This window comes from Drosophila guanche, unplaced genomic scaffold, assembly GCF_900245975.1.
Source record: "Drosophila guanche unplaced genomic scaffold, DGUA_6, whole genome shotgun sequence".
NCBI lineage: Eukaryota > Metazoa > Arthropoda > Insecta > Diptera > Drosophilidae > Drosophila > Drosophila guanche.
The window spans coordinates 91,725-163,813 of NW_022995768.1; the positions used below are offsets into that span (position 1 = coordinate 91,725).

General features: G+C 41.3%; 3 protein-coding genes across 24 annotated transcripts in view; all 3 read right to left on the reverse strand.

Moving 5' to 3' along the window:
- The window catches only part of LOC117591217 (low-density lipoprotein receptor), a 57,335-nt gene extending 38,302 nt beyond the window's left edge, over positions 1 to 19,033 (reverse strand). For 5 of the 14 annotated variants that reach the window (XM_034284365.1, XM_034284367.1, XM_034284363.1 and 2 more), the window contains exons 1-3: positions 18,816 to 19,032; positions 17,597 to 18,157; positions 8,021 to 8,161 (exon numbers count right to left, since the gene is read on the reverse strand). In XM_034284365.1, coding sequence (XP_034140256.1) covers positions 8,021 to 8,161; positions 17,597 to 18,146 — 691 coding nt within the window. In that variant the 5' untranslated portion in view covers positions 18,147 to 18,157; positions 18,816 to 19,032. Of the gene's footprint in view, positions 1 to 2,011; positions 2,266 to 4,741; positions 4,848 to 8,020; positions 8,162 to 17,596; positions 18,158 to 18,815 lie in introns of those variants that run through there. The other 9 variants (XM_034284370.1, XM_034284364.1, XM_034284369.1 and 6 more) reach the window with 5 other exon arrangements.
- A 3,313-nt stretch (positions 19,034 to 22,346) lies between these two features.
- LOC117591218 (low-density lipoprotein receptor) lies at positions 22,347 to 47,152 on the reverse strand. Of its 9 annotated transcripts, XM_034284387.1 has the most exons (12): positions 43,370 to 43,886; positions 37,500 to 37,640; positions 28,908 to 29,027; positions 28,681 to 28,797; positions 27,772 to 27,894; positions 27,137 to 27,363; positions 25,322 to 26,728; positions 25,059 to 25,257; positions 24,755 to 24,910; positions 22,924 to 23,057; positions 22,697 to 22,858; positions 22,347 to 22,622 (listed from the first exon to the last, which is right to left on the reverse strand). In XM_034284387.1, exons 1-12 carry the CDS (start codon positions 43,797 to 43,799, stop codon positions 22,590 to 22,592), a joined length of 3,249 nt encoding a protein of 1,082 aa, XP_034140278.1. In that variant the 5' UTR covers positions 43,800 to 43,886; the 3' UTR covers positions 22,347 to 22,589. The 9 variants fall into 9 exon arrangements, with proteins under 9 accessions (XP_034140278.1, XP_034140274.1, XP_034140269.1 ...); XM_034284383.1 differs by lacking the exons at positions 28,681 to 28,797; positions 43,370 to 43,886 and adding an exon at positions 47,012 to 47,152; XM_034284378.1 differs by lacking the exon at positions 28,681 to 28,797.
- Positions 47,153 to 71,294: 24,142 nt separating this feature from the next.
- The window catches only part of LOC117591226 (probable palmitoyltransferase ZDHHC24), a 1,000-nt gene continuing 205 nt past the window's right edge, over positions 71,295 to 72,089 (reverse strand). Inside the window, exon 1 of the mRNA XM_034284400.1 lies at positions 71,295 to 72,089. This exon is cut by the window's right edge and continues 205 nt beyond it. Coding sequence (XP_034140291.1) covers positions 71,332 to 72,089 — 758 coding nt within the window. The 3' untranslated portion in view covers positions 71,295 to 71,331.

The window sequence follows — 72,089 nt, forward strand, 5'->3', positions numbered from 1 at the left end:
AAAAAAAAACAAACCGCTACCTCTGGAAAAACAGTTAAAAAAATACCAGACTTCAAAAATTCTTAAAAAAATATTACTGCCATAGAAGAGAAAAACAACATTTCATAACTATCAGAAATAGTTGGTTTGGTTCCTTGAGGAAAAAATGTTCGATTTTGTCTAGTAGTGTAAATTACGGCTTACAGAGAGGGACAAGGACAAGGGCTGTGTAACTTTAAGTTATCTAAGGTCTGCCAGTCGACGCTGCTTGCAAAATCCCCGAAAATATATATTAATATATGCACATATGTATAGAGTCATGTTCAAATGTATATGGAATTGTGAGATATTCTTTCGTTTTATTTTTTCTGTATGGGGCAGGCCGGCTTATCAGCTGTCTGCCGCTCCCTACTCCTAAACGAATGAATATTTATTCGCGCTCTGCTCTCTTGTTGTCGAACACTAGCATATATATACGTATATAGAAATGTGTATCCCCCACGCATGTGACAGAATTCTGCTTAATAGTCTGACGATGTCGATGTCTCTGGGTCGCCATTGCAATTTGTCTCTTGGCTGTTTACGCGACGGATGCGCAACGCGCGTTCTGCCGGGAGGAAACTTAACGTTGCTCTATGGTTGATCTGCCTGCATACTCTATACTCTTAGCCTTGTTCTGTTGTTAATGGCTCAGCTTCGATTAGTTGCCTATAAGTTATTTATTTATTTACTGACTTTTTTCGCTCCCTTACCAATCGATGGGACATTATTTTGCTGCCTTTTTTTCAAACAGCCATATCCATATCGTTATACATAGTGTACACCACGCCCAAACATATAGACATACAGACAATAACAGTAAATTGAAATACATTTAAAGCGGTTAACGTGCTCGGGATTGGTTTGTCTTATCTGCAAAATTCCTCAGGAAATGAGTCTCTTTCTCTGATCTGCTTTAGTGTGCCTCCAACTACTCGCACTTATCCTCGTTTTATATAGAACCCAGATTAATGTTCCTCGTGTGAGTAGCCAAACAATTTTCATAAGAATACAAAAAGATATAAAGCAGTTGTGTTTGTATAGTATATTGAGAATTAAAATTATTCAAGTTCAACAAGTCAAAACTGATTTCAAGTTTAAATCAGTTTTGTAAAACCCGAATGTTTTGTAGAGGAAGCTTTCTAAGCAAGCTTAGAAGTTTTTAATATTTTGAAACAAAGAATTCCAAAAGCATTATGACACATATATTCTGTTAGGGAATTAGAAATCGATAGAAAATAAATTGTATTTCAAAGAAAAAAAATATAAAGCTAATTTTGCATTACCCAAAGTATTTTTTTACCAAACAAAGGTACAGTTTTCTTGGAAAGAAGAAGAACAAATGATCACATACAACAATTTTTTCATTCCAACTGAAAGTAACTCGTCTTAAAATGATTAATCTCAAATATGTACATATGTATGTATACAGAACTGGCTCTTTCTACTCAGATTTTGAATGATTAAATCTCTAGGAAACTATCATCCCCTTCCCATACTAAATCCAAAGACAATATAATACCAAGATGAGTAACGCCATACGATTTATTTTGCACACGAATTTTTCTGGCTCTAGTGCTAGGTACAAGCTCTCGACAAATGTAATTGTGCAATCGGATTATAGATCTGCATGTATAGGTTGTGAGTCTATTCACTTTCGGAAGACGTTTGCACCCTATACTTTAGATGAATGATATTTGTTTGTGTTATAGAATATATTCGAAATCTATTAAAATAATTTATACATGACTTCGCCTGTGAGTAAATGTCAGTAGGGTATTCAGCGTGCATCATGCCAACTGGTCAATCGGACAATTATTTTTAAAGAAGAAAAACTCTCTGGAAACTATTTTTGTGTCGAAAAACGTCGCTTGGATTGGCTCACACATGCAAGCGGATTATTTTTTTAGATTTCTAGATTTGGCTTTTTCGGTATAAATCTTGTTATTATGTTGACTTTGTTAATACCCCCCAGCCCGTAGAATGGTCATACCCGTTGCGGTGACAGTCGTTGTCGGCGGTTGGAGATGGGCTCGTGGTAAAAGTCCGGTGACGAGCAGAAGGAAGAAGCAGCTTAGGATGTTGCTTCGTATTGGTCCCATGTTGGTTATTTCGTGCCGTGGTATCCTCTGCTATATATGGTAATATGATAATGTTCTAGCCTAAGTGCTCGGCTGAATTATTCAATTAAATCACTGTTTATCCCGGTTTTCTTATCGCACTTTTGTCTCTTTCCCGGAGAGCAATCTTAATTGTAACTGTAATTATTTTAAATGGCAGTCAAGTGGTTGGCAAGCAAATACATATAACATCATGAGAGTTCTCTGAAGCAGCAGCTGTGGGAGAAGGATAAGCTCAAAAGTAGGCAATGCAATTTTCGCCCAGTAATTAAATCACAATTTTTGCGCGTGAAAATTGCATAATTGTATTTGTAGGTCGGTTAAGTCGCTAAAGTTGGTAATTTTTGTAAAGTATTTTAATGTACAGTTCTTATTTATGGTTACGGAAGATATTTTTTTATTTTTTTTATATTTTAACCAAATAATTTAATTTGTAATGCAATCTATAAGAAATATCTTACATTGTTTTTTTTAACTACCCGACACGATTCTCCCTCAAAGAACCAAGCCAAGAAAGATATGGGGCTTAGAAATGGTCTGATGATATTTTTTTAATATTTTAAAAAAATTGGTATTTTTTTGTAAGTCTCTTTTTAGAGGTCTCTTCTTTTTCTCACATAGCTTAAGTGTCTTATTACATCTGGTTGTAATGAACTTTTCCATTCTGAATAACTAATTGATAAAGCTAGAAATTCAATTAACCGTCTGGTGAACTTTTAAGTTTCACTTTTATAACGCAAGAAAAGTCGAGAAAAGGTATTTCCTGTGTCCTTTGTATTTTTTTTGTGTACAGGTGCAATAGTTTGGAGTCGTTTAATTTTTCGCTTATTAAAATCTGTGAAGAGTCGGCTGAGATAAATTGACCAACCTCCAAACCCTTTTGAGTTTAGTTTTGTGTTTTTTCCGAGTAAAAGAGTAAGACAGAAAAAACCCCAAAAAGTACTGTTTTTCTAATTTTTTCATTTTTATAGGGTTGGTGGACCAAGTAATATTTTAAACGACGACGAATTAATGCACCTGTGTACAAAAAAATAAAGGACACGGGATATATTTTTTATTTAATTTTCCTGAGGTTTTAAAGTCAAAATTTTGTTAAAAATGCCGCTGAAAAGTCTACTTATTTTAATTCAAAGCTTAATATTTCACAAACGGTAAATAAAATCACTATGTGATTGACTTTAGAATGGCAATGTTCTTGTCAACCAGATCTATGATACTTAAAGTATATGAAAAACGAACCGCTACCTCTGAAAAAAGCATTAACAAAAAATACCAATTTTGGGAATTCTTAAAAAAAATTCTGTCATTTAGTTAATATAAAATTAATATATATACATTTTTAATTATCAGTTTATTCAAGTATTCTTATATATTTTGAATTTGTAATATTCGTTTCTTATACTGCACTTATTATTCATTTTTGAAATGATTTTCTCATCTCTCATGAAATATTTTTGCGAATAATTTATAACACTAGAATGTGCTTGTTTCAATCTTGATTTCTGGTTGATAGATATATTTTTAATTTAATGCTCTCTTTGTTTACGGCGATATTTCTTTGTTAGCATATTTTCATTCCTCATGTTTTATCCTTTAATTAAGTCAGTGTTTTTTATTTCTGTGTCCTTTTTTTAAGCATAATTATTAATGGTCCTGCTCTAACAGAATCTTTCCATAATCCATAAGAGAAAATAACTACCCTGTTGACTGTTTACACTTAATTGTAATTTTTGCACTTTGACATGTCAACAGGATTTATGGGCATTTCAAATGAAAACTGATAAATGTAATTACCAAATATAACGGATTAATGTTTGCACTCGAGGGAGTCTACAGGACATTACAGGACAGGTGTGAAGAATAACTGCGATTCCCTGTGGCCATGGATCCGGCTGAGGAAATGTAATTCAAAACGCTCCTCAAGTGGCAGTGGTGACTGGTGTTTGGTGTCAAGTTCATGTAAACACATCGAAAACAAAAGCCAAAAGTCCACACAAAATCAAAAACATATTATGACAGGCCAGGACAGGACATAAAGAGAACAGCTAAGAGAGAAAGAGAGAGAGAGAGAGAGAGAGAGAGAGACAGCGAGAGAAGAGCATATTAGTGCAGACAGAATGAAAGAGCGGGACACTAGATGAAAACTGTAATCAAAGGCAACGCGCAGAAGCATAAAAAAACGGAAAACCCAAAACACACACAGGAAAAGCTTCCGCATTTGTGCCGTGGGAGAGGGGAGGGAAAGCTAGTACTGCTGCTGCTTGGATGCTGCCGCCTTTGCGACGCCACAAAAAACTAGTTTCAGTTTGTCTTTCAACGTTTGTCTGCCAAAATTGGATCTGCCATTGATTTTTGCTGGCCAACAACAGCTGCGTGCCTTACAAATTATTTATTTAATTTATTTATTTTTATTTTATAATGATGCAAATTTTTTTGTATGCATTTTAGCGAAAATTGTTATTCACTTTGTTTGTTCAATTGGTTTACACTTGTCACTTGTCTTAAATAAATTTGTAGTTTTCCAACTATTTTTGCTTGGTTCAAAATTATTTAGTTTTTGGCGCCTTGTGCGCTTCCTAGCAGAACCCACAACACACACTCACGTCCTCTTGTGCGCAGAGTCCCAAACTGACTGAGTTCTGTCCGCGTGGCTTTGGTGGCACATCTGACACGATGGAACCCCAGCAAAAGCATCCATAGCCGCAGCCACAGCCACCACTATCGGCAGCCAGCATCCACCGAGCGGGAAGCTTGCGCTCGGAATTTTTGATAAGAGTCTTACTCACATTTTGGCAAACACTCAAAGCTTTCACACACTGAGCCACTGAGTGAGTGCTAGTCTGAGCCTCGGAGTGAGTGCTAGTCTGAGTCTGAGCGAAGCGGAGAGCTCCTATGCTCGCAGGAAACCCCAAGTTGCTCATGCTATCTCCGGGTGCAGTTTGTGCGCAATTAGATTTCGATTTGTCAAAACAAATCAAAAATCCCAAAGTAAGCACAGAGTCACTAGTGTTAATAGGCTGTTTCTTTATAAAAATAATTAATCTAAAGTGCTTAAAGTGGCGGCACATAAATCTGGTGAGTACACAAGTATTGTTTTTGTATTGTGTCGTGAATCGGCTGATAAGGTTTGCTTTGACCCAGTCTCTCGCCGTTTGTTAAGTTGCTGATGAATTTTTGTGAGCTCCTTTTGCTCACTTTATTGTGGGTCAAGTTTAAGCCGATTCACCCCCTTTTACATATCTAGTGCACGACGCAGTTCTCAAGAGTTCTCCGTACAGTCTACAGTCGACTACAATTTTTTCCCGCTTTCCGAGTCGCAATTGTTCAGCTAAATTTTCAATGCATTTTGTAAAGATTAAAGTGCTAGAGCATTTCCACAGAAGTTTAGGGATTTATTCTGCTTTCTTCAGACAATTCTTTGGAATGAAATTTGATGACATTTGTGGAACATTTTTAAAGTGAAAATTATATGTAATATATTGCATTGAAATGTTGATTTCTGAAAAAGCCAAATACTATTTAAAAAACCTTAACTTGAAAAAAGTAAACATTTTCGAATTAATTCAACTTTTTTTGGGGCATTGTTTAGGTAAACATTTCCAACGAATAGATCCAATGAATTTCCACATAATAGAATAGACTGAACCCCTTTACGATAAGCTTACAGGCCAATTGTGTCTTTGAGACTTACTTACAATCTCATTGTGTGACATTCTGTGATCTTTTACAACGAGATATCTTTGTTTGCAGAGCTTTCGACAATCGTCCAATTAATCAACTTGCATTGAGCTGTTTTGTTTCGTTAAGCATTTAAGTGCAAGCCTTGAGTGTTTTAGGCTTTTGCAGTTTATTGGCCAAACTTAAGTTTTGCATGCATGAGGGTGTGTCTGTGTGTGTGCTAGCATGAATTAGCCTGATGCAATACTTTAGCCGGATTGCACTTGACTTGACGCCTGCAGTTGGCCCCTAAATAAGACTCAGACGACAGCAGCCAGCTTCAACTTCAGCTTCAGCTACTCTGGTTTGTTGGTAATTTACCAAGCTTAAGTCTGCTTTCGACGAAACTGGTCACATGGCATATTTGTGTGCGTGCGTGTGTAATTGTGGTGCAGCTGAGTGCTATGGGTGTCACATGGGTTCAACTGCGGCAACAGTTTAAAGATTAAACCAAACCGAATATTTGCGACTGGCAGTGTTTTGAAGTGTGCAATATTTGCGACTGGTTGTGGTTTACAGACACACGCCCAAAAGTAGGCAATGCGAAGAAGAGAGCGCGAGTAGAGCGCACGTTAGACTGGTCTGTACACCAAACTAAAATTAAATGTAGGGGCTAATAAAAAAAAAACACACACTCACGGTCCCACTTAGCAGCTACTAACCAACACTCACAGACTCTCACCAACAGGAGCACTCCAGTAGTGAGGTCGTAGACACCTAGAAGTCCAGCAGTTCAGCGTGTCCAAGGGTCGGTGCATGGGCTCAGGGGTTTTAGGGCACTGCATACATGACACTAAATAAACGGCCAGTTGTTACTTACAAAGCAACGAAGCCAAACAAATGGTAGAAAATACACCAAATAGCAAATAGAAAGAGAGATAGCAGGATGGCCAAGGTGGCAAACATAAGTAAATGGTTAGTTCTGTGACATTTCCAAATTGAAAAACTACAAATTACTGAGAGAGCGCACTTACGTAGGTTGTAGGCAACTTCTGCATCCCGACCCGTAAATAAATTCCTCTTCCAATGCTTGACCTTATAAGGTCCCTTCCAACGAGACGCATGGCCATCGCCTAGGCAGCAAAAGCAACAGAGAAAAAAATGTTCGCTGCCAAAAAAACTTTCTTTGCATCAGCAAATACATTGTGCAGAAACCCACCCAGAAAACTCCTGAAAATACAATCTTCCTTTTTATACTCGGTAGTCGAAGAGTGAATAGGGTATATTGTATTTCCATTCCGACCCCATAAAGTATGTACAGAATTCTATTATATTCTTGATCAGCATCAATATTCGAGTCTCTGTCTGTCTGTCCGTCTTGATAAGCGCCTGGATATCAGAGACTATAAGAGCTAGTCACCAAACTTTATGTTAGGGCTCATTTGATATCACACTGTCACAAGTGTATTTTAAAATTTCGACATTCCGTCCACACAAAAGGCGCAAATCTCTCATATCCACAATTTTGAAGATTCGAAAAAACTAATAACGCAGCTCCGTAGAGAAAGACTATATCTATCTATCTATCAGATAAGATTGGCTCAGATCATTATTATAGCCAGAATGAAGAAAATCATTTGATGTGGCTACCCCCTAGCCCCTCCAGCAGCTTTTTTGCTTGCATATTGTTGTCATTCTTTCTTGCTCGCACGCTCTTCTTCAAACATTCGTTTTTGTGTAGCTTTTTGGGGGTGGTCTGCCTTTTGAATTCTTTGAGGTGTGAGTTCTGTTTCGAGAGAGTATTTGAGTAAGAAAACAGTAGAGGTGAAATCCTAATAAAAAGTAGAGCTGAAGAGAGGGAGAATGGGTTAAAATGAGGGAAAGGAAATCCGTGCAAGGCAAAGGGCAAAGCTCTTTTGAATTTCTGTTTGTTTATTGATACGCAATGCGAGTTCCTAAAAAAAAACTACTGCAAAGAGAGAGAAAACTAACAGCAAATGTGCTAGATCAAATACCTCAAATTCTGGCTAGCAATTTCTAAAAATTAAATGAAACAAGATACAAAAATAACAAGCACTTTAACTCTAACTGGCATAACCTCTTACACTCAAAGAGTTTCTGGGATCTGACCTCTGAGATTAAAAGATTTTATGGGGAAGTTGGGGAGGGGAATGTTTTGCTTTGCTTATTATTATCAATGATTTAAGAGATGTGCCTCGACTTACCTCTGAACTTGCAGCGCTCCAGTCGCTCATCGCTGTGGTCCGGACAGTCTGACTCGCCATCGCATACAAATCTGATGGGTATACAGGCGCCACTGGCGCATTGGAATTGCTTCTCCTCGCAGTAGTTTGGTATGCTTTGAGCTGCAAATTCAAATGCATATTAATTAATTAAGTTGAAATCTTTGGGTTAGCCGCACACTATAATTAAACACCCACAGGAGATGCTAGATGACAGGTCCAAAGAGGCCATGTGTTGGAATCAAAATCAAATTCATAACTAAAATTTAAGTTGAAAAGTTTGGATCGTTAGGCACAAAAAGAGAGAGATAGCGATAGTGAGAGTAGGCCAAGGCACCCTGTAGACAAGCCTTAAAACCCTTTTTAATGAAAGCCGCAACTTGACAATACACGAAAACTTGTAAATAATGAAAACCCAGTAAAGGGTCGGCGAGGATTAGATATGTATGAATGTCTGGGCTGGGCTTGAGCTACCTCCTCGACCGTCTGGGTCTCCTTTCTGTGTGTGTGCTTTGTGGTGGATATAATCGTAAGAGTGGCAGAAAGTTGTCGGGAAAATTAATAAGCGAGAATTTCATGTGCAAAATAGTTTCCCATTTCCCCCAAAAAGGATTGTCCAGAAGTGTTGGATTGCTTCATCAATCGTTTTATGGCCCACTAGACATTTCACTCAGCCACTGTTTAATTTCCTCTGTTTCGCTGTCCCACTTGCTCTGGCCCGCATCCTCTGTCCCATTTCCTTTTTTTCACTGTCCCTCTCCTCTTTCTTGCTTTTTGGGTATTTCTATGTCTCTGTGTGTCTGTCCCCTCTGTTCTGCCACCCAATTAGCATACAATATGCCAACGCAAATTGACTTTCAGTTAATGTGCTGGGATTTTGCTTAAAGTGTTCGAAGTTTGAGCTTCAACGGAGAGCCAGTGCTATACAGTGCTATGGCTCTGTGGGTATAAGGTCTATCACTGTGCTGTTTAACGCTTACAGTTTAAATGCGCGTATTTAACTCAAATTGACAATTGCTTAGGCAGCGACAACAACAAGAATAGCGTCAGAGCACGGCAAGCACAAGGGGGCACACCACCAATAACAGGCGCGTGTGGCATACTAGACATTTAATTATACTATAAAATATATAGAGTATTTCGAATGGAAGACATCCCGTGAACTGGGACATGTTTTGTATGCTTTGCGGTAATCGAAAATCCATAGACAAACACTCCACCACAGAGTGTCGGGGTACTGAAAAACTTATAGACTTCGAGAATTCTTCTCTTAATGTCTATGGATTAAATCTGTACCTTATCGAATTAACATTGCAGAATCTGCTTACAATTCGATTTTTATAAGATATAGTAGACTCTCTCTCACAGTACAGCTCACTAGCAAAGGGTCTTTCCTACACTCATTCAAGTACAAGTATACACTCTCCATTCTAAAATACCACTGAGAACACTTGCTAGATATGTCATGACTTACATTGCCCTCTGCAGACACACAAAACAGACAGGCATTTGATGTGCTCTTTATTATCATTGGATATTTTGGTGCATGCGAAGGCGCAGTTCCGCTACGTTTATTATTTTTACTTCCATTTGTCATACATATGTATATGCATATGAAGATATGCGTGTACATTTATGCTGAACCATTTATTTCTCCCTCCCTGTTCCTATATCTCCGCCTGTGCACTTTGAAATCTCTCTCTTTATGCATGCTGTGCCATGTTTATTTACCTCTAGATATATTTCACCTCCGGTGTTCTATTTCATTCTCTTTTTTATGTGTGCTGCAGATTCTTTATTAGCCTGCCCCCCTAAATTATTAAAAATGTGCGCAAACATTTTGCATTTCTGAAACTTTATTCCCATATGAGAAGGATGGTTATATCTGTGAGAGAGATCGGATATTGACCTTATATCTTTCGACAAATCTTTAGTTGCTTAATTAAAACGAATATTAAAAGAAAAAATCACAAGAAATACATATGAAATTCGAGTTTTGTTTATACATTTTTATTTCCAGTTTCAGACATCATTTAAGACACTGAAAATTACTCAGTGGTTTTTTATACGGTACTCGAAGAGTAAATAGGGTATATTGTATTTGTGTGAATAACAGTTGTATGTAAAGCACAGAAGGAAACGTTTCCGAACCCATAAAGTATATATATTCTTGATCAGCATCAATAGCCGAGTCGATAGAGCCATGTCTGTCTGTCTGTCTTGTTTGTCGGCTAGTTCTCAGAGACTATAAGAGCTAGAGCCACCAAATTTTGGCTCCGGACTGCTGTATGCTCACACTGAAACCAGTGTATTTCAAAAATGAGCCCCGCCCCCTTCCGCCCCCGCAAAAAGGCTAAAACCTCCCAAACCTACAGTTTTGAAGATAAAAGAAAACTAAAAATACCATTCCGTAGGGAATGACCATATCTATCAGATCACCAAATGGGATCATTATTATAGCCACAATGAAGAAATTAATTTCAAGTGGCTAAACCCACCCTGTCCCGCAGCTTTTGTTGTTCTTTTCACATTCTCTCATTCACACTCTGCTTCTGTTTCACTCGGCCTCTGCCTCTGCCGTCCCTCTGTCTCTGCCTCTGCTGACTTTTAACCCACCCCGTCCCGCAGCTTATATTTGTTTTTTGTTTGTGTGCGGGCGCTGCCTCTGCCTCTGCCGTGAGTCTGCAGTGTGTGGAGGAGCGTGTTGGTGTGCGTAGTGTTGTTGATGTAGATGACAGATAAAGAAAAAATGTAAAATTAGACAAATAACTGCTAAGGTGCAGTTTTAGTACTGAGTGCCGGGTATAAAAGTTGTAACGCGTAAGAAGCGTCTCACACGTCCCTTCTCGTTTTTAAATTATACAACTTTTTGAAAACGGCTCAAATTAATATAGAACTTTATTCAATAAATTTAAATTCTTAGACCTTCTTTTTTTAAGTTCTTCGAAAAAGTACGATTTTGTCGAGTAGTGTTATAAAAGCTTATAATAGGCTTCNGCCCCCTTCCGCCCCCGCAAAAAGGCTAAAACCTCCCAAACCTACAGTTTTGAAGATAAAAGAAAACTAAAAATACCATTCCGTAGGGAATGACCATATCTATCAGATCACCAAATGGGATCATTATTATAGCCACAATGAAGAAATTAATTTCAAGTGGCTAAACCCACCCTGTCCCGCAGCTTTTGTTGTTCTTTTCACATTCTCTCATTCACACTCTGCTTCTGTTTCACTCGGCCTCTGCCTCTGCCGTCCCTCTGTCTCTGCCTCTGCTGACTTTTAACCCACCCCGTCCCGCAGCTTATATTTGTTTTTTGTTTGTGTGCGGGCGCTGCCTCTGCCTCTGCCGTGAGTCTGCAGTGTGTGGAGGAGCGTGTTGGTGTGCGTAGTGTTGTTGATGTAGATGACAGATAAAGAAAAAATGTAAAATTTGACAAAACACCGATAAGGTGCAGATGTTGTACTGAGTGCCAGGTATAAAAATTCTGACGCGTTAGAAGCGTCTCACACGTCCCTTCTCACACTGCTCACACTAAAACAAGTATATTTTAAAAATTAGCCCCGCCCCCGCAAAAGTGCGAAAACCTCCCAAATCTACCATTTTGAAGATAAAAGACAACTTAAAACGCCATTCCATAGGGAATGACCATATATATCAGATCGGATCTATGGGATCCGAGTGGAACATTATTATAGCCAGAATGAAGAAATTAATTTGCAGTGGCTAAACTCACCCTGTCCCGCAGCTTTTGTTGTTCTTTTCACATTCTCTCATTCAAACTCTGCTTCTGCTTCACTCGGCCTCTACCTCTGCCTTTGCCGACTTTTAACCCACCCCGTCCCGCAGCTTATATTTATTTTTTTTTTGTGTGCGGGCGCTGCAGATTTTTTCTCTGCCAGTTATTGTTCTGCCAGTCAACCAGAACAGACCTAGGGCAACAGGCTGCACCACAATCTTCGATAACAGAAATAGCCTACAGGTTGATTGACAGAATCCCAAATGGTGGCCAGAACAGACCACCAGCAGAACAGGGGCAGCGGGCCAATTAAATGCTTAATGCGAAGTTCATTGAACAGTTTTATTTTACTTTATTCCACCCGTAAATCAATCACAGGGTTTGAGGCTCGAGGTCATGGGCCTATGAGAAGTAAATGGAGCCTGGTCAGAAGTGTTTCACATGAAAATTTCGCACCATTAATTCAATGACAGAATGGGCCTGGAGATGCTGCTATGTGAGGGGGGAAAGGAGATGGTTAGCCAAGAGGGCGAAATAATAAACATAAATCAGCGCAAAAGTCAATCAGAGTTCAAATCAATATAAATTCTTTATTAATAGCACAGAAAGGTTACCGAAAGTTGATGTCGTTCCTCCCTTTGATTCTTCCGTCATATTTGATGATTAATCAATGATTTGTTTTAGGTGCGGTTAACCAATAACCATAATAGCCATGGAAAATTACGCAAATAAATACAAATGTTGCAAATATTTCATGCAGATAATATTGTGGATGGCAAAGGCAAAACAACAAACCGAAAGTATTGTGAGAACTCTGCACTTATCAGGCGTTTCGATAATTTTTGATAACAATTTGATGCATTCGCTTAAAAGCGACTTAATCATTGTGGTATTTCTCATTACTAAAATATATTTGTATACATGAGGTTTTAATTGAAGAGGCTTTTCCACAGCTCTGTGATAACATCAAGTTCTTTAGCAGAGATACGAGTGCCAGCACTTCTGAAAAGCTGTAAATAGGGTTTGACATTTGATTTTAGTTTTGTTTTGGGTTTTCAAGCCCTTTACGTGTATTTGTATTACCACAAATCTTTGCTTAAGTCGCTAAATCAATCTGAGTGAGTGCAGAACTCGACACAACACCATTTATGCCTGTTTTGCGATTTTCGGTAACATATTAAATCACATCAAACCCATTCGAAAGTAGAGTAACACCTACCAATCTGCGTAGTTTCTGCTTATCTGATTCTTGAACAAAAACGTATTGCTAATTAATGTGAAATGAAGTGGACGTTGCTCAGCTGATTTTGTCTCGTGAGCAACTTTAGATAATACAGATAGTTGGCAGACAGTGAAGTCAATATTATCAGTAAATGTGAGTGAGCTACAATTTGGCAGACCTCTTATCAACGCAGAGACGTATCATTATAGTTTTAATAGTTTCTGCAAAGATTTAGGGTTAGTCATAAATATTATGCCATAACATATGTTCAAGAATGGATTTGCTTATCAAAATTTGACTTTGAAATATGGGAAATGTTGCTGAATAAAGTTTCTTCAGTTATTTCTGAGATTTATTATTCTGCTAATTTTGGTCAAAGTTTTCATACTCTTACCATATTCAATGCATGTCTAATCTTAGCGCAGCTTTATCTAAAAAATTATAATTTCGTGTGATTTTACCTCTTTTTATCGTTGACAGCGATAAGATAAAATAAACTTTTGCAATTACGATAAGGAAAGACAAAAAAATGAACAAATAATTGTATAATCATGTGAACATTGCGCTTTGAACCGTGTAGTTGGATACGAGAATTCCAGTCGTTAAGACTCGTCGTTTGAGGGGAACTCTCACGACCCCATTCGAAGCGGCTCTTTAGGCTAGTTTCGCTAGCGAAAATTGCTCTTAAATCACTTATTTGGAAAAAAGTGGCCTGATCGCTAACGTCATACCATTTACCAATGAGACAATCAACAACAATTATTCACACATGTTTGTTTATGATTGTTGTTGTTTGGTAGGCGACACGCGAATCCGCCGGTGAGTCAGTTACACGTATTTGCAGGTAAAAATAAATGATTATTATAACCTAGCAAGGCCTTTTAGAAGGTTTTTCTTACTTATTTTGCCAGTTGATGAAAAATGTACCGAAAGGTAGAAACATATCACAGTATTCCATGGGGGATCCCAACGTGGGTAGCGCGTTTCTGCTCGTACTAGTCGTTATTTTTTTGCTTTCACTGAGAAATCTATATAGGAAAACGTCATCGGTCGGCAGTCATTTGTTTAGATTGAATTATGCATATGACTTCCTCAAGCGAACTACTAATGATATTCTACAGTCTGTGGGAAATGTAGACACATGGGGAGAGGGGGCCAAGTCTAATTTGCGAGCCAACAAATCACGCCACCTCCGATGAATATTTTTATTTGCAATTACATTTTGGCTCGAGTAAGAATTTTCACAACACAGCGCATTGCATCGCGGCGTATGCGTAATATTTTAATTGTGACCCAAAACACATGTATACATATGTATGTATATATTTTTAAAAAGAAATTCTGAGCTACCAGCTAAACTACCTTTCATAATTGTATGTTTCTCTTAGCACTTAATTACAGTTAACAAACAATCATTTCATTTGAATGTGGCTTGCATATGTATATTGCTTATGAAATTTGTCACTTGCACACAAAGAAGAACAACAACGAGCTCTGAACCACCGAACACTGAAGACGAGCCTGAACAATTTCAACGAACTGTTCGTTGTTTGTGTGACACTTATTTGGCTTCCATCATGTGCTGGAAGTGGCTTCAGGCCTGGGAACCGGTTTTTTCAAAAAGAGCAACATAAAAAAACTAAGAAAGATTTTAACTCATAATAATACATAATGGAAAATGTTTTTGTAATTAAGGCCCATGACCATCTACGTACCGTAGATGGATGCATGTATCTGGACTCTGACGTCAGGACACGTTCAAATTCCAAGCATAATTAGCCGAGTTAATTATAAAAGACTGCACTTAAAAGCAGAAGCCGTTGCCGAAGGAGCAAGCAAACTTGTTTCAATGGTGATCTGGTTTTCGTGATCTGGTTTTGGCTTCTGGGATATGCTGCTTTGGTTTGGGCTATAGGTACAGTCATTAAGCAGTCAAGGATATGCCTAGAACATGTTAATTGTATCTTTCTACATACACTCTCTAGTTCTCTAGCTCTACCTCTATGTGAATTTCCATTTAGTTTACTCTAAACTTTTTTTGTAGAAATTTCCCGGTGTCTTCGAATGTCTTTTTGTGACCTATATCCGATTAAACCTAGTCCAACCAATCAATTGACATTTGAGCTTCAGTCATTTTTTAGCTTTTACTGAAATTCTCAGGGATGTTTTTCGGTTGGAGAGCTACAACGGAAATGCATTTAGAGCTTTGTTAACTTTAGAGCTGATTATTTATAACGGGGGCACAACACCACCAACCTCTCGAGATATGTAGTAGCTAAAGTTTTATGCAATCGTAGATTGATGAAGCCGATACACACTCTCCTATACTGTTACGCTATTTTAACTTTGACATTCGTGTCCATCGCAGACCATCGATTATATTGTTTTCGTTTATTTTTCATGTTGAAGGTTTATGTTTACGAAAAGAATAAATAATTAAGTCTTTCGTTTTGTCATTTCCCTATGTTCATTGTATTTTGGTGAGAACTTATCTGCAAAGTATTTACTTAAATTGTTGTCTAAGTTGCAGTTTTGTTTTTATACCCGGTACTCGAAGAGTAAATAGGGTATATTGCATTTGTGCACAAAGTGAATGTATGTAAAGCATAGAAGAAACGTTTCCGACCCCATAAAGTTCATATATTACTGATCAGCATCAATAGCCGAGTCGATTGAGCCATGTCTGGCTGTCCGTCCGTCTGTCCGTCCGTCTTGTTGAGCGCCTGGATCTCAGATACCATAAAAGCTAGAGCCACCAAATTTTGCAAGTGTATTTTAAAAATGGGAGCGCCCCCTTCCGTCCCCGCTAAAGTGCGAAATTTCGTAGGGAATGACCATATCTATCAGATCACCGAATTGCGATCCGATTGGACCAATATTATAGCCAGAATGAAGAAATTAACTTGCAGTGCCTAAACCCACCCCGCCCAGCAGCTTATATTTGTTTTTTTTTACATTATCTCATTCAAACTCTGCTTCTGCTGTGTGCGGCCACAGCCGCCGGTCTGCAGTGTATGCGTCTAGGGGAGCGATCTAAAGAAGCGTGTTGGTGTGAGAAGTGTTGTAGATGTAGATGACAGATGAAGAAAAATTGTACAATTTTACAAAACACCGCTAAGGTGCAGATGTGGTACTGAGTGCCGGGTATAAAAGTTGTGACGCGTAAGAAGCGTCTCACACGTCCCTTCTCGTTTCTTCTCGTGCTTGGTGGCCTTACAAATAAATTTCTCATCTTATGGATTAAGGATTGTATTTAATTAATCAGAAATTAGAAAGAAATTGAAGTCTAGATCAACTATTTCTAAAGAGTAACTACTATGAGAAGAATTGAAAGAAGATCATAGTCCATTTATTTGTGATTCCCCCACTTGACTTCCTATGGTCTTATTTAGAAGAAAAATAACTAAAACAGCGATAAAGGCTCGCAGTTCTCGAGTATTTAAATTGATTTATAGCTATTAAGGCTTTATTCAGCAATATTAAACCCTACCAAAACATGTGTATTCACAACTTCACTTCTGTTCCAATATACATTTCCTATTAAATGATATTTAAACCTTTTGCGCATGTGCAAGTTTTCAAGAGCACTCGTCCCACTGCACTATGGGGAATAAGACCAATTTTTTTTTTGTCAAAAATAATAACGTCTCAACGAAACAATATATTTTGAAACATTTTATTTCAGGTAATTTTGAAAATCGGTTTTTGGACAGAAAAAGTGGTCAAATTCCCCATAGTGCTCTGCACGAAACTCCAAGCAAGCGTACGGGCAAGCAGACACTTGTTGCTCTTTTCTGTTGCCCACCCTATGCTCTTGTTCTCATATACGTGTCTCTCTCTCTCTCTTGACTATGAAACGAAGCCGGCCGGTGTAAAGCATTAAACGGAATAATTACCAAAGCAAAACCCGCAGAAAGCAGAAAGAGCGGAGCGATGAAAAAGGCAAGAGAAGGAAAGTAAAAGGCAGGCAGGCTGCTGGATGGAAGAAAATGGAAAGAGAAGTTGGGGAGCTGGAAGCTGGAGCCATAAGAGCCAGCCAGAGTAGAGTAGAGTCTAAAAATCGAATGATGTTGTGGAATGTGTATAGCAGCATATAAAAAGGCAGTGGAGTTGACTAGCATTGCATCGCCAAGCCAGACGCCTTGGCTTTAGGTTCGCAAAAAAATGCACATAAAAAATACATAAATAAACTTGAGCCGAGCCGACCGCGGAGTTGGTTGTTGCTAAGAGACGACTCTCTGACTCTCGGCAGTCGGCAGCTGGTGTCAAGACACGAGGCCGTTGGCATGATCGACTGAAACACGAGAGCCAGCGGCGGCCCCAAAACAATAAACACTCTTTTTGGGCTACCTATGCACTTGGGGAAAATAAGATAAGCCGAGAATAAAGGGAATGAAAATTTTCACTAATTAAGAATACAAACGCAACTCTTGGTTGATTGGGGGAAATAGAGTGAGAGAGAGTGAAAACATGTGGAAGGAGCTCCATAAAAATATAGAATGAAAGGCTAGACCACATTTGGAATCAGGTAATTACCAGAAATGGAATATTTAATAACCTTCCTCCACTCTTTATTCTAATTATGCTAAATTTTGTACTCACTTATATCCAATGGTGTTCCAATCTTGCCGGAAACATTCAGAAACTTGAATGGATTTCCATTAAGCACCGAATTGATAGAGTGCCCAAAATTGGTCACTCCAATGGGACTCAGACTGTTGGCTGCCGCTGGGGCCAGGTGCTTTAGTCGATCCAATGGCATCCCCAAAGTGCTGGCCTTAATCTTCTCCAGGAGCGCCGAACCACTTAGATTTTGCATTATCTCGCTGGGACTGGGCGTGGAGGCCGTCACCTGGGCGGCATTTACTGCTGCGGCATTGCAGAACTTGCTGATGCTCAAAATGCACGTGATGAAGAGCAGATGGAACGAGGAGGTGAAGCTGAAGCTGATTAGCTGCTGCACCCAGCTCTGGTAGTTGGTGCTGCTGCTGAAGAAGAACGCACTGGTCACGGTGGCCTTGGTGGTCACCAGCGACTGCTCATGGGATGTGTGGGTGGTGGTGCTGCTGCTGGCAATGTTACTATTCATATACTCATTCTCATTATTAGATTGAAAGCGTTCTGTATAATTGGGCAGGCAAACTGTTGCCATCTCTATTTCAACTGTGAAAATATATAGAAATTTAGGTCTAACACACTGTTCACACAAATTTGCTACTTTATCCCCGATCCGAATAAGAGCATTATGGAATGTTCTCGAAAAATGCGAAACGGTTGCCAAAAATCTGCACGAACAAGGAAGAGATCGAACAGAGCGATGAGGTAGATAGAGAGTGATAAATCAACCGAATTTTGTACGCAAAGTATATAGAAGAAGAGAGTGTAAAGAAAACGCACGATAAAAATGCCAAAAAAAGCCACGACTTAAAAAAGACACATCATACGATGTTGCAAATAACAGGTAAAAGAGAAAAAAAAAAACACACACACAAGGGCGACGATTAGGTTTCGATGAGGCCGAGGGTTATTCACGTAAAACGAGACAAGGGTTTAGCCTGACTCTGAATCTATCTCTCTTTAATCTCCATTCTCTTTAACTCTCTCTACAAATATGAATCACATTCAGTTTCAGCCGAGTATTTTCTGTTTTCTCAGCTTAACATAATTGTAAACGATATTAGCAAATCCCCAGTTGGTTAAGCTCTTAGGAATATGAAACCGTCCAAAAAACGGGGGTACTTTAATTCATAACTTGGTAAATGTTATATTTTTCGCAAATGTTTTTCCCCATGTGCTATAAAAATTGCAGATAGATTCGTACATTATCTGTTAATTAACAATTTTTACTGGGAGGTGCACAATGTGGAACTGTCTTTTGTTATGTTTTAATCTTGTTCTAATATATTTATTATTTGCATTTGGCTGTTGGCCTAATCTTTATTCGCGTTCCAAAATATGTACGAACTGAGATATTAACGGTTAGATAACATGCGATACACTGACAGAAGACGACAGTTCGGCACGCCCGACAAAAACGACTAAAAAACTGAGGGAATGTCGTGGCCAATCGTGCCCAACTACAGCGGTTCAACCTCGGAATTTGCTCGTTCGTTTGACTGTGCGTAGCGACAAACCGACGATCGCCACGCGTCCAAGCCGAACGAAGCGAACACACCTGAGCGCTGTGTCTGATAAAGAGAGAGAGAGAGAGAGAGATAGTGAGAAAAAGCCGGAAAGAAAGCATGAACAGAAAGAGAACATGCATGATGCAATTATGCAAGGTGGTCGGACTTCGGGCAATTATTTTTCAGTGCGTGCTTGCTTTTTGACGTGAACCCACATGTTAACCCTTATACGCAAAACTGACTTTTCGGTTTTCTTACCCGTCACAACTTTTATCCCCGGCACTCAGTACTACATCTGCACCTTAACGGTGTTTTGTCAAACTTTAAATTTTTTCTTCATCTGCCATCTACATCTACAACACTTCTCACACCAACACGCTCCGTTACACTATGGTCCCAATGACCACTTTTGTTGTCTTAAATTAATAACTCGCGAACGAAAAAGGATATTTTGATTTAATTATTTGCTATTAGTTAGGAATAGCAAGGGGCATGTTTTTTGAGAAAATAGGCGTGGCACCTCCTTCTTTTGAGAAAAATAAGTTTTTATTTATTTTTCTCAAAATTTTAGAAGGAAAGTAAGGATGGGAATATGTTTAGCAGTGCAAGATTCTATAAAAAAGTCGTAGCACGAATTAAAACAGCTTAAAAGCTTTTTTCCCAAAAAGCATTTTCCATAGCAATTTTCATTTTCCAAAGCATTTTCATTATAAAACAATATTACACCTGATATCAAACTCTAGCCCTCCAAAATAGCAAGTGACTAATACTGTGGCTTAAATGCATGCATACTTCACAATTTTCTTCTTCATTGTGTTTCAAACGGCGAAAAAACATTGAAATTTCTCATTTGAGGTTATGATCTATAAATGCAAATTATAAGAGTTGTAGTCAAATGTGGGATTTCTGACTATATAAATTTTAACAATCATTTATTGTTCTACGACACAGAATAGGTTTCAAGGTGGAACTAGGTGGCTCTTTATTAAAAAAACCATTTTCAAAAATTAGTTTTTACTACGAACTGATACATATTAAAGGCCTCACTTTAGCATACAATTACGAAGACAACTACTAGATACCGTTCACATTACAAAAAACGTATTAAAAACCCTACTGAATAAAATGCATCAAAAAAATTGGATCAGTTAATCGTATTTTTCAATTTATGAGATATTTAAAACAGCAATAAAATTGACATTTTTTCACTGCACATGCTGCGCAATAATGACCGCTGGGTTTCACTGCTGATTTTGCGCAGGTGGCGCCATCTATGGAAATTTCTGGTACGCAACTTTGATGGTCACTCTTTTTCTAATACAGAGCGCCAAAAACCACTTTTTGGTTTTAACTTTTAAAAATTACCTTTTGGCCAAGAAAAGTGGTCATTGGTACTATAGTGCGTTAGCTCGCCACCCTTCCCTAGACGGGGTGGGTTAAACGGGTGGGTTAAAAGACGGCAGAGGCAGAGGCAGGGTGAATGTGAAAAAAACAACAAAAGCTGCTGGAAGGGGTGGATTTAGCCACTGCAAATTAATTTCTTCATTCTGGCTATAATTATGATCCTACTCGGTGATCTGATAGATATGGCCCTTCCCTACAGAATTTTCTTTTATCTTCAATGTTGTGGATACCGCAGATTTTCGACCTTTGAGAATCTTGAGGCAAAATTTGGTGGCTCTAGCTTTTATAGTCTCTAAGATCCAGGCGCTCAACCAGAAGAACGGACGGACGGGTAAACAGACATGGCTATTTCGACTAGGCTATTGATGCTGATCAAGAATATATACACTTTATGGGGTGCGAAACGTTTCCTTCTCTGCGTTATATACATCCAGTTTTCCCCTCAAATAAAATATACCCTATTTACTCTTCGAGTACCGGGTATAAAAAAACTTCAACTATTATTTTTGTGTTATTGGCAACTATAAACCGCATGCCACCTAAGGGCTCTAAGCACACTTTATATACGATTTACTCACAATTACTACGCAGAACCCTTTCACTCGAACTTATTAACGGTATAGATAGTTGACTAAATTTTACCGACGACACCACCCTGCATAATTCCATCAAGGTCTGAAGTGGAGTTGTAGCTGAGTCGAGTTACGATAGTGTACTCTTTACAGTAGCATATTCTGCGAGGCGCCATAAGAGAGCGATGACAGCGGTCATGAAGCAATTATATAAGGAGGTGTCGTCGGGTGGGGTTCGGGTGTGTTCGGCCTCTAAATTTTCAGTTCGGTCTCTATTGTTCATGCTAGTTTCGTTTCACTCACACTTGCTGCGCAGAACCCTCTTAATCACGCTCACAAGCAGCATTAATACATGACAAACGGGCCTGACGGCACCTCCTAATATAAATGCTTCATGTCATGCTTCACGAAACAGCTGATATTAAAATATATTCTTGGTGAGAGAGCAGGGGGTCTTGTTATTGATTCTCTTAATGATAAAAACATTTCTCTTCACGCAGCATCCATTAATAGCTGGGGCACCTACATACGTTTGTAGATGTGTTCTACTATGATATTTGTAGGCTATTTGTAAAATTATAGGAATAAATTGTTTGTTGGCATAGTCAGAGACCAGAGACCTGAGAGCCTTGATATAGCCAATAGTTGATTGGATGTTAAGTAAGAATTTAGTTGTATGTATAAATTATAAATTATGTCTGCTTAAAGCGTGAAAACTAAAAGTAAAAAATAGTAAACCATTTGGCTTTGAAACTTGCAGAACTTTAACTGTAAGATCAACACTCTCACAAAAAAAGAAGAGAAACACAACATTTCATCGATTTTATACTATACATATGTAAGTATAGTTGACTTTATTATTTATCATCTGGTATCTTTTAGTGTGGGAAATATATACATACATATCTATGTATTCTTTATGTACACTTAACAAATATAGTTAACAAAAGGTTAATACGTACATATGTATATAGTAATAATAAAGATAATAAAACTATTTTCTGCTCATCGAACACACATAAATATAATTTCTCAAATCTCTCTAATAGTACTAGAATGATCATTACCATATGTATACATGCATACACATACATATATTTATTTGATTATATGAGTATATTAATTAGTTTCCTTCTTTTTAAAAATAATGCACACTTACAGCTATATACAGTTTGGAACTATTTTTTAATTTATAATTAGCAATTAGATTTCTTATTTAAATCTTCTTTTGTGTGTATTTATCTGTTTGTGTGTGTTTTTTTTTCTGATACTTAGAACTCTGCGACAAAGTATTTTTGTACAGCATCCTCTAAGGATACGCCTCCTAGTGACACGCCGTGTCCCCTTGCCATGCCTTAAAATGTTAAAATAATTAATTTACACAATACACAGAGTTACTCAGTCTTCAGGCGTGTGTCTTCTGCGCGTCTGCTTCTCGTGTCTGCTCTCCCAACCCACCAACCAAACAAAGGAAGTAAACAAGTAACATTCTTTCTAATACGAGGATATGCCTATGACGGGTGAGTACTAAAAGGAATTATATAGGAATAAACAAAGTACATTTTTTAAGTGTCCAAATAAGTGTTGAGAGTATCAAGTACCTCCTCATCCATGACACTGGTATGATCATATATGCGCGCTGGCAAATTCTTGCGCAAACTAAAATGATCCTCTGTGGTCGTGGTCTTTCGGTAAATGGGATTCTCAAAGTTCATTGAGTTGATGGTTCGCTTGCTGCAGTAGCGATAGCCAATGAGCAGGACCTGTCAAAGAAACAAAATTTAACTTTAAGGTTCCCTTCATTGAGGACTTTCTTCGCTGGTCTTACCACCGATAGCAGAACTGCAAAACCACTGAGACTGGCGATGACAACCAGCGCTATGAAGCCCGAATCTGGTTGCGGACTGGGCGCTGTCGTGTGTTCGATTTGTGTGTGGTTCTTTACTGGACGCTGGTCGGCAACTAAGGAAGAAAATGTTTTAATTTTAAATTAGAAATTCATTTTAGATTGCTGGTAACCATCACCGAACTATAAACATTTCAACAAACTTAAAATATATCATAAAACTATAACTTTTACTTCTTAGATTTTTGGCAAGATACATGGCCACATACATATTAATTTCCGTTGATGAACCAAAAGAAGAAATAAATGTGTTAAAATGTATAAGGGGAAAAACGGAATTCATAACAATAAAAGAGCTGAATGAAAGATGGAATTAACATTAAAATCCAAGCGGATTTCGGAGGCTGCTTTTGCTCACATCCGAAAGAAATTTCAATCAAGTCGTTCAAAGTGCGCATTTAGGCGCAAATAAACACTTAAACACTCTCGCCTTTGATGGCGCAAAAACTTTTATGGGGGCGGGGGATGAGGCTGAGCGACCGAATTCGATTTGGACCGAGAAAGGGATTGGGAATGAAAATGGCAATGGCAAAATCAAGCCCAGGGATTGGTGAGGAAGAAGACTGGCAGGCAGCGTAAAGTCATCGTTAACACGACGCATTTAATGGGCTTTTGTCTTCCATTCAGTGGGTCGGTCGGAGGGTGTGGGTGCGGCTTTTAGCCGCGATTGAATCAAGCCGAAACAGTAAAAGTTATCAACATTAAGTTAAAGTTGCCTTCAAGGCCCAAAGACCATGCACCACGCCAACACCAGTACTACACACACAGTAGGGGAAAGCTTAAATATTAACCTCATACTTTGCGGTTGGGTATTGTGTGGTGTCTGGCGGTGGTTCGATGAGTGGGTTGGAGAGGGTTGGAGGGTTTGGGGCTGTTGGACGTTTCAATTGCAACGATGGCCCTACTACAGTGGTTTCCTCATTCCTGCGAGGGCTATGTGCTCCAATGCAAGTGTCACTATTCTCGGATGGCATTTATGAAACTGTCAAGCATGGGGTTGGGCTCCGCCCCCCTCTGATGATGATTAATGGGGCCCATGACAAAGAAAATGTCGTGGATAGCAACCCGAGAGGTGTGTTGAGGGTGCGGGAAGCGTTTCCTGGCCAGAAAAGTGATTTTGAGTGCGTCTGCTGGGTAGCATTTTGATTAATACGCGTGCAATACATCTGAATCTCAAAAATTGTACATATTTTCTTCATCTGTCATCTACATCACTTCTCACGCCAACACGCTCTTTAAGCTCGCCCCCCTCCCCCAGAGGCGCTGGCTATAATAATGATCCCAATTCGGTGATCTGATGGATATAGTCCCTTCCTACGGAATTGCGTTTCTTTTATATTCAAAATTGTGGCTGTGGAAGATTTTCGTCCTTTGTTGGGGCAGTAGAGTGGGCATACAGCAGTCTGGAGGCATTTGATGGCTCTAGCTCTTATAGTCTCTGAGAACTAGCCGATAAAAGCAAGACGGACGGACGGGCAGACAGACTTGTCTATATAGACTCGGCTATTGATGCTGATCAAGAATATATATACTTTATGGGGTCGGAAACGTTTCCTTCTGTGCGGTACATACAGCAACTTTGTGTACAAATACAATATACCCTATTTACTCCAGTTTCCAGATAATAAGTGAGTATATCGAACTTTCCTATGATTCTTTATACAAAGATGAACACACACATTGTAGGAAACACAACACACAACATGGAAAACAGAGAAATACACAGGCACAGACATAAAGTTGCCAGGCATACCGATTGTTCCGTGCCCCAGTGGCAGCTGCGTGCTCAGCCTGGTCTCTTCATGCGCTTCTCTATCTGTAAGCCTCGCTGGCAGTCGCCGTGGCTCTGTTTTCGTTTTCGGTTTTGTTTTCAGTGCTCGCGGGGGTTTAGTGACGACCACATAAAGGGCTGTCATGCAGCAGCGAATCATGCACGTCAGATATTTTCAGATTGCGGTTGGGATTTGGGTTGGGGGGTTAGTAAGCATAAAATCAAAAGTTAAACTTTTAGCATGCAAAGTCCAAGAGACTCCAGAGGGATCGTTTGATGTACTTACGATCTTCGACGCACATAAGCCCATCGGCCATCAGCTTAAGGCCCGTGGGGCAGGCGCAGGAGATTCGCGGACTGCGTTCGTTGATCCTCGGTGCGGGCAGGCAGAGGTGGGAGCAGTGGCCATTCACGGACTGACAGTGGTTGAAGCCATCGGGCTGTCGATACGGATGATACACATGGATCACCATCGGATGTTGTAGCTGTGACAGGATAGCAAGGATATGAAATGGAATACAAGAAAATGGATATTAGATATCGGCTCACCATGTGTACCGCTGTGATGGGCTCCACACCCTCTCCCGTGAACTTATTAGCCTTGAAGACGGTCTGCTTGTCCCAGTCGCTCCAGTAGATGTAATCCTCGAATGTGGTGATGGAGAAGGGATGCCGCAGGTACTCGGTGGAGTAGAGAATCTGGCGCCGCTGGGAGCCATCGTAGTTGGCCGACGAGATGACATTCAGCTTGCCATCCACCCAGTAGATGCGTTTGCGCACCAGGTCCAGGGTGATGCCGTTGGGCCACTTGACGTCGTAACTGATTATGGTGGTGCGGTGGCTGCCATCCATGCCGGCGCGCTCGATGCGCGGGGAGGCGCCCCAGTCGGACCAGTACATCCATCCCTCGATGGGATCGAGGGCGATGGAGCGCGGTATGTCCAGCGCATCCTCAATGAGCACCTTGCCCATGTTGCCATCAAAATTGGTCAGCTCGATGGTGCACTTGTGCGTGTCCGTGTAGTACACGTGGTTGTAGATCCAGTCCACTGCCAGTCCATCCGATGTCACTGACGACTGTTTTAGCACCACCGTCTTCTCGTTTCCCTCGTCAATGGGCGCCTTGTAGATGCTCTGCGTCGTCACGTCGCTCCAGAAGATCATTCCCGTGCGAAACACAAAGTCCAGTGCCGTCGCCGACTTTGTGCTATTCACGATCGACGTCATTTCCATGTGGTCGAGGGCGATCTTCCGTATATCGTGACGTCTCGCCAGAAGCAGTGAGGCATGTCCCTCACCCGCCTTGCAACGAGTGTGATTGTGCGGGTCCCGCATGTATCCCGCCTCGCATTCGCACTTGAATCCCCCAATCTCGTTGCTGCACAACTGGGAGCAAGTGCCTGGATTGTCACATTCATTGATGTCTACACAGTTGCGCTTATCTCCGGATAGCTTGTATCCCTCGTGACATTCGCAGCGGTGACCCACCACCAAATCCACACACTGGTGCATGCACCCGCCATTCTTGGCGGCACACTCATTCACGCCACACTTGCCTGCCGGCTCGTCCTCGCCATCGGGGCAGTCCTTCCGCTTGTCACAGACCCTGCTCAGGACAATGCACTGACCCCCACCGCAGTTAAATTCGCTTGTGGCAATGCAGGTGCCCTTCGTGGTGCCTAGGCTCTGGCTGCAGTCCCGCTCGTCGCTGCCATCCGCACAATCCTTGTCGCCATTGCAGGTGAGGTGTCCGGTAATGCAGCTGCGATCCCCGCACTGAAACTGGTCCGGTCTACAGGTCACGTTTTTGCAGTTACCCGTATGCTCATCGTCGCCATCGGGGCAGTCCCGGTCGCCGTCGCAGAGCCAGCTGTGGTGCAGGCAGGTGATCCGATCCTTGCACTGATACTCATGAGCCAGGCAGGGTATGGTAGTGTTGGTCACATTCGGGCAGGACTAAGGGGTGGAGGCAGGGGAAAGATGCAAGAGAGACGCGTGAGACATTGTAAGGCAAACTTTTCGGTTTGTGGTGTCGGTTTCTCTTGGGGGGCACAATATGAAGCAAACTTTTTCGTTGTCCCAGGTTGACCCCTGGTTTGAAGTTTTGGCTGGCATTGTCTGTGCAATGCAATTTTATGCGTGCCATGCGTTGACAACAAAAGCTACCAAAGCTGCTTTGGGCATTGAGTTATGCCCAACTGTGTCGTAATTTATGGGGCTTACAGTCCCAGCCCATTCCACACAGAGAAGCAAAAAATAACCGAGGGAATGTAGCAGAAAAATCCCCATGAATGCCATGGTAGAGCTTTTTTTTGTGCGGCACCACACGAAATGTAAATTTATGTCAAAGTATTATTTACTCACCCGCTCATCGGAGGCATCCGAACAGTCCGGATCCCCATCGCACACCCAACGCTTGGCGATGCACGCCCCATTGGTGCAAGTGTGCTCGGCCACAGCGTCGCAGGGCACCACCGGACACTCTCGCTCGTCGGAGCCATCGCCGCAGTCATCGTCGTGATCGCACACCCAACGCTTTTGTATGCAACGCCCGTTGCCGCAGGTGAACTCGTCGGAGCGGCAAGTTTGATCTTAAGGAATTTAAAGTATTTCAGAAAAATATGGAATAAAGGCAGAAAGGAAGTTTCAACAAATGACAGAAATGGCAGCCGGACACAAACCGGCAAATGAAGTGCGGTGAAGTCGATGGTTAGGCAGGAAGTTTGGACACAAAGTTATGGTTTGGGATGATATATGGCATAGTTGGGAATGGTAAAGGTTGCTAGAGTGGATTAGAGCTTAACATAAAGTGAAACAATTTTAAACTTACATGGAATATGAGAGAGAAATTAAAACTTTACTAAAATTTGATAAACGGAAACTAATACTCGCAAATAAAATTTAAATCTAACATACAGAGCTTTTGACTTAATAATTTCAAATCAAAGAGCAACCAAAATGCATGGCAAAGTTAAAAGAAGGAGATAGCTGATCCTTACTGCAGTTGTGCTCATCGGAGCCATCGCTGCAGTCCTTGCTTTGGTCACACATCCAGGCCAAAGGTACACACTGCCCTTCGCCGTTTTTGCAGGCGTATTCGTCCGGGGAACAGGTGCGTGCCTCTGTTGTGTGGCGTTCAAGCGTTCAAAGAGAACATAAATATAGAGTGAAAAATACGAGTAATGCCTACATCTGTTGATATACATTAAAAGCCTGCTCAAGAATCAAACCCTAGCATACTCCTAAATATTTTCTCTTTAACTAATTTGCCCAAAGGTACTTAGGTACCATGCAAATGCATTCATTTGTGTTAAGTGCTCTGCCAAAGGAATCTGCTCAATATTCCATCACTCTTGGGGTAGCCATTGATGCGTTAAAAGTATCCAATTGCATTAAGAGCATTTCCCTCAATACACTCTATTCCCATTCCCGTTTACAGTTTTCCTCTAGCGATCTTGTGCATGGCTGTGCACTGTGTGCGTGTGTTCCAGGATTAAGTGAATTTTATGCGCCATTGCCAGGCGGCAGCAGCCAAAGTCAACGGGAGCCAGCGCCACACACACGCGTCGTATGCTTGTTGTCAAGGGTTGCATGAATGAGTACACAATGTACACATGCACACAAAGAGGGGTGTACTCTTACATAAACATATGTGCATCTACACATGGGTAAAATCTCACTTTCAATGACTTGATTAAACCTCTAAGGATGAGGCACGAGAGGGCATTGTTGCGAGAATTATGCAGAATGCCACTTCATTAACAGTGCGTATGAGTTATGCGACATAGTTGGGTTAGTGAAAGCGATTACACAAACACAAACACACACAGGAGTAGTAGTAGTAGTAGCAGTGGTAGTATGCACGAGCTGGTATGGGGGGATAGATATAGAATGCTATTTTCGCTTACTGCAGTGCGCCTCATCGGACTTGTCGCGACAATCGCTGTTGCCGTCACAGAGCCAGCCACGCGGAATGCACTGCTCGACGGTTTGGCATTTGAACTCGTTGTTGGGACAGGCATTCACTAAGCAATACACAATCAAATAAGTACAATCGATTCGTTTCTCACCACGAGCGTTGGGATTCTGCACGCTCGCTGGTGGGATTCTGTGGTTGCGATTTATGGCTACTTACTGCACAACGCTGTGGCCTCATCGGATCCATCAGAACAGTCGTTCTCCTGGTCGCAGCGCCATTTATTCGGTATGCAATTTCCATTCGTGCAACGGAATTGGTCCGTCAAGCAGGTGGCCTCTGTAAAGAGCAAACGAAAAAATGTGTGTGTTGAATCAAGTGTATTTTTTTGGTAGGGGTATTTTGGCTATTTTTTCCCCGTTACTCGAGCTTGATTTGAACCCGTATCAAAAACAAAAGATTAAACACAAACGGAAACAACGGGCTCTCTACAAATGTGTTTGTGTATGCGATTATGACCACACTCACTACGCCCATACATACGTACATAAATAAACACACAGTTTTGTACACGCACTTGAGCACGTGCCTAGAAAAGACGAGAAGGGACGTGTGAGACGCTTCTTATGCGTCACAACTTTTATACCCGGTACTCAGTACTACATCTGTACCTTATCGGTTTTTTGTCAAATTTTACATTTTTTCTTCATCTGTCATTTACATCTACAATACTTCTAATGAAAACACGCTCCTTTAGCTCTCCACCCCTCTCTAGAGCCGCACACTGCAGAGTCACGGCAGAGGCAGAGGCCGCACACTGCAGTAGCAGAGTCTGAATGAGAGAATATGTAAAAAACAACAAAAGCTGCTAAGCGGGGTGGGTTTAGCGGCACTGCAAATTAATTTCTTCATTCTGGCTATAATAATGATCCAATCGGATCCAATCCAATTCGGTGATTTGATAGATATGGTCATTCCCTACGGAATGGCGTTTGTAGTTGTCTTTTATCTTCAAAATTGTGGCTATCGAAAATTTTCGTTGGGCGAAAGGTTGCGGGGCTAATTTTTTAAATACACTTGAAACAGTGTGAGCATACATCTGGATGCAAAACTTGGTTGCCCTATCTCTTAAGGTCTGACAGACGGCCATTGATGCTGATCAAGAATATATGTGTATACTTTATGGGGTCGGAAACGTTTCCTTCTGTGCGTCACAAACATCCGTTATTCCCCACAAATACAATATGCCCTATTTACTCTTCGAGTACTGGGTATAAATAGAGGAAGACATGTTGGAAAACACTATTAAGGGCACCCACATTTAGCGGGTTTATTATTAAAGTTTGCGCTCCTTTCCGAATGAGGGGAAACAATTATTATGTTGCCGTTGCTCTGCAATATCCTTTCGGGACTTCCCTACTCTCCGCCTCTCTCCCTTTTTGAAAAATAATGCTTCATGCGTAGCTCCAACGGCTTTTTCAATGTCACTCCAAGGGGCAAACACAAAAATTTATAATTTCTGAGCTCCACAGCTCTACAGCTGTCTTCCTCATGGAGAGGAGGGTCCAAATCCTACTTTCTCGTGGTGACACTGGACATAGGGAACGCCTTCAACTCGGCCGATTGGAGCCGCACTCTAGAGGCCCTTCAGCGTTTTAACATCCCTGGATACCTGCCGAGGATAGTACGTAGCTACTTCAGTGACAGGGTGCTGACGTACGAGACCAGTCTGGGCTCCAGGGCATACAATGTCTCAGCCGGAGTCCCTCCGGGCTCCGTTTTGGGACCCCTGCTCTGGAATGTCATTTACGATGGAGTCCTGAGACTACCGATGCCAGCCAACACCAACATGATGGGGCTTGCTGACGACGTAGCCTTAGTGGAGGTGGTCAAGCACCTCGCAGCACTGGAGGAGCTCGCCAACGCGGCCTTTCGAGCCGTGTAGTCGTGGCTTACGGTCTCCGTATTGGACCTGGCAGCGCAGAAGACCGCGGCGGTGCTCATATCGAGCCGGAAAGTTCTCGAAACTGCATGTGTGCAGGTCGGTGGCACCACGATACGCTCCAAGAGGGCAATCAAGTACCTGGGGGTGCTCATTGACACACGCCTCTCCTTTAAAGAGCCCTTGGAGTATGTGCAGAGGAAGGCCATCGGAACAGCAGGATCGCTCTCGCGAATACTTCTGAACACCAGAGGCCAGAAGCATGCAACGCGGGAGCTCCTGACGAGTGTAGTGACTTCGCAGATCTTGTACGCCGCGCCCGCGTGGGCGAGGCGTGGAGGCGACGTACAGGCTGTGTGCCTTAAGGATCGCGTGCTCGTTCCGGGCTGTATCGGATGAAGCAGCGCTGGTCATCGCCGGGCAAGTCCCACTTAGGGAGCTGGTAAGGGAGAAACAAGAGATCCATACAGCCGCGCAGGGCGGAAGCGAGGCGACTAGAGCCGAGCTGAAGGATACCGCAAGGAGGAACAGCATCAGCAGATGGCAGACCCACTAGGATAGTTCACCTAAAGGGCGCTGGACTTATTCCCTCATACCGAAGCTGCAAGCCTGGATCGAGAGGAAGCACGGCCATGTAGATTTTTACCTTACCCAAGCGCTTAGTGGTCATGGCTGCTTTCGCAGCTACCTCAAGCGCTTTGGCGACGAGACGGAGGACTGGTGCCCAGAGTGCGGCATCGGTATAGTGGAGGACGCACAGCACGTCCTCTTCGAATGCCACTGGTTTGACCACGAGCGTCACCGCATGGAGCCAGTAGTAGGCGCCAGGATCTCGTCCGAGACCTTGCTGCCGATTATGCTGGCCGAGCCAAGGCCATGGGAAGCCAGAGTTCGCCTCGAGCGTTATGCGAACGCTGAGAGTGTTGGAGAGGAGGNCAATCAAGTACCTGGGGGTGCTCATTGACACACGCCTCTCCTTTAAAGAGCCCTTGGAGTATGTGCAGAGGAAGGCCATCGGAACAGCAGGATCGCTCTCGCGAATACTTCTGAACACCAGAGGCCAGAAGCATGCAACGCGGGAGCTCCTGACGAGTGTAGTGACTTCGCAGATCTTGTACGCCGCGCCCGCGTGGGCGAGGCGTGGAGGCGACGTACAGGCTGTGTGCCTTAAGGATCGCGTGCTCGTTCCGGGCTGTATCGGATGAAGCAGCGCTGGTCATCGCCGGGCAAGTCCCACTTAGGGAGCTGGTAAGGGAGAAACAAGAGATCCATACAGCCGCGCAGGGCGGAAGCGAGGCGACTAGAGCCGAGCTGAAGGATACCGCAAGGAGGAACAGCATCAGCAGATGGCAGACCCACTAGGATAGTTCACCTAAAGGGCGCTGGACTTATTCCCTCATACCGAAGCTGCAAGCCTGGATCGAGAGGAAGCACGGCCATGTAGATTTTTACCTTACCCAAGCGCTTAGTGGTCATGGCTGCCTTCGCAGCTACCTAAGGCGCTTTGGCGACGAGACGGAGGACTGGTGCCTAGAGTGCGGCATCGGTATAGTGGAGGACGCACAGCACGTCCTCTTCGAATGCCACCGGTTTGACCACGAGCGTCACCGTATGGAGGCAGTAGTAGGCGCCAGGATCTCGTCCGAGACCTTGGTGCCGATTATGCTGGCCGAGCCAAGGTCATGGGAAGCGACAGCAGAGTTTGCCTCTATCGTGATGCGAACTCTGAGAGTTTTGATGCGAAATACCAAATACGGGCCGCACTCAAAATTGTACAAAATTATAAAACAAGAAAATACTAGATTGAAGGAATAAACGAATGAATACAAAAACACATAAATATGTATGGGGTACCTCTTTCGTGTGTAATAGGATTCCGCACAGGATTTTTGGTAAGCCATGGCTTTTTGCTAGGAAAATCTCTTACGTTTCCGCACACTTCCTCAAATTTGTTCCCAATTCCATTGCATACTTTTAAGCGTTGTCAGGGGAAACTACTTTTCCTAGACATTTAGGTAAGGTATATTATTAAATGTAAGTATGCTAACAACAAGATAGTCTATGACCACAGTTTGGTCTTTTTGCTCTGTGGCCATTTTGCAAACAAATTCTGAGGCGTCAGTATTTTGTGTCAGTATTTTACTGTTTACCATTTTTGGTGGTAAATTATAGGAGCATGCCTTGTGGCCTGCAGAAATGGCTCTGTGGGTTATGCAAATCATAACCAAAAGCGCCAAAAGGAAATACCAATATCTGCCTGCCAGGGGGGCAGGCACAATACTTGCCATATCAATAAAATTTTATATGAATACTTTTCTAAAATTGTTACGGATGGGCAGCTACACCATCCATACCCCTGCTACGAAAATCGTATAGGAAAACTTGCGCAAAACAAAAGGTTGATGTGAGCCAATATTTGTATAAACAGCAAACGAGGAGGAACGTGAGATGCTTCATACGCGTCACAACTTTTATATCCGGTACTCAGTCATACATTCCTTATATTCCTTAACCTTATGATTTTTTCCAATTTTACATTTTAAATTTGTTCTACATCTACATTTACTTTACGAGGCAGAGTGTGCGAGCAAAAGAGAATGTGCAAATCAAATAAACAAAGCTGCTGGAAGGGGTGCGGGCTGCCACGGGACATGAATGTTGTCATTCTGGCTATAAGCTTTGAATGGTCGCAAACGTTTCCTTCTGTGAGTTACTCTCATTGCTACAACCACAAATACAATATACCCTATTTAATCTTCGAGTATCGGCGGGTATAAAAAGCAAATATAAACACTCTCACACACCCACACTTCAGTGAACATATAAAAATTGGCCACATGTGTGACCCAAACAAGTGAAAATAAAATAAAAATAAAATAAAATAAAAATATAAAATAGAAAAAACGTAGAGTGGACAAATTTTTCGTTCTACCACACCTGGTTCAATGCTTGTCGATTCGATGTTATGTGTTTGCTGTTTTTTTGTGTTTCTTGTTGTTAATATGTGACATTATATTTAAGGGAATTGAGCCCACAGCATATATGTAGATTGGTAGATGTTTTACGTCCTGCAATAATGCCATCTCAGTCTCAGCAATTAAAAATCAAATTACAACGCTTTTTGTATCATGGATTGCATTTATCTACCCCCCAAAACACAAGCATGCAACTTCCACTGTCATGCAGCATAATTTTATGTTTTTTAACTAAGTTTAAATGGCTTTTCAGTTGATTAAAAAACTTTGGCCTTTGGCTGTTGATGTTTCCCCGTGTACGGGGAACTCGTTCACTCACTCTCTCTCCTTGTGTCCTGGTGGCAATATGTATGCAAATGTTAAGCGAGCTCTGGTAAAAAATATATTCTGTTGCATGCAATGCGTCGCTTGGGGGGAGAGAGATTTTTGTAAGTCCATATGATTGGGATTTTGGCATGTTTAATTTAAGTTAAAAGGTGTTGAAAACTTTCCCACCCGATAATAGTTAAAAGTTTTTACCAGAAACTTCAACTTTTTCAGCTGGGAAGGATTCTTTTGTGCTTAGAGTTTTCCAGGGAAGCTCGAAGGAACATGATATAGGGACTTGATAGTTGAAAAAATACTTGAGAGGGAAGTAAAAGCCCTAACAGAATGTTGATGAAAGACAGTTCAAAAATGAAAGGGAACATTTCATATACGCTTACGGAACTTCTAAATATTTTATCGCGTTTTGTTAGTGAATTTTATTTGATTATACTAAAAGTCTAAAAACACAGCCATAAACAAATATGAGTGCTAATAATATTTGTTGCACTTCCTGCAATTATTAACATCGTTCAATTATTTCATAAAATTGTTTTTCCTACATAAGGTCTTAATTTCTTTTATTTAAAGTGTTCATTAAAGAGCTCCCATGCAATTTGATTAACTTCTACATGCACTCCCAGCCAAACACAAAACAGTACAAAATAACTAATTTTAATTTTTTTTTTCTTTTTTGAATTCAAAATTTGTATTAACATTTGTACCTATTCAATGCGGACTCATCGTCTGCGACCAACGAATTTCGATGTAGCGATTAAAATAAAAAAATAAAAAATAACTATTTATTTACCATTGTCGAGAACTACAGCGCCAAAACTGTGACTCTGTGGATGCAGCAAACAGGTCACGAACAGCAAACACCAAATGTGTCCCATTTTGTGTTGGTCAACGGGGAAAAATTTCGAAATTTTTGCAAGGGCTTTAAGTAGTGGGGAAGAGATTCGTTATTATCATTAATTTGCAGGCAGCGAAGCAGGGACATTCCTTTTCCAGCATAAAAGACGGCCACATCAAATTCCGTAATATTCGAGAGGCTCAGGCTGGCACAAATTAATTGCATAATTTCCGAAAACAAAAAGTGGAGAGTACACCCAAGGATCACATTTTCAAGTTCATAATGTACAGAGGACAGAGACAGACAGGATGGACAGACAGACTGGATGGAGACAACTGGACGAAATCAGAGTCGGTGGACGACAGGACGGACGAACTATAAAAGTTGTAAATATGACATTTGCGGGCGAGGAAATAAAGGAAACTTATTAAATGTTGAACTGAATGATAAATGGTAAGTGCTGTCTGTCCAGTCACCGATTGACTTGGTGGATAAGTCTTGCCACAGACAGTGGGCATGGTACAGGGGGTCCAACACAAAAGGAGACTTTCTTGGGAGCTTTGCCCCCACCATGCCTCGTGGCCTCCGAGGACTCTCTCGTGCTGCTGCCATTTTGTCAAAGATAAAAACGAATCTTGGCCAGGGAAAAATTGTATGTTCTGCACATAGTCTGATTAGCTTTAAACGTTTTCACTGAATTCGCTTTCCAGCTTTTGGTTTACTTAGTTGTTAATCACTTGGCACACTTTCGATGGCTTACACTTGGGTTTTCTCTAGTTGCTCGTTTTCCGTATTCCGTTCTCTTTTCTATATATATCCCACTCTTAACACACGAATCGCGTTAACTGGTCGCATTGAAAACAACACCCGTTTGGTTGAGAAGTCTGCTGCCAACTGAGTGTTTGGTCTCAGAGAGGCAATCCTTAAAAACATTTCGACGCAAAGTTGTTTGCAGCATCTGCAGACCACCCCACCAGGCCACAGAGTCTCTTGACGTGAAAGCTCGTTCGTTGCGAGTCGAGTGCAAAAATTCCCGAGTCCTAAGTCGAATGTGATGATGAGTGAATGAGTATAAGTATGAGTGAGTGTTGAGTGAGTGCTGATTAGATCGAGTGTTTCAGGGTTTCTTTGTCGTGAGCGTGAAATCTGAGTACAAACAAAGGGACAAAGTATGAGAATTGAAGATGATCAAAGGGCCACAGCTGATATCGCGCTGATTTACAGCTCCAAAGTCCGTTATGAGGCAGCAGATAGCTTGGTGCTAGAGGTGGACTTTAACGGTCAACCCACTGATGGCCAATAATCCTTGCTTCACCTTAAAAACGTGTATCGACAACACGACATCAATACAGCTGGAAGGAGGTACCCTATGGCATCCAAAGAAGGCCAAGTATCTGGGCTTAGTACTAGACAAGCGTCTAACTTGCCATGACAAGCCATGGCTAAAAAGTGTGGGCACAGGATGCTAATAATCAGAAAAAGCACAATAAATTTTGAGAGCTAAAAGAGAAATATATGTTCACTGCGTGGCTTCCGTCTGGATCTACGGTGTGCAGATCTGGGGAATAGCTGCTAAAACAAACAACAAACTACAGGTGCTACCAAATCGAGCATTAGGACAAGAAACAAACTGCCCGCGGTGTGTGCGATGCTCAACCCTACACCCTGACCTTACTCTGCGCATAGTGAAGCAGCAAATTGGTAGACAAACAAGCCGGTACAGTGACAGACAGACACCGCTGTCTGCTCGCAAGTCGTCTACTACCTGGCCGGCCTCTGAGGCACTTAAAGAGATTGGGCTTTGCCAAAACTTTTAACACTAGATACAATACCCATTTCCGCATTGAGAGCCCCTGACTCTAACTTTTCGAAGGCTTCCCTTATTATGATTCCTCCTCCATCTTAACCCTCCACAAAAACATAAACTCCCCCTTGCTGCACTTTTCAACACATAACTATAATCGAACCCTTCATTTGAAATCCCCCAAGTTCAGCATGAAATTGTTTTTCTTAATTTTGTAATAATGGAGAGAGCGCTGGCTCATTATCAACTTCACTTCATTAGAATGCCAGAAATTAGCTAGAAATTACATAAAGCAAATTGCGTTATGCACAGCGAGAATCTCATTTTTGGATACATTCGTTCCGAGTTTGTTTCGTTTTGCTCTCTTTTTTGTGGTGTCTGGCACAAGTTGTGAGTGTGATAACGCATACGACCTCGTTTCCTTTTATGAGCGGGCCCGGCGACGCTAAAGTCTCGTGCGACGAAATGATAAAAGCGGACAGACAGCGGCAAGGCAAACAAAGATTGCTGATGCAACAACGTTGCATGCCACAGTCAGCTAAACGCCAACTGCGCTGCAATTTAGAGAAGAGGGAGAAAGACACAGGCCAGGGCAAGTAAGGCCAGCACAGTTTTTGGTAAGCAGCCACAGCGAAAATTGTGCAGTGCAGTGCGTTAATGTTGCAAACTCGTTTCGGTTTCTTTTTTCATTTTAGTACCTGCTTCAGGTTTGAATCAAGGAAAATGAAAAAGCAATATGTGCAACGCTTGCATTGAACTATTATCGCGGACGACGCTGTGACGGCTCTATTACAGCTGCGGCCTGAAAGTATGCCACGGGAGCAGCCATAAAACATCCACCATGTAGGCTCTGATTTCGTGCAGTGCGGGACTGTTTGCTAATGATTTCTAATACAGATTTCATAGATATAAAGACTTATATTCGACTCACCCAAAAACTTGCATTCTGTGACCTGTTCATCGCTGTGATCCTTGCAGTCGGCATCGCCATCGCACACGAATCGTATGGGAATGCAATCCCCATTGTGGCACTGAAACTGCTTCTCATCGCACTTGGCCTCCAGCGATTGTCCTGCACAGAAGATGGAGATAGAGAGAGCACACACAAAGATTGAAAGCTTGAGATTGAGATGGATGAGTAAACAGATAATTTAAGCTAATTATAAACAATTCCTGTGGGGGAATGGATGGTTTTGGAGCGTAGCAAAAGTTTTCTCATTAAAGATACAAACATAAAAAACACCCAACAAAAGCCCATTGATTAGGGGCCACAAAAATTCAAAACAATCAGCAACAGACAGATACCCATACAGCGGTAGCAAACATATACAGCTACCAGTATGTGTGTGTGTGTGCGTGTGTGTATGTGAAGAAGTAATTTGCATACTAAACGATAAACAAACGATGGCAGTGGCACTGGCAGTGCTTTTTAATCAACAGAAAAATACTGAAATTCAGAACTTTTTTGGAATCCCTTTGCAAACGCCCTTGAAAATATGCAATAAACATACATATTGGACACGAAACGAAACAAGCCATTACACACACACGCACAGGGAGCCACCCCCGCCCTAGAATGTCAGTCTTAGTGGCCTAATAGAAAATGTGACAGGCATTAAAAAAAGAGAGAACAAAATGAAGCAAGAAAAGCAAGTAAAAGATTGCCAGTGACCAAACAGAGAGACAAAGAGAGAGCGATTTTGTGTGAAATAGATGGAGAGTGGTAGGGGGACCAATTTTGAAAAGGGTTTCGGGTCATGGGTCCTGCAGCTGACAGCAGCTTTCGAGGCACCGACCGCTCAATGATGCTCTTGAATATTTCAATATCTCAATATTTTCCCCACACATAATCGAGTATATAAGTACATATGTATTTATTTTGGCTAATTGTTGTAATTGAAGTCCGCAACCGAAACAACAAATCGAGTGAGGAGGGAATAAACAAACGTATTGAATACACTCCCTTCCTCCATCCAATTTCCGGGCCTTGTCAATCAATAAGGTCAAATCAATTCAATTCTGTCTGTGTGTGGGTTTCGCCTGTCGCCGAGTTGGCTGCCTCTGCCCTGGAAATTGTTTTCAATTATGCATCACGCCAGTAGACAAAATGACGAATTATAATTCAGGCATATGTATGCGAGGATATATATTCTTCTACATGTACGCACATACGTCGTACATACGCCACATATTCCATATTCATGTTCAATATATTCCACAAGACGTCAAGCGGTGACGCACAGTGAGGAAAGAAAGAGGCAAAAATCGAAAAATATTTGAAAGCTTTGGATACAATGAAAGTACGCATTTCATAGAGAATTTTCCATAGCTTCCCAAAATCCAACTTTCAAGAAAATCTGACTTTGGTGGTTTTTATGGCAGACCTTTTTGCTAAAGAGTTTTTAAAAGCTGGTATTTTTTTGTTAAGGTTTTTTTAGTGGTAGCTCTTTATTTCTTCACATTAGTAAGGTATCTTACATCTGGTTGTAATGAACTTTGCTAATAATTGCATCTATAAACTGTACCCAAACACTTTGTGGCTTTGCCATACCGTCAAGAAAATATTTGGTTTGAAATGCAAAAATTATGATTTTTGTGCGGTATTTTTAGTAAAATTTGTATACCGGCTACTCGAAGAGTAAATAGGTATTTGTATTTATTTATTTGTTATTGTATTTGTGAGCAATGTGAGCATATCTCATGATTTTGGTAATCTTACAATCGAAAACATGTTCGCAGCGCAGTCCGGTTGGCTTAACAGACTAAAAACAGAGCATTTCGCAGCTAGTTATTATCGGATTATACGAGCATTATAGTCATTGATCATGTCTGCCAGTAATATAAGTACAGGTTGAATAATTATCGTCTCAGGGCCAGACTAATAACATAATTGTGGGAATAAGGATGTCTATGGAATGTAGGTTTGATAAAGAACCAGTGATAAGCGCCCATAAAAAACAATATCACGATCGGGTTTAGCAATTAATGCTTACTTATATTCGAATATAATCCAGGAGACAAGCCCTGTAATCAAGTTCAAGGTTTATGGATTGTTGTTCTAATTGTATAATTTTATATAAATATTCTGTGGGGGTGGTTGTGTCTGTGCATCATCGTATGCATTCCACTCCTCCCACATGTTAAATCAATCAAAACATGTTTACTCTGAACAAACATAACAATTAAACTGCAACAACATGCCGTGGTATATATACGCCCACAAGCCCCCTATTAATTGTTTTACTAAGATACTATATGCGATTCAGTTATATTGTTGTTGCCTTTTGTTGTATGTGTATTGGTTCTGGCGCAAACTAGTTTTCTATGCCTGAGAGAAATCTCTTGGCTCAGCGAATAAATTAAATCAACAAAATGAAATGGGGCGACAGAATCGAATTCCATCTCTCTTCAACGACCTTGCCACAGTCACATATACCCGTGCGAGCGAGTACATACATATGTACACATACCCGTACTGGCAGCTTCTCTTAAAAATAATCAACTCGGAAAACTATAAATCAATAGCGAAAGATTAAGAGACTCAGAGCTATATGAATAACAGCTGTAGTGGGGAAAATATTACATGGAAAATCTACATCGAAATAGGAGGCTCGACACTCGTCTTTTCATAGTTTTCATATCTCAAAAACAATTTAAATTTAACCACGAAACGCAGAAGGAGAGGCAGCGAAAAATCTTTTTCTGGACTACGTCAATTTGTTGACGCGCCAATGGCGCAGAGCTCTCTGAACTGCGCCTTGTTTTGGTTTTTATACCCGGTACTCGAATATGTAGTGGCTACCCAGCCCCTCCGAGCTCTGTGCAGTGCGCTGCCCTCTAGACGAGTAGAGCGTTCTAAAAGGACGGGCTGGTGTGAGAAGTGATGTAGATGTAGATGACATATGTAGGGAAAACCTTAAAATACCGAAATACCCGGTACTCGAGGAGTAAATAGGGTATATTGTATTTGTGCGAATAACGGTTGCATGTAACGCACAGAAGGAACCGTTTCCGACCCCATAAAGTATATATATATTCTTGATCAGCATCAATAGCCGAGTCGATAGAGCCATGTCTGTCTGTCCGTCTGTCTGTCAGTCCGTCCGTCTTGTTTGTCGGCCAGTTCTCAGAGACTATAAGAGCTGGAGCCACCAAATTTTGGCTCCGGACTGCTGTATGTAAACCCACCCTGTCCCTTAGCTTTTGTTGTTCTTTTCACATTCTCTCATTCACACTCTGCTTCTGCTTCACTCGGCCTCTGCCTCTGCCGTCCCTCTGCCTATGCCACTGCCTTAACCCACCCCGTCCGCCTTCTAGGGAAGGGCGGCGAGCTAAATGAGTGTGTTGGTGTGAGAGGTGTTGTTTATGTAGATGACAGATGCAGAACAAATATAAAATTTGACAAATAACCGCAAAGGTGCAGATGTAGTAATGAGTGCCGGGTATAAAAGTTGTGACGCGTAAGAAGCGTCTCCCACGTCCTCGTTTTTTTTTTTTTTATAGGAGAGCGTGGGAATGGCATTGGATGGATGGGTTGGATATACGGTGTCTTTGTGTCAACAATCCTATTTACTTTGGACAAAGTAAAAAAGACCCAAGTGCAAAGAACAAAAGTGCAATTGAATTTCTCTTCCATTTTTTAATGGAATTAAATTATATATGTATGTACATACAATATTAAAATATATATTTGAAATGATTTAATTGCAATTGATTTTGATTGCATGTACTCGAATCTTGCTTAAATTTTCTTTTAATTATATGATCAGAAAAACAACCACGAACTTTTTCACGAACTTTAAATTCCTTTTGTCTTTTTATAATGTTATTAAATACATTGTAAGATACATGTTATATTCGTCACTGTAATAATTCAATTATTTGATAACACTACTCGACAAATCCGAAATATTGGTTCCTTAAGGACCCACATTAACTTTTTATACCCGGTACTCAAGGCGCTCAACAAGACGGACGGGCAGACAGATATGGCTCTATCGACTCGGCTATTGATGATGATCAAGAATATATATACTTTATGGGGTCGGAAACGTTTCCTTCTGTGCGTTACATACATCCACTTTGTGCACAAATACAATATACCCTATTTACCCTTCGAGTACCGCGTATAAAAAGCCTCAAAGTGCTTGGGTACACTTTACAGATGCATTTATCAGGTTTTGAAATTGACTAAATTCTGTACAACTAAATGTTAGATACTTAAGTTATTCGGAAAAAAAGCGCTGCCTCAAAAAAATACCAGTAAATTAAAAATACTTTAAATCGAGTTGAAACGTGTGAGACGCTTCGTACGCGTCACAACTTTTATACCCGGTACTCAGTAAGTATATCTGTACCTTATTGTTTTAATTCAATTTTAAATGTTATGTTTTTCTACATCTTTCTTTCTACATCTTTTCTCCCGACAACCCGCTCTTTTAGCTCGCCCCCTTCCCGTAGAGTCGCACACTGCACGGAGCAGAGTGTATGGTGCTGTGACGGGGTGGGGGTAGATATTGCAAATGAATCTTCATTCTGGCTGTAATAATGACCCAATCTTATCCCAATTCGGTGTTCTGATAGATATGGTAATTCTATCGCATACAGAAGTCTGGATGCAAAACTTGGTTGTCATATATCTTATGGTATTTGAGTACCAGGCGCTCATAAGGAAGGATGGACAGACGGACGGACGGACACTGATGCTGATAAATAATATATATACTTTATGCTGTCGGAAACGTTTCCTTCTGTGTGTCAAATACATCAACTGTTCCCCACAAATACAATATACCCTATTCACTCTTTGAGTACCGGGTATAAAAATTCGTTCCGGGTAGTGCCACTATAATGTCACTCAATTTTTGGAATGCCCTTGGCGTTGGGTAAATCCCATCAATTTATTCCACAGATAAGATAATCCCACCAGTAGGAAATGCCTGTGGGCCAAAACAGGATTTATGATTGGAAATTCCTCGATATGCCTCGCGACGTCATAGATAGTCGCGTATCGTGGTTTCCGTATCACTGGCTATTGTTAAACTTGGTGCATCAATGAGGAAGTTGATGCAAAATGCTGGTCTGCACTAGCACAAGTGCAACAAGTGGCAAGCGGCCGACTGGTTTCTGTAACTCTTTTGCTAAAACTCAATCCAATTGCTTTGATTGTGTGAGTCGCAGAGCATCGAATAATATTACCCTGACCCTACGAATGTGATAAGAGTTTAATGAACTTCTTCTGTCTATAATCTTCATTGATCAAAGCTACCTAAGAATATATCTGCAGTTTAGTTTTGTGATATCAAGGAATAGGTAGCCGTAGGGTATGGGGTTCAATAGACATTGGAGGTCGTAGTCGGACAAAAAACCGCCTGGAATCTTACTTCTCTTCTAAGTGTTTCCTTTTCCATATCATCCTGGCGGTTTATCCATTAATAATCAAGACCATGTTGATGTCTCTACTATTTTAATAAGGCCTCAACCTTATTTTTCTTCTTCGAGGAATTGTGTCTTTTAATATATTTATCTTTGTGGCTAAGTTGCTATGACGTCCCGAAAATTGCTAAAAATGAGAAAAATTATATACCCAAATTGATTTAACTACCTGTCAAGAGTGTCGAATGTTGTATGTATGTATGTATGTATCTCGAGATAAGATTTCTTTCGTTTTGTCTTTGCTATGCTCTCTATCTAGGGTATCCAGACTTCAATTCAAAATCTTAGCATAAATCAAGGCTAAAAAAACTTTACACTTTTCTTTTGCACTTTTCTTCTCTATCCTCGTTTTGGGATCATTCTTACCTATGCCGAGGGGAGTGCCAATCTTTCCAGATACATTCAGAAATTTGAAGCTCATGTTGATGAAGGTCTTGCCATCGAGCAGTTTGCTCAATGAGCCAGCACCAGCTGAGTCAGGAGTCAGCCGTTGCTGGTGTGCTGTCGTTGTTGTTGCTGCTGCTGTTGGTGTTGTCCCTGCTGATGCGGGTGTGGGCGTGGCTGTGCAACATTTGCCCAAGCCGAGCATCAACGTTAGCAGCAGCAGATTGAAGTTTGCACAGGCGCAACGGAACAGCTGTTCCGCCCGTCTCTTGCTGTTGCTATTGTTGTAGAGATTGATGTTGTTGCTGCTGTTTTTGCTTGTTGTAGTTTTTGGATTTATTGTTGTTTTGATTGTTGCTTTTTTTATTGTGGTATCACTTGCAGTGCCCATAGGGCGTTTTCCTATGGCCATGGTATAGTTTACTTTCTTAACGTTTTGTTCTGCTTTTTCTAGAGTTTTTCCTATCAGTTCTTTTGCACTTTTTCGCTCAGTTTTTCACTCAGTCTTTTCACTATAAGAAGAGGGAGGCAATAGTGTTAAGACTTGACCCTGGCCATTAGATTGCCTAAGCAGGAAGCGTTGGATCTGCCGCAGAGATTATCTAATCAAAGAAATTACCGAAAGACGACACAGCGCCTCCTTAAAATAAACGCTAAAGTCTCTGTGCAAAATAGAAACATTGGAAACGTTTGCCAAAAAATACCGGCTACGACTCAATCTCTTTGATTTGATTTTGCGTTGCGCTCTCTTTTCATTTCTTAAGATGACCGCACAAAACACACGCATTCACTCACGAAAATGTTCACAAAAACAAAAATCAAAACTAAAATCAACCAGAAGTAGCAGCAAAACTGGTTAAAGTCGTACGACCCCAAAAACACCAAGACTAAAACAAGACACTGCCAAAAACAAAAACAATAAGGAACGTCACAGTCGATAATTCGACTAGAAGATACCCCGCTAATCAACACTGCACTGATTAGAAAATATATTTCTGCTCGTATATATGTATGTATGTTAAATAATAGACAAAATCTTCCACAGATAGTATCCACACAGAACAAATGTTGCTTAACCAATATGGCAAAAATACTTGTATAATTGTGGTATGTACTTTAATAGTTTCTCGGAACAGGGAAACATCTCATAAAACGAAACTAGAATCTTGAAACGTGTTTTCTTCATACTAATGCTCTAACCCTTTAACACAACCTAACCCGATATACCCTCGCACTTTGCGAGTACAAGATAAGAAACCCGAAAAACTGTGAGCAAGTGAAGAATTAAGCAAAATTATCGGACAACAACAAATGTTAGAGAGAGACAGCGAAATGCGAGACGAACGTAGGAAAATTCAAGACAGAGGTGGAGAAAGACGAGGAAAAGAACACCAAACCACAACAGAAACAACAACACAGGTCTGTTGACGTTGACAATTATAAAAAGGCTGTGGCACTCCGTTGTAAGGGGTGAGATTCAATCACTCGATCGAGCACAGTAATTAATTAAATATTGTTTACGTATGTATGTGCATATATCCAATTTTTTAAAACAAAGCCCTTTTATCAGTCGACAGTTATTTTTTCCAATAATTCTGGTTTTTGTGGTACATGCATATGTATTTTCAAGGTGTCTGTGAATGTGTGGCACGTGCTGAGATGTGGGTTTTTTCTGCCGCTATATTTAGACTCTATTTCCGTTTTGTTTGAAAAGTTCTTCGATTAACATTCGATTTGTTTTTACGCTGAAGATATCTTGGGGTAAAAAAGACGCTATTAAAATGTCCGGTGACCACAACGCGCCTTTTTCAAATGATTTCGTTTCTTAAATCTGCCTGCAATTTTATGCGATTTGGCAACAATCTCGATCCTATGCGACCCGATTCGATTGCGCGATCGTCGCATCGCGTCGTGTGTGCTCTCTTACGCTAAGAAAGAGACCGCGAGAGAGGGAGCTTGTCTTTCTTGTTGCTTTTGCCTGTCGTGTTTTCTTTTGTGCTACTGCCTCAACGTTGTCTTATCCATGAAGCATTTATATGAGGTGGTTTCGTCGACTGCCTAATGGTCTCGCTTGCGCACCAATAGCGTTCAGTGCGTTTTGGCTTCTTGGCGAAGAGTAAATAGGGTATATTGTATTTGTGGGGAACAGTGTATACATAAAGTGTATATATTCTAGATCAGCATCAATAGCCGAGTCAATTGAGCCATGTCTGTCCGTCTGTCCGTCCTTATGATAGCCTAGTAGATAGAGACCAAGGGGAACCAAGATTTGCATTCAGTATGTATGCTCACACTGATAAAAGTGTATAAAAGCTATGACGGGTAAGAAGCGTCGTACACGTCCCTTCTCCTTTTAGAATTAAGAGCCTAAGGAAAAAAATATCTATTAAGAAAAAAAAAATAATGCCCACTCTCCACCTGTCACTCGCACTTATTGACAGCATTGTTAGCGGCCGTTTTGCCGATGAGACCACCTTATATAGTTGCTTCGAGGTGCTGCTGTTTTTGCTCTTGATCATGACGAAACTATATAAGGAGGTCTCGTCGGCAAAAATAAGCAGAACGTGCGAGTGAAAAGTGCGAGGGAAAGGGCTCTCGCTGCAAGTGTGACGGCAACGACAATGGAGTGTGCTGATTAACCATTTGAAGGTAATGTGAAAAAACATAATAATTGTTTCATAATTTAATTTTGAATAGTTTACTACATAAGAGTTCTTTTATAATTCATAATTCTTTGTTTTGAAAAAAAAAACATTTAAAAAAATGTTAAAACAAATTTTGTCCGCAACCAACTTTCCGCGTCGACAAGCAAACGAGCACTGACAATAAGCAGAACCAACGAGTAACTCTGTCACCGACGTGGCCTCCTTATAGTTACTTCGTGCTGTTGATCTTTCTGCAGATTTATTTTAAGACTGCTCTTAAGAGAGTACCCGAGATTAGGGAAACCTGTTGATCAATGATCAATAAAGTGTTTTTTCGTTGCATGTGAATGGATATATTGGAACTTTGACGGTGGTTGGGTATAGAACATATATTTCAATGGATTGTTCTTTCATCATGTGAATATGAAATTTCAGATTTTAAGACTATCAAGTATTCCACTTGAATGTATTCAATCGATTGTAGATTGCATGTTGTTGTTGAAGTTCTTATGAATTTTTAATTGAGGTCTCATTGTGAAAAATAAACTTTACATTACATGGACAAGCCCACTTCATGATCAAGCTGCTGTCTAAAACTGTTTGTTGGGAAACAATAGAGCCCGTCAAGTGGAAAGTTATTCAGTTTTTATGTGTTGCGGATGTTTGCGAATCGATTTTTTCAAGAGTTGATAAGGGCGGATGGCAGGTGAGTGCAATGAACAGGCTTTTTAATTTTTTACAAGAATATTATGACTACACAAGTGATCCCAATTATATTCAAAAAGCGCTTCACAGCTGTCTTCAAAATCTTCTTGAGGAGATTTTGAGAACTTGATTATTGAATGATAATTTCCAGGATCAAATGATCAATGGTAGAGCAATGACAAAACCAGCAAAATGTAAATTAATTGTATGTATGAAAATAAGCACATATTAATGGGATATTTAAGTATCCTGATCTATAAGTTATCGTACCAACCTTGACAACAGGACAAAACCCATAAGAACACAATTAGTACCAATTCTGGTGCATGCATATCACTTTTTAGCATGGTAAATACCAGAAATTCCCTTTCGTGTAGGGCCCGTTATAGGTAAATAGACTTTTATCTATAGGTCGCGACTTCCTTTTTGCGTTACCAGCTGCCTCCTCCGTTTTATCAGTGCGCCAAAAAAGATAGTGCGAAAAACGGTTAGTGCGATAATCGTACGACTATTGTGCTGCCATATGTACATATGTACGTATATACTCGATGATGGTGTGCATATAAGCTATATCCGGGTGTTCTTGGGCAGGTGGTATTTTGGAAGACCCGGAGCTTTTCACGGTGCGATGCCCAGCAGCGACCAACGCGAACTGAAATTGAATCGGACTCGGAATCGGAATCGGGGAACTCATTAACATTGAAAGTCAATCCAAACTATGTGTGTGAGCGTGTATGCGATCGATTGAAATGTGAAATTATAAATTGAATTGAATTCATTATACCCGGTACTCGAAGAGTATATAGGGTATATTGTATTTGTGCGAATAACGCTTGTATGTTTTTTGAACACAGGTTTTTTGGGCCGGAGCTATAACTGAAAACTCCAGCTTTCGAAGCACAGAAGAAAACGTTTCCGACCCCATTAAGTATATATTTTCATGATCAGCATCAATAGCCGGGTCGATTGAGCCATGTCTGTCCGTCCGTCCGTTCGTTTGTCCGTCTGTCTGTCCTTATGAGCGGCTGGATCTCAGAGATTATAAAAGCTAGATCCATCAAATTTTGCATTGAGACTTCTGTATGCTCACACTGTTACAAGTGTATTTCAAAAATGAGCCCCGCCCCCTTTCAAACCCGCAAAAAAAGCAAAAATCTCCCAAAGCTAAAATTTTCAGGATAAGAGAAAACTAAATCTCCATTCCGTAGGGAAGGACTATATCTATCAGATCACCCTTGGGATCCGATTGGATCATTATTATAGCCACAATGAAGAAATTAATTTTCAGTGGCTAAACCCACCCTGTCCCGAAGCATTTATTTGCTTTTTGCACATTATCTCATTCACACTCTGCTTCGCTCAGTGTGCGGCCTCTGCCTCTGAAGTGTGCGGTTCTAGGGGAGGGGATCGAGCTAATGGAGCGTGTTGGCGTGAGAAGTGATGTAGATGTTGATGAAAGATGCAGAAAAAATGCAAAACGTAAAATTAAAAATTTGAAAAAAAAACCGTTAAGGTACAGATGTTCTTCTGAGTACCGGGTATAAAAGTTTTGACGGGTATAAAGCATCTCACACGTCCCCTATCGTTGAGTTTTAAGTTTGAGTTGAGTTGAATTTTGTATGACGTCCATAGGTGTTTGGCTGATAATAGTCGGACACAGGTTTTTCGGGCCGGAGCTGAAACTGAAAACTCCAGCTTTCGAAGCAAAGGAGTCGCCTGCTGAACATCATCATCATGACAAACAAATGCAATCTCAACAAGGCTCTCCCTCGTCAGCAGCATCCCAAACATCATTATTTCTATTGTCCATCATCTGCATTTGTCAGCGTAGTGTGTCGTTTTGGGCCACTTCAAAATGGCACATAATTTATGATTTATGCGTGTAAATCATTTTTCAAGCACCACCAACCCCTTGCGAAGCTGCCTGTGATACTTGCTCGTGACAGTTTCCAGTACTTCCAGTACTTACTAGTTTACATTATTACCGCGGCCGTTTCTAATTGTAGGCGCTCAAAATATCTGGCAAATCGCTCGTCTAATCAAGCACTCCACTTAACGCTGCATTTTATCGCTTTTGGGACCCGGCCCGGAGTCGCGTGTTCAAGTTCCGTCTAGTTCGACTCGCTGGAGAGGAATACAAGGTCTCGGTCTTTTGTGCCGTTGGCAGGCGTGAAGGGTCTGGTGTGCGGATCTATACTAGGCAGATTGATGATGGCTAGCTCTTTGCACAAACACACAGATAATGAGCGGAGACCGTATCTACCTTTTTGGGGTAGAAGAATTGTAGAAGGAATTGAACAATGTGGGGATAAGAATATGTATTTAAAAGAAACACAGAACAAAAGTTATTTTTTAGGTTCTTAATTTATGAAGCATACAAAAAACTATTGGGAAAAATTCCGATAGTCAGTACTGGGTATAGTTACAACAGTTGAATCGTGATCTTCCCTTAGTTTTTTAAATGAAAAATTCGAAGAGAGCTACGGTCTTTATCTAGAAATGCCTTGTGGACTTTGAGGTCCAAAACATAATTTTTCATATTGCCTTTTACGTAGATCACTACATATTCAGTATACCCTTGAATTCTGCGAATTAAGGGCATAAAACGCAGTAGTGAATTACATGACAAAAGTGACAAATGATTTGAAAAGGTATGTTTCGTAATGTTTGTCTTGATTCCACGACAAGTATCAGTCTCTTTTAGGTCTGGTTTGGTCTACTTGGAGACGGTACGAGCCTCTCCTTGATATATAAATAGATTTGGTTGTAGGCATTAAGTTTTTTTTTTCGTATTCTGAGAGTTCTGATTGCCTATTTAGTTTATCGACAAGGAATGCTTAGTCCTATGTTTAACTTAGTTCTTTCTCCTCCATGTAGCTGGGGTTGTGTGTTAGTTAAACTTCAATTATATTGAAACACTTTCTGTATTGTTCCAAACTACTCGACCGTTCACACGATTCTGAAAGTTACACCTACGTTTTTTCATTGCATTGTCGAAATGCATTATTATACCCAGTGCTGGACGAGTAAATGGGGTGTATTTGTGGTCTGAGCAATGTGCGTAACGCACAGAAGGAAACGTTTCCGAGCCCATAAAGTATATATATTCTTGATCTTAATCAATAGCCGAGTCGATACAGCCATGTCTGTCTTTCCGTCTTCTCTGACTCCTCGTTCTGAGAGACTATTAGAGTTACTGTCACCAAATTGTGTGTGAAGACTCATGTGATATCACACTGAATAAAGTTTGTTTCAAAATTTCGCCCAGCCAAAGAGGCGAAAATCTATCGATTCCACAATTTTGAAGATGTTTGCGTAATGATCAGCCATATCCATAAGATACCCGAATTAAGATCGGCCCAGAACGTTATTATAGCCAGAATGAAGAAATTTATTTAAAGTGCCTTCCCCTACCCAATCCAAAAGCTTGGCTTGTTGTTGCCATTCTTTCTCGCTCGCAAACTCTACCTTTGCAGTATGCGGCTCTGGATGTAGATGTAGATGACAGATGTGGACAAATTTTAAAATGTGTATCACACTAACGTTACATACATAAACATGTACATACATATGTATGCATATACTAAATATTTAACGAGTACCGGGTATAAAAGTTGTGGCGTTTACGAAGCGTCTAACATTCCTACTCGTTCGATTTTTCCATTGACAATTACATGACCGCGGAGCGCTTTTGAATCCATTTTCGANCGATACAGCCATGTCTGTCTTTCCGTCTTCTCTGACTCCTCGTTCTGAGAGACTATTAGAGTTACTGTCACCAAATTGTGTGTGAAGACTCATGTGATATCACACTGAATAAAGTTTGTTTCAAAATTTCGCCCAGCCAAAGAGGCGAAAATCTATCGATTCCACAATTTTGAAGATGTTTGCGTAATGATCAGCCATATCCATAAGATACCCGAATTAAGATCGGCCCAGAACGTTATTATAGCCAGAATGAAGAAATTTATTTACAGTGCCTTCCCCTACCCAATCCAAAAGCTTGGCTTGTTGTTGCCATTCTTTCTCGCTCGCAAACTCTACCTTTGCAGTATGCGGCTCTGGATGTAGATGTAGATGACAGATGTGGACAAATTTTAAAATGTGTATCACACTAACGTTACATACATAAACATGTACATACATATGTATGCATATACTAAATATTTAACGAGTACCGGGTATAAAAGTTGTGGCGTTTACGAAGCGTCTAACATTCCTACTCGTTCGATTTTTCCATTGACAATTACATGACCGCGGAGCGCTTTTGAATCCATTTTCGATTAAGATATTCACGTAATTATCATATTGCTTTTAAATTTCTTAAAAACAGGGTCTAACACAGCCCTGGGGGCCAGAAGTTGGGTCGAGTTGTCCGAGTTGTAGAATTCAATTCTTTAGGAGTTTCCTGTTTTTTGGTGTAATCTTTTTACCGCGTGTACTGTTTTGTTTTGTTTTAAAACTTAAAACTGTTTTTGAAAATATGTTTGATTACACTACACGACACGATTTTGACGCTTCGATCGAGACCAACTTTTTACGATAGAATTGGTTTGATAATACATTTTCTCTATGGCAGAACTTTTTTCAATCGAATTTTTAAAATCTTGTATTTTTTTAACGTTTTTTTAGAGGTAGTGCTTTTTTCACACAACTCAAGTATCTAACATCTGGTTGTAATAAATGTATTCCTTCTATAAAGCTGATGAATGCATCTATAAAGTGTACGCAAGCACTTTGTGGTTTAAGCTTTCCCTTTTGGGATATATTAAAATAATACCAGACTTTAAAATTCCTTAAAACGAGAAGGGACGTGTGAGACGCTTCTTATGCCTCACAACTTTAATACCCGTTACATAGTAGGAAATCTGTACCTTAGCGGTTTTTTTTTCAACTTTTCAAATTTTTCTTTTCTTCATATGTCATCTACATACATCTACAACACTTCTCACGCCAACACGCTCCCTTATCTCGCCCCCCTGTTAATGAGAGAATGTGCAAGGTGGGCTTAGCCACAAAATTAATTTCTTCATTCTGGCTATAATAATGATCCATTCCGATCATGATCAGATTTTCGCGATTTGTGGTGGCGGAAGGGGGCGGGGCGACATTTTGAAATACACTTGTAGCAGTGAGAGAATACAGCCGTCTGGATGCAAATTTTGGTGGGTCTAGCTTTTATAGTCTCTGAGAACCAGGTGCGAAACAGGACGGACGGACAGACAGACATGGCTAGATCGACTCGGCTTTTGATGCTGGTCAAGAATATATACTTTGTGCGGTCGGAAACGCTTCCTTCTGTGTTACATTTTTCCCCCACAAATACAATATACCCTATTTACTCTTCGAGTACCGTGTACACAAATTACTACCATAGAAAAAGAACCATAATTCTTTAAGTCTCAGTCGATCCGAAAAAGCCGATTTGGTTCGAAGCGGAAAAAAAGTTCGATTTTGTCGAGTAGTGTTATTTGTAGAATTTTATAACTGTTATATATATATTGTATATTGTATTTGTGCGAATAACGGTTGTATGTAACGCACAGAAGGAAACGTTTCCGACCATATAATAAATATATATTCTTGATCAGCATCAATGGACGAGTCGATAGAGACATGTCTGTCTGTCCGTCTGTCCGTCCGTCCGCCCGTCCGTCCGTCGTCCGTCTGTCCGTTTTGTTTGTCGGCTAGTTTTCAGAGACATTAAAAGCTGGAGCCACCAAATTTTGCATACAGACTGCTATATGCTCACACTGAAACCAGTGTATTTAAAAAAGGAGCCCCGCCCCCTTCCGCACCCACAAAAGGGCGAAAACCTCCCAAATCTACAATTTTGAAGATAAAAGGAAACAAATTGGGATCCGATCGGATCATTATTATGGCCACAACGAAAAAATTAATTTGCAGTGCCCAAACTCACCCAGTCCCGCAGCTTATATTTGTTTTTTCACATTCTCTCATTTACACTCTGCTTCGCGCAGACACGTCTCTGCCTCTGGCTCTGCCGCGTCTCTGCCCTGACTCAGCAGTGTGAGGATCTAGGGAAGGGTGCCGAAGTGTTGTAGATGTAGATGACAGATGAATAGAAAATATTAAATTTGACAAAACACCGATAAGGTGCAGATGTAGTACTGAGTGCCGGGTATAAAAGTTGTGACGCGTAAGAAGCGTCACACGTCCCTTCTTGTTGTGTTTTAAGTTTGAGCTGAGTTGAATTTTGTATGACGTAGATAGGTGCTTGGCCGATAAGAGTCGGACACAGGTGTTTGGGGCCGGAGCTGAAACTGAAAGCTCCAGCTTTCGAAGCAAAGGAGTCGCCTGCTGAATATCATCATCATGACAAACAAATGCAATCTCAACAAGGCTCTCCCTCGTCAGCAGCATCCCAAACATCATTATTTCCATTGTCCATCATCTGCATTTGTCAGCGTAGTGTGTCGTTTTGGGCCACTTCAAAATGGCACATAATTTATGATTTATGCGTGTAAATCATTTTTCAAGCACCACCAACCCCTTGCGAAGCTGCCTGTGATACTTGCTCGTGACAGTTTCCAGTACTTCCAGTACTTACTAGTTTACATTATTACCGCGGCCGTTTCTAATTGTAGGCGCTCAAAATATCTGGCAAATCGCTCGTCTAATCAAGCACTCCACTTAACGCTGCATTTTATCGCTTTTGGGACCCGGCCCGGAGTCGCGTGTTCAAGTTCCGTCTAGTTCGACTCGCTGGAGAGGAATGCAAGGTCTCGGTCTTTTGTGCCGTTGGCAGGCGTGAAGGGTCTGGTGAGCGGATCTATACTAGGCAGATTGATGATGGCTAGCTCTTTGCACAAACACACAGATAATGAGCGGAGACCGTATCTACCTTTTTGGGGTAGAAGAATTGTAGAAGGAATTGAATAATGTGGGGATAAGAATATGTATTTAAAAGAAACACAGAACAAAAGTTATTTTTTAGGTTCTTAATTTATGAAGCATACAAAAAACTATTGGGAAAAATTCCGATAGTCAGTACTGGGTATAGTTACAACAGTTGAATCGTGATCTTCCCTTAGTTTTTTAAATGAAAAATTCGAAGAGAGCTACGGTCTTTATCTAGAAGTGCCTTGTGGACTTTGGGGTCCAAAACATAATTTTTCATATTGCCTTTTACGTAGATCACTACATATTCAGTATACCCTTGAATTCTGCGAATTAAGGGCATAAAACGCAGTAGTGAATTACATGACAAAAGTGACAAATGATTTGAAAAGGTATGTTTCGTAATGTTTGTCTTGATTCCACGACAAGTATCAGTCTCTTTTAGGTCTGGTTTGGTCTACTTGGAGACGGTACGAGCCTCTCCTTGATATATAAATAGATTTGGTTGTAGGCATTAAGTTTTTTTTTTCGTATTCTGAGAGTTCTGATTGCCTATTTAGTTTATCGACAAGGAATGCTTAGTCCTATGTTTAACTTAGTTCTTTCTCCTCCATGTAGCTGGGGTTGTGTGTTAGTTAAACTTCAATTATATTGAAACACTTTCTGTATTGTTCCAAACTACTCGACCGTTCACACGATTCTGAAAGTTACACCTACGTTTTTTCATTGCATTGTCGAAATGCATTATTATACCCAGTGCTGGACGAGNTAGGCAGATTGATGATGGCTAGCTCTTTGCACAAACACACAGATAATGAGCGGAGACCGTATCTACCTTTTTGGGGTAGAAGAATTGTAGAAGGAATTGAACAATGTGGGGATAAGAATATGTATTTAAAAGAAACACAGAACAAAAGTTATTTTTTAGGTTCTTAATTTATGAAGCATACAAAAAACTATTGGGAAAAATTCCGATAGTCAGTACTGGGTATAGTTACAACAGTTGAATCGTGATCTTCCCTTAGTTTTTTAAATGAAAAATTCGAAGAGAGCTACGGTCTTTATCTAGAAATGCCTTGTGGACTTTGAGGTCCAAAACATAATTTTTCATATTGCCTTTTACGTAGATCACTACATATTCAGTATACCCTTGAATTCTGCGAATTAAGGGCATAAAACGCAGTAGTGAATTACATGACAAAAGTGACAAATGATTTGAAAAGGTATGTTTCGTAATGTTTGTCTTGATTCCACGACAAGTATCAGTCTCTTTTAGGTCTGGTTTGGTCTACTTGGAGACGGTACGAGCCTCTCCTTGATATATAAATAGATTTGGTTGTAGGCATTAAGTTTTTTTTTTCGTATTCTGAGAGTTCTGATTGCCTATTTAGTTTATCGACAAGGAATGCTTAGTCCTATGTTTAACTTAGTTCTTTCTCCTCCATGTAGCTGGGGTTGTGTGTTAGTTAAACTTCAATTATATTGAAACACTTTCTGTATTGTTCCAAACTACTCGACCGTTCACACGATTCTGAAAGTTACACCTACGTTTTTTCATTGCATTGTCGAAATGCATTATTATACCCAGTGCTGGACGAGTAAATGGGGTGTATTTGTGGTCTGAGCAATGTGCGTAACGCACAGAAGGAAACGTTTCCGAGCCCATAAAGTATATATATTCTTGATCTTAATCAATAGCCGAGTCGATACAGCCATGTCTGTCTTTCCGTCTTCTCTGACTCCTCGTTCTGAGAGACTATTAGAGTTACTGTCACCAAATTGTGTGTGAAGACTCATGTGATATCACACTGAATAAAGTTTGTTTCAAAATTTCGCCCAGCCAAAGAGGCGAAAATCTATCGATTCCACAATTTTGAAGATGTTTGCGTAATGATCAGCCATATCCATAAGATACCCGAATTAAGATCGGCCCAGAACGTTATTATAGCCAGAATGAAGAAATTTATTTAAAGTGCCTTCCCCTACCCAATCCAAAAGCTTGGCTTGTTGTTGCCATTCTTTCTCGCTCGCAAACTCTACCTTTGCAGTATGCGGCTCTGGATGTAGATGTAGATGACAGATGTGGACAAATTTTAAAATGTGTATCACACTAACGTTACATACATAAACATGTACATACATATGTATGCATATACTAAATATTTAACGAGTACCGGGTATAAAAGTTGTGGCGTTTACGAAGCGTCTAACATTCCTACTCGTTCGATTTTTCCATTGACAATTACATGACCGCGGAGCGCTTTTGAATCCATTTTCGATTAAGATATTCACGTAATTATCATATTGCTTTTAAATTTCTTAAAAACAGGGTCTAACACAGCCCTGGGGGCCAGAAGTTGGGTCGAGTTGTCCGAGTTGTAGAATTCAATTCTTTAGGAGTTTCCTGTTTTTTGGTGTAATCTTTTTACCGCGTGTACTATTTTGTTTTGTTTTAAAACTTAAAACTGTTTTTGAAAATATGTTTGATTACACTACACGACACGATTTTGACGCTTCGATCGAGACCAACTTTTTACGATAGAATTGGTTTGATAATACATTTTCTCTATGGCAGAACTTTTTTCAATCGAATTTTTAAAATCTTGTATTTTTTTAACGTTTTTTTAGAGGTAGTGCTTTTTTCACACAACTCAAGTATCTAACATCTGGTTGTAATAAATGTATTCCTTCTATAAAGCTGATGAATGCATCTATAAAGTGTACGCAAGCACTTTGTGGTTTAAGCTTTCCCTTTTGGGATATATTAAAATAATACCAGACTTTAAAATTCCTTAAAACGAGAAGGGACGTGTGAGACGCTTCTTATGCCTCACAACTTTAATACCCGTTACATAGTAGGAAATCTGTACCTTAGCGGTTTTTTTTTCAAATTTTCAAATTTTTCTTTTCTTCATATGTCATCTACATACATCTACAACACTTCTCACGCCAACACGCTCCCTTAGCTCGCCCCCCTGTTAATGAGAGAATGTACAAGGTGGGCTTAGCCACAAAATTAATTTCTTCATTCTGGCTATAATAATGATCCATTCCGATCATGATCAGATTTTCGCGATTTGTGGTGGCGGAAGGGGGCGGGGCGACATTTTGAAATACACTTGTAGCAGTGTATGTATAACTATTTTAATTTATTTTATTAATTTTTTAATTTTTAATTTATTAATTTATATTTTGTTAATTCATAAGAATAATATTTATTGTATTTATATTACATACATATATGTATGTACATATGTAGATATTTATGTATGTACATATATGTAACTCTACGTTTAATTTTAAAGTACACATTTTAATTATTAATCACATTAGTTATAGTATTAGTATTATTATATTAGTATTAGTTTTATTTATTTTGTTATTTAATCTTTAATTTATTTGAATACAAATTGTTTCAAAGTATTGATCATTCTTTTAATATTTCTAATGAAAACCCAATTGTATCTCTCACACCTTTCTCTTGCCATTTTCCAGACCAATTCTAACAGTTAATTTCAATGATCCTAAGTATTAGAAAACACCATCAGACACCAATAACAGCAGCACGTAGAGCGATAAAAATCGCAATCGAAAAATCAAATGCACAGAAACGCTCTTCGAAAGTGGCGCTCTAAACGCAGTTTCGGATAAAGCGCAACGCGAGCGGAATGTAAACTGCGAATGAATGTCGGCTAAGAAGCAACGGTAAATTTCACATGTGGCAAATCACAATAGAAGCAGCAGACGCCGTCGGTTGACGTTGACGTCGCTGTCGCAGTCGCACCCGCAGTCGCGTATCAACCACAGCACATTAACAGTTGTGGATGCTGCTGTTAAAGCGCTGCTAATCCGCTGCCAAAAAATTAACATTGAATGTTGCGCAGCTGCGAACGACGGCGTCAATGATATCGCTCATAAACGTCATTCAATGGCGTCCTATCTTTTTGTGTGTTTGTGTGTGTGTGTGTGCATAATGGTATGGGTGTGCGCTCAAGTGTGTCTAAATATGAGAGCATAAAAATTAATGTTATATTTATAGTGTGGCATGCAGCAGCAGCAAAAGTTACGGCAGGAGGCTATGTGGACGTTACCCTGCAGGCCAGGAGATGGAGCAATGGCAGTCGCCACCACCAGCAAGCGAAGCAGGAGACGGATGTTGGCCAAGTATCTGGGTGTCGGGTGTTAGGTTTATGTTGCCGCTATTTGTTGGCACTGCCCGGCGGTTCTGCCCGGTTGGTTCTGCTCCTGCTGCTGCCTGCTACGTTACCAACTATTTGTATTTGTCTGAGGGGATAGCAAAGGGGCAGAAATTACTGGCTGAAGGGGTACGCTTCGCTAGTGTGGTGGGGGGATGGGTAAGGATGGTCGGGTGTTTATCAAACCTAAATTTCAATAAGCAGAATTATAAGCAATAAGCAGCGTTAAATCGCTACAATTTATACAAGCACGTAATTACAGTAGTCACTCGGTAACGAGAATATGATGGTATAAAGGTTTTAAGACTAGATTGTAATACCTACAGGATATGCATTTGCGAAAGTTCTAGTTTCTTTAGTATTTACCGCACTCATTGCTTGGCCTGACTGTCAGCTGGTGTCATGTGGAATGCCGTGAGAGGGTTGCGGCCATGAAGCAGCTATATACATATGTATGTACATGGTTACTTCATGGTTGAGCCTAATATGTCAAAAAAATGCCATTAGGCATTAGCGTCTGGGAAGTGTGAAGCTTTGAAATGCAAAAATGTAGCATTTTGTAATTTTTCGGTATTTTGTACGAAATTTTAACTTTAACGAGAAGGGACGTGTGAGACGCTTCTTGCGCGTCAAAACTTTTATACCCGGCGCTCAGTACTACATCTGCACCTTAGCGGTGTTTTGTCAAATTTTAAATTTTTTCTTCATCTGTCATCTACATCTACAACACTTCTCACGCCCACAAGCTCCTTAAGCTCGCCCCCCTTTCCTAGACCCACACACTGCAAACTCGCTGAAGAGGCAGAGGCCGCCCAATGAGCGAAGCAAAATGTAAATGAGAGAATGTGCAAAAAACAAATATAAGCTGCGGGACGGTGTGGGTTTAGCCACTGCAAATTAATTTCTTCATTGTGGCCATAATATTGATCCAAGCGGATCCCAATTTATTGATCTGATAGATATGCTCATTCCCTACGGATTGGAGTTTTTATCTTCAAAATTGTAGCTTTGGGAGGTTTGGGAATCATTTTTGAAATACACTTGTAACAGTGTGAGCATACAGAAGTCTGGATGCAAAATTTGGTGGCTCTAGCTTTTATAGTCTCTGAGATCCAGGCGCTCATAAAGACGACTGACGGACAGACGGACAGACAGACATGGCTCTATCGATTCGGCTATTGATGCTGATCAAGAATATATATACTTTATGGAGTCGGAAACGCTTCCTTCTGTGCGTTACATACAACCGTTATTCACACAAATACAATATACCCTATTTACTCTTCGAATAACGGGTATAAAAATAGAGTAATAAGGATATGCTTTTTTTCGACTTTTCTTGAGTTTTTAAAGTCAAAATTGTGTTCAAAATACAGCACAAAAATCAAAATTTTCGGATTTTAAGGCCTAATATTTCCCAGACGGTAAGCTTAAACCACACAGGGCTTGGGTCTTTTTAGTTGCAACAATCAGCTTTTCAGTTAAACAAAGATCTTAGCAACCAGATCTAAGACAATTAAGCTATGTGAAAAAAACAGCTACATCTGAAAAAAGCTTAAAACGAATACAAGATTTAAAAAATTCGTAAAAAAAAAAGTTCTGCCATATGGAAAAAAGTGATTATCAGACCATTTCTAAGCCCCATATCTTTCTTAAAAGGTAGTTTTGGTTCCTTGAGGTAAAATCGTGACGTGATCGTCACACGTCGTGATCACACACACAAAAGATTGCATCGCACTCAATTGGTCAACTTCCTGTGAGGATAGGACAGTATGGGACAATATTTGCTGATACGTGTGTCTGCCTGGCCAGCATTTTTACAGCGAATCAACTTTAAAGTAAACTCGATGCTGCCCGAATCGGACTCAACAAAGATCCAACCGAGACCACAGACCACTCGGGCTCTAGTCACGAGAGGGAGTGACGACTTTCCCCACATTAGCAGTCAAATAATCATACGCCGCATTGTTCTGGCCTTAGGATGGAAATGGGAATGGGGTTAGAGGAAGGTGGATCTGTCATGGCATCTGTTGTGGATTTTTGAATTTGCTGTCAAAAGCTTCCACGACCAGAGTGGAAAACGTTTGTCCCATCGAGGAATGGAAATGGGAATGCAGAGCTCGGGAATGGAAATGTGAAATCTCTATCAAAGAGGAGGTACGAGGAGGAGAAGGAACTTTAAACTGCGGGCCTTGGCTGATGCAGGAGGAGGCAGAGGAGAATGCGTCCTTAGATAGCAACCACTGGCACTGGCACTGCCTCTGCTCATGTCCCTGCCTCCGTCTCTGGTTAGTGGGTTGGTTGACTGACTCGTACTCATCCTTCTGGCCGTGGATTTGGCAACAGGACAAATTTTACCTCTAAGCATCTGCCAACAACGTGCGACTCTTCAAAGACCAGCAGCTAGAGGAGGTGGAAAGAGTACCAGGACCAGGACTACGACTGGCATGACACGCGACTGCTGGTCGGGATCATGGGGGCATTGTAATCATAACGGTGACGCTCTCCTCTCTCTATTCAGCGGCTCAGTAATAAACAGGACAAAAAGTGCGCTGAAACGACTCCAAATTAGTCAAATCGCATGATGGCCACACTACAGGGTGCCCGCTGCATAATAGGAGGAAAAGTCGTGTAATTTAAGCAATTTTCAACCGCATTCGAGTGTAAAGGCAATTGTCCATACAATTGTACCATTTTTCCTCACTCCACTCTATACAAATATATTTTAAGCTTCTCTTTTGGCAAAGAAACATAACCAACCTAATACTGCTAACCCGGCTTCTTTCTCCATCTGCTGCTGCTCGCTCTGCTACCGTCTTAGAAGCTAACGATGACAGCTCCGCTCTGCTGCCATCTCTGTGGCTGCCTCTGTTTTGGACTCTGCTCTGCTCTCTTGTGAATCGATGATGGACAAATGGCAACCCGAAGTGAGCAGCGGGCGCAGCAGAGCATGAAGCAACTGTAAAGGAGGGCCCGTCGACTTTTTAGAGGGAAACGTTACAATGCCGTCAATAAGTGCGAGTGAAAGGGCGTGCAGAGAGAGAGAGAGAGAGAACAACTTTACAATAATAAGAGTACAAGCTGCTCATACATGCGTCCCACCACGGTTGGGGGGAAATGACCCGAGGAACGCTGCCGACGACGGGCCCTCCTTTATGGTTGCTTCATGCAGCAGAGGCTCTTGACAGTTTTTATGATTTTTCGTTGGTTGTTTCTCTGATGTCAGTTTCTGTTTCTATTTTGTTTACTTTGCACTTATTTCCCCTGCCGCGTAGCGTGTGGACTGTAACAGATTGTGCGGGCACTGTTATCCCTTTGTTGGTATCAGGGTTACTTTTGTAGCAAATTTCCTGCTTGGTCGGCTCTCATTATCATCCACATCCACAGCGAACTGAGATTGCGCGTAGTCGCTTCCTAGTCAGCCTAGCCTCCCGCTCCACTTCCTTGCCCTCCCCGCCCTTCTACAAGTCAAAAGTTGGCTAATCCGACAGACAAAAAACTTCTCACTTTGCCCCCTAATTGATATAAGTTGCTGATACTCTTTCTGTTTCAAATACCCTGGCAGAGAAAAGTAAAAAGGACAAAAAAGTTACTGCTCTGATCCCTCGAGGGAGATTCACCAAGTGTTGGGCAGTGTAAATCCGCTTACAGCGAAGTGGACTCATAAATTATTCATTTGATTATGTCACTCGGACCGGACGACACACTCTCCAGTCCCGGTAGTCTAAGTCCTAGTCGTAGACACTCGTCCCTGTTTGCCTGGTATTTAGAACAGATCAACAAGCGATTATGTCCTGACAGAACTCTGCGATTAACGGAAAATAGGGGGTGGAAGGGTGGAGAATTAGCTGGTATATTTTGGACTAAGGTCACAATTGGCGATGGGCATATGGGCCATATTTTTAGATGAACACGCACAAGAGCAGAGAGAAACAATCAAAAACACTAAGAACATTTCCCATATTTGTTTTATATTTTTCAGAATCAAGGGCCGTGCCTGATTTTTAGACCCGTTTTCTGCACATTTCGGCCCTGATGCTGACCCGCATAGGACTCGCATCTGCCATCTCTGGTTGCTAGTAAAAGTGCGGATTAGTTGACATATCAATGTCAAAGTATGTCTGCTTCCTCCATGTCTTCCTTTCTGTGTATTTGTAGCTCAATCTGGAATTGTATGCGTTGCTATATCTCTTTCTGCACCAATTGCATTATAGATGAGCGGAATCCGTTCTTAGTGCTGATGTGAGGCTTTTTTCGGATATTTGCATGCATGCCCGGTTCACGGCACTTGGCTATTTATAGTCCTTGGTTAACTCGATTGAGAAGTGGAGAGTCCTTGGCCGCAACTTCTCTATTTCAAAAGAAGAAACCCATTAACAGTCGAGTATTCGCACTTGGGATAGAAGGGTATTGATGCCATATAGAACATGTGGCAGAGTATACCCAGCATGAGTGCTGCATGTGTCAGTCGGATCTCATCTTGATTACACATTTTCTTCGATTTCTTTGCCTGACCGGCGCGTGCCTTCCATTTTCCTTGTTGCCCGCACACCTGCACCGCTGATGTTATGTGCTATTTGTGTGCCTGCCACGTCAGCCGTACAGGAGTGTGGAGCATTCAGTGTGCCTCGTTTGCTGCCACTCACATATTTCCCATTGACCTTGTAGGGTGCGTGTGGATTGTGGATTCTTGGTTCTTAATTATACCTGGAGCTCGAATAGTAAATAGGGTAATTTGTATTTGTGCGCGAAAGTGGATGTATTTAACGCACAGAAGGGAAAACGTCCGACCGAAGTGGGGTCAAATTGAGCATCAAATTTTGCAGCCAGTTGGCTGGGATAAAAATGTCGCTCCGACCCCTTTATACTCTTTTAAAGTCGAGACTTCGTTAAAAATAAAGCACAAAAATCATTATTGTCGCATTTAAAAGCTTAATATTTTCCAGACGGTAAGCTAAAACCACAAAGGGCTTGGGTACACTTTATAGATGTAGTTATGTAAAAAAAAAGAAGTGCCACTCGATTTTTCAATTCTTTATAAAAATTGTTCTGCCATAGAAAATAAAATAAATATCATCAGACCATTTCTAAGCCAAATATATCAGTAGCTGGCATATTTGGCGTGTTATCTTAACCAAGTCAGTTACTCCCCTTATTCCCATCAAAGACCCGACACAGATACTCCTCATCTATCTACAGGTTCCCAGGTCCCATTGCTGGCACCGAACCCATCATTCCTTCAACGGTAGGGGTTCCCAGCCCTTCTTTCAACAATGTGTTAATCATTCCACTTGGCGCACGCTTCGTCTTGGTTTCTTTGGGACATTTGAGGGTCATCCTTTCAGGAAACCTCTCCCACCATTTTCTGTACACTGTACCCCCCTTCCATTGTCCTTCATTTGAAGACATATTTGTTGTGCGGTGCCCGCCCACTTTGTCACTTTACCATCCACCGCCTCTTGGAGGATGTTGCCTTTTATTTATTTGTTTGCCTTTTGTTGACAGCAATTTAAACGCTTCAATGGACTGCTACTGCCACTGCCACTGCCCCAGCTCCCACCCAGAACGCACCTCCACCAATATCCATTATAGAGCGCAAAAAGGGTTTTCGCAAATAAGTATCACCTCGTAAATTAATTTCTCTTGCTGCTGGTGAGCAGATACAATTTGTATGAGCTGGCGAGGCGGTGACTGAAAGAGAGAGTGGAGAGAGTGAGTGAATGGTTGAGAGGGTGTCAGGGGAGCAGGCTGTTGTAGATATTCGATGATGACATGGCCTCCGCTAAAGGTCACAAGGATTTTGGAAGCAGCATTAATTACTCCCAAAACCAAGTGCAAAATAAAATTCACACAAAATAATAAAACGAGGAGGGAACAGTTAGTATATCTGTACGAATTTTTTGTTTTCCAATTTTACATTTGTTCTACATCTGTCATCTACATCTACATCAATTCTCTCGCCAACACTTTTTGTTAGCTCACCACACTTCCCCAGTTACACACACGAGGCAGCGAGTGCGAGCGAGAAAGAATGACAACACCCTGCTGGACACGATGGGGTAAGCCAATGCAAATTAATTTCTTCATTTAGGCTACAATAATGCTCCAATCGAATCCCCATTCGGTGTTCTTTTAGATATGGTCATTCCCCAAGGAATTCCATTTAGATCTCTCTTATCTTCCAAACTGTGGATACAGAAGATTTTAGCCCGTTGTGAAGGCGAAAATACTATTGTTTCAGTGTTATATCACAGAAGTCTAGAGGCACAATACGGTGGCTCTAGCTTTATAATCTCTGATAACTAGCCGACAAACTAGACGGGCGGACGGACGGACAGATAGACGGACAGACAGGCAGATATAGCAACTTTATGGGGTCGGAAACGATTCCTTCTGTGCGTTACATACATCCAATTTCGAGCACAAATACAATATACTCTATTTATTCTTCGAGTACCGGGTATACCAACAAAACAATGAAAACAGCTGCCTAAATTAAACATTTAATACCCTACCAGAGCAGGGTAATTGTTGCTTAATTATTTTATATAAAGTTGAGAATCCGCTTAAAGCAGTCAGCTGGAAAGCCTCAAAATGGAGGGACTCCTTTCCGTAAAAAAATAATATTTATGCTTCTCTGCGTGGTTAACTTCACCAAAAATCATGAATATGCTCTGCAAAAGTATAAACATTAGCTGCAACTAAAAACGGTTTTTGTTACGAGTATTTGTATTTGAATTTTGATTATATAATTTGTTTGCTAATTTTATTTGTTAAATATGTAAATTTTTTTTGGTTTTTTCGTGTTTGGGTTAATTTTATTTCTTGTCTATTCGTCTGTCCATCTTGATGAGCACCTAATCCTCAGAGACCAAAAGAGCTAGAGCAACCAACCATCCAGACTTCTGTTACAAGTGAGTTTCACAATTTCGCCCTGCCCCCTCCCGACACCACAAAAGGCGAAAATCCATTTCCTCAATTTTCAAGATAAGAGAAAGCTAAAAACTAAGTTCCGTAGAGAATGGAATATATCTATCAGATCCCCGAATTAAAATCGACTCGGATCACTCAGGTTATAGCCAGAATCATTTGCAGTGTCTTCCCCCACCCATTCCAACATCTCTGCCTATGCTTGCTTGTTGTCATTCTTGTCATTGTTGTCAATCAGACCATTTCAGGAAAAGTTGCATTGGTTCCTTGAGGGGAAATCGTGTTGGGTAGTGTAATCACAGTGGTTGGCAGATCATAGTACATACATACATACATACGTATGTAAATATGCATGAAACATAAAATGTGTACTTTCCCCATATATTTGCGTGGGCTTAACTGTTGTGATTAAATGCTAAATGTTGTGTTCTCTCTTTTTGTTTGTATAGGTGCATTAATTGGGCGCCGGCACAGACGCTCCCCAGGCCATTTGATCCCAAGCCTCATGATGCCTCGGACCACCAAATCCGCAATTCCCCAAGTTAATTATGTAAGCAGCATCGAAGGTGGCCGGCATATATAGGGCTGGTTCGCCAAAGATCAGGGCAGTCAAATTCCATCAAAAATGCCACCCATATCGGTCAGTGAAAACCATCAAGAACCACCTATCGAATAAAATAAATATAAATCTCAACTTATCCATTACTGTGTGTTATTTTTCCAAAGAAAACAAACAAAAGGGCCGCCACAAAAAATTTCCAAAAGTTCCCTAAACTACAAATTAACTCTTCTAGTGAACCCTGGACCGGACTGAGTGATACTTCAGGCTCGAATAGAATTTTCGAAAAAAAACTTGATTCAGTGTGAAATTACATGAGTCTTCACACAAACTTTTGGGACTCTTGCCCTTATTGTCAATGTATGTACATGAGAATATACGGACTGAGTACGGGGTATAAAAGTTGGGACGCGTTCCATCGTCTCATAACGTTCCTCAGCGTTTTTACCTTCATCGACTTCTTTTCATCTCTCCCACCTCCCTCTAAAGCAGGGCTCGGAACGCATACATCGCGCTTCATTTTTGCATTTGTATGCGAAAAACGCAACGCAAAACGGCACACTGAAATACACTGGTATCGGTATGAGTCACTGTAATGCAGCGTGAGCCTTGTCCAATGCACAATAGATAGGGCCGTGCCGAGCCGTGATCTAGAGTCTAGAGTCTAGACTCAAAACTGCCACTTATGCAACCACTGTGGCAGAGAGCCGTTTCACGCTGGGTGGTGTAAGAAGTAGAGGGGAGAAAAGGACATGTGTTTCAATTTACTTTGATTAAGAATGCCAATTGGAAGCAAGGATACGGACAAGGACAGCTGTGCCTTGTCAATGCCGACAGATTTATAGAATGTCAAACGGCCAAACATTTGAAATTAAAATGGTTTTTGCTCATCAAGTTCGCCGTTTCGGCGCGATAAGCAGACATCAGGCCAAGAAGCTGACACGGTGACATCTGCCTGGGGCTTGTGTGTGCGATATATTTGTTTATTAGAAGACCAGTGAGAGAGAGAGAGAGAAAGAGAAAGAGAAAGAGTAAGAGTAAGAGTAAGAGTAAGAGTAAGAGAGATAGAGGGACGCATCCGAACAAACAACCAAAACTGTTTGATATCCGGCTACGACGCCGGTTCGAACTTTGCCGCCAGACGTCGCTCGTCTGCCCCGACCAGGCGACACCACGTGCCCGACAGAACGTCTGAAATCGTGGACTCAATCCATCTCCATATGTATACCAAGTTCCCCGTTCCCATCTGTCACGTTCCCGGCTGCTGGAATGCTGTCAACTTTATTGGGCTCAGATCCGAAGCTGCACTCGCCCTCCCCGTGATCGGGCCTGTCAATCTCCCTCGCCACGTATTCCAAAACTTCCGGCCAAAACTTATGGCATATGTTGAAGAGGATTGCCCATGCGCCATGTTGAAAAATGCCCTGGAGTATAATGGCAGATGGTGTCATGGTTGTCAGCAGTTACTCAGATCAGCATAAAAACGCTGGAGTCTATACTTTCGGGGTCAGCGTTTAATTAAAACATTACATAATAATTCGAATTTCCTGTTATTATTATTTCCTGTTATTGCTCTTCCTACCACATTGCATTAGTTCAAATATGATTAAGATCGCACTACAATGGAAATTTTATGAATGTTACTTTTTATGGCGATTTTACAAGGGTGTTCCAAGTCTTGTCCCATATCATACAGCCTTTAGTTCATACTGGTGGAGCAATGCGCGGCCCTCCATTATGGTCATTACTTGCACGTGCCTCCAGAACACGACGTGAGGGACAATTGAAAAATTAACAGTATTTATATGTATATGTATGATGAATAACAAAAAGAAAGCAGGGGGCTGGCGTGCAATGGAGGCTGCTCCTCATTCCCGATTCCAAGCCCGAATTCCCCCATCACACTTGGCACGCACCCCGATCACTGCACCGTTCAATCCCGCACACCACAGCACACCCCATTCCCCGCCTCCAGTGCGTGGATGGCATGTAAAAGTGATGGCATTCAAGTGGTGAATGCCAGGAGCCGGCCAGTTGCAACAATTTTTTAATTGGCGCGGAAATTGCTGATGGAATTGACGGTATGAAAGGAAATTTCGGACTACAAGCGAAGGGCCGTTTGCCCAATTTGTTGTTGAATGGCAAAACGAGGGACGCGGAGGGCAGGTGCATAAAGGGGTGGCCAATGAAATATGTAAAAACTCATATTAAAAGTAGGGGAGAGTGAGAGATCTGCGGTCTCTTGATATGAGTGCTATTTAATATTTGATAAAACAAGTGGAGGAATGTTCGCTTCGGACTGCGATGCTTTACATACCCTTGCAGGCCAGTCCATTTCATTTCATTTCGAAATCGCTACATATATATAAAGGAACAACACATTTTTTTTTAATAAAGTAAACGTGGAGGGTTTATACCAGTTACTCAGTCAGTCACCTTAGTGTGATAAATACGTACATATGTACATACATCACATGTATTTAAATTTGTTTTTTTCGAATTTCAAATTTTAAATTTTTCCTACATTTGTCATTTACATTTATTTCACTTCCTCCCTTTCCCTGCCTTCCTTTCCCAAGTACCACACACCGCTTGTGGAAGAGTGCGCGAACGAGAATGAGCAAAAAATAAAAATTACTGCTGGATGGACATCTGATCGTAATTCGGGGATCTAATAGATATATCCGTTCTCTACGGAACTGCGCTGTGACGCGTACGAAGCGTTTCACAAACGTCCCTACTCGTTTATGTTGAGTTTAGATGTAAAAGTAAAAGCCTAGTAAGGAATGAAATGGCTAACCCTTGAGCTATAAATCGGAAAGGTAAATGGAAATCAATGCAAAATTATAGGACATTAAAGCCATAAATAAGGTGGAAATAAAAGCGCAGTCCGAACGGTTCGTGCAAACTGGGAGGGTGAAAAGGATATGGAATCTGAAAATAGGGAAAATCGGATATGGTAATTTATTTAATTTTTCGCACGATTTCAACATTTGCCAGCCGCTGGACCAATCAGCAGTTCAGGGCTGAGAGAAGGAGAAAGAGAGGCAAAAAGCATCGCTGGGCATGATAGAAACATCAGTTAAATGACCGCAAGGAATGGGCACAAGGGTAGGACAATGGAACTGGTAGGTAGGAAATGTGTGTACGTGAGGTGGGGAAGGCAGACCCGAGGCGGAAAGTGGCAGCGTGTGAAGTGCCTGGCAAATAGGTGGTGGTGGGTAGCGTCGAAGACGGAAAAAACAAAAATGGGTCAAAGGCAGCTGCAAATGCAAATACAACAAAGCGGTGAAACATTTCCTGAAAATTAAATTACCCAAAGACCAAAGAGACACGTAAAAACATTGATACATTGAAACATACAGCGAGAGAGGAGGGAGTGGGGAGAGAGTTTCAGAATGCATGCCGCTTGATATGTATGCAAATTCGCGAAAATTCTAAGAGCAAAACAAGAAATGTGCAAAACAAAGTGAAGAAGGGAAACAAAGTGTTGAATTTCAAAGGAAATATGGCACAAGTGTAGTGAAGTGAATTGTGGGGAAGTGAAGTGAAGCGTATAGTTTGAGCGACCAGCTTGGGGGAAGATAATTGAAGGTTGGGTGGGTTAATAGCCACCACCAAAAAACGAGACAGCCAGCCACTGTTGGAGTAACTGTAACAGAAGCAAAAATAACATTGTTGGCATTACAGTCCACACGCTGCGCGACAGGGGAAATAATTACAAAGAAAACAAAAGGGAAACAGGAACAGAGAGACGCCAACGAAAAATCATAAAAACTGTCAAGAGCCTCTGCTGCATGAAGCAACTATAAAGGAGGGCCCGTCGTCGGCAGCGTTCCTCGGGTCATTTCCCCCCGACCGTGGTGGGACGCATGTATGAGCAGCTTGTACTCTTATTATTGTAAAGTTGCTCGGTCTCTCTCTCTCTCTGCACGCCCTTTCACTCGCACTTATTGACGGCATTGTTACGTTTCCTCCTAAAAAGCCGACGGGCCCTCCTTTATAGTTGCTTCATGCTCTGCTGCGCCCGCTGCTAACTTTGGGTTGCATTTGTCCATCATCCATCCACAAGAAGAGCAGAGCAGAATCCATAGCAGAGACAGCAACAGAGAGCAGAGAAGTCAGCAGCAGAGATGCCAGCAGAACAGAGCAGTCAGCGTCAGCTTCTAAGACGCCAGAAGAGGCGGCAGCATATGGAGAAAGATGCCGCTTTAGCAGGAGCCGAATGGTTTTGTTTGTGTGCCAAAAGAAAAGCTACAAATATGTATAGAGTGGAGTGAGGGAAAATAGTACAGTTGTCTGGAAAATTGACTTTATGTTTGAAGATTGCTTAAATTATTCGATTACTCCTCGTATTATGCAGCGGGCACATACAGGGTGTATTGTGGCTATTATGCGATTTGACTAAGTTGGCGCCGTTTCAGCGCACTTTTTGTCCTGTTTAGGACTATGCCCCAGAAAAGAGAGAGGAGAGCTTCACCGTTATGATTACAATGACCCCCATGATCCCGACCAGCAGTCGCGTGTCATGCCAGTCGTGGTCCTGGTCCTGGTTCCCATTCCACCTCCTCTAGCTGCTGGTCTTTGAAGAGTCGCATGTTGTTGGCAGATGCTTAGAGGAAACATTTGTCCTGTAGCCAAAGCCAGAAGCCAGAAGGAGGATGAGGACGAGTCAATAAAATAAAACCAACAAACCAAAGACGCAGGCAGGGACAGAAGCAGCGGCAGCGGTTGCTTTTTAAGGGCGCATTCTCCTCTGCCGTTATACAACAAAGGCCCGCAGTTAAATGTTCATCCTCCTCGTACCTGCTTGCTATTTTGGTTCGAGAATTCACATATCCATTTGCAGGCTCCATCCGAATTTCCATTCCTCGATGGCACACGTTTTCTTCTCTGGACGTGGAAACTGTTGACGGCACATTAAAAAATCCTCAACAGATGCTATGGCAGGTCCATCTTCTTCTAGCCCCATTTCCATTTCCACCTAGGCCCGGGACAATGCGGCGTATGATTATTTGACTGCTAATGTGGGGAAAGTCGTCACTCCCTCTCGTGACTAGAGCCCGAGTGGTCTGTGGTTTCGGTTGGATCTTTGTTGAGTCCGATTCGGGCAGCATCGAGTTTACTTTAAAGTTGATTCGCTGTATCAGCAAATATTGTCCCATACTGTCCTATCCTCTCAGGAAGTTGACCAATTGAGTGCGCTGCAATCAGAAATCAGACTTGGCACTTTATCGGAGGTCATCAGCCATCGGAAGGCGGCAGCAGAGACGACAGGCAACGGAGGCGGTAATAAAAGTAAAGCTCTGCTTAGACATCACCAACGCTGAATTGCCGGAACAAATGTCGCTGACTGGCTCCCCTGCCCTGCCCCCCGTCCCTGGCTGGCTGCTACTTCCGATTGGCCAAAAAGTGTTGACAACGCTATTTCTCAGCGGACTTCTATTGCACGTTCCGTGCGGGCGGGCAGAAGAAGCTCGACCGGAGGCAGATAGTTCCCCAGCTCTGAGTTTTGATTAATGGTTATCGCTTTAAGCCGGCGGCGACTTTTTTATTTGGCAATTATGTTGTTTAGACCTTGCAGCAGATTTCGCACCTCGGACATTTTCATGTCGTCCCCGTTCGACTTTAATTCCATGTTTTGGGGCTTGTCAGTGACATGCGCTCTCATTAATTCTTCACGAGGCCCCCAACCAGCAGTCTTCGGTACATCCGCATAGTCTCTGTCCTGTCGCTGTCGCCTTCATTTTTCAAACGGTTTTTGGCTTTTGCTGACATTTGTGGCAGAAGGTGTCACAAGCCATGGTCTGACCTGAGGTTTGAAGAGTGCAAGAAGAAAAGAGAGAGGCGGCCAATTCTTTGCCTTCTTTCGGTCTGTCGCAATTTTATGCAAATACTAACAGCTAAATGTTGTAAGGAAATGCTTGTTTCCGAGGCGAATTTGTTATAGTGGTAATTAGCACATTGAATGGCGACACGAATTGCCAAATTAAATGAAGCGAGAAACTCGATTGTGGAGATGATACAGTGTGGGTTTTAATAGCATAGCTAGACATCCGTGTGCTTGGTCATCTGCCACTCGGTGCCGTCATGGGGCAGCGGACTATTCAGATGCGCCGAGAGCAGCGTCCAGAATCCACGCCTGCCCAGCACCTGGCGAAAGTTATTCATGGCTCCCAGATCGTATGTGCGGTCGGACATCAGGAAGCAGGTGCTATTCCGGTAGACCATCAACATTTGACTAAAGAACATGCCTCCGGCGGCCATGGCAGCGACGAGATTTACCTTGAGTACCATAGATATGAGGACTTTCCAGCCCATGGATGGATCTCTGCTAGGCTGCCCGAAGCTCATGATCAGAAAGGGATCCGCAACGATGAAGGCACCACTTTTCCACACAAACATAAAATTGTAGACCAGAGACTGGAAGCTGCCCAGCGTTCCATAGAAGAGAAATACCAGGAAGTAGCGCTGGTTGAAGTGTCCAATACAATTGGCGGTGAAGGTGCAGTGATGGTCCCGCTTCAGGCTGCACACCCTGCACAGGCGGCAGTGCCAAGCGCGAGGTGGCACCATAATCTCACAGGTGGCGCAGTAGTGCCACAGATGAGCCTCCTCTTGAGGCGGCCGCAAGCGGTGCACGGGCAGCGCCTGTACCGAGGTGTCCGTCCAGAAGCAAACCCACAAATTGCTAAAGATGCTGTACACCATAAAGATGCTCCACATGCAGTTTAGCTTATAGCACAGTCCCTGGCTATCCATAAGCCCTGGAAGTGCATAGAGTATATCGTAGATGAGCAGAAATC

What these genes read in the sequence shown, in the direction of transcription:
- LOC117591218 (XM_034284387.1), bottom strand. Translation starts at nt 43,799, where the DNA reads ATGGCCATAGGAAAACGCCCTATGGGCACTGCAAGTGATACCACAATA. An exon ending in CCATCACAGCGGTACACATG is followed by an intron (nt 25,258 to 25,321) that starts GTGAGCCGATAT and finishes ATCCTGTCACAG; the next exon opens with CTACAACATCCGATGGTGAT. An exon ending in CCAGTGTCATGGATGAGGAG is followed by an intron (nt 22,623 to 22,696) that starts GTACTTGATACT and finishes AATTCCTTTTAG; the next exon opens with TACTCACCCGTCATAGGCAT.